Here is a 71,626-nt window from a genome sequence, read left to right on the forward strand (position 1 = left end):
GAGCGGCCCAAGGCCTCAGGCAGCGGCTCTCAATGCTGGCAGGCGGCCCAGAGGCCACAGGGAAACTTGAGAGTATTGCCTGAGCCAGCCCCATTGCTCCCACCTGCGCTCCCCAGGTCTCACTGGTGAGAGAGTGGCCTGGCGTGGGTATTTGTCAGACGCTTCTCATGGGCCCTCAGAGGTGAGAACCACTGGGATAGCTCTTCTCACGTTTTGTCCACATCAGAATCATCTGGGGCTGGGGGGGCTTGTCAGACCCCAGTTGTTTGGCTCCTCCTCTAGTTTCTGACTCTGTGCTCCGAGGTGGGAGCTTAGAATCTGCATTTCTTCTTTTCGGGGGGGAGATGTGCCGCGCGGCATGCAGGATCTTAGTTCCCCGACCAGGGATCGAACCCGTGCCCCCTGCACTGGAAGCTCGGAGTCCTAACCACCGGACCGCCAGGGAAGTCCCAGAATCTGCATTTCTAATGAGCTACCAGGAAGCGCTCCTGTTGTCCGGGCCACACTTTGAGAACTGCTGCCCCAGGGCTCTGTCACAGCCACCCTGATTCTCGCTGACCCAGGGCTTTCTGCTTCCTGCCCCTGCTGCCCCGCCTCCCCCGTTTCTCCAGCTGGGGGGCTCTTGCTTTGCCCTCTTGACTGGTCTGCCCTTTGCTGAGCTCTGGGTTCGCCCCGACAGGATGTAGAAAAAATTGTTTTTATCTACTTTTCTCAACCCAAAGGAGATGGGAATGCTTCTAAAGGCGTTCTAACTGGGGGGGAAATGGACCCCCCGAATGGGGAACTGTACGCATGGAAGTGGACACAGTTGAGGGCGGCTGGGGTGTGGGCTCCGGGCTGGTTGGTTTGTATTTGAGAGGCACACTTAGGGGTGAGTCGTTTGGTATCTCTAGGAACTGGCTAGTCCTTGGAGGGGTCAGCGAGGCCCCAGATGTCAAAGCTAGAACATAGACGTGCCTAATAAAAGACTTGGTTAATCCAGGGCGGTTTGCGGAGTAAAGGGGAGGTCTTGGCTCTGAACTTCAGATCCATCTTAAAGTGTCTTTCCTAAAAGCGCCGTCCAGTCCATAAACTATGCATTGGTGTGTCACTGCCCCTTGTCTTCCAGGTTCAGCCGGTCTCTCCCATGCCACCTTAGGGGTGACCGTCCCCTTCCTTTTCCTCTCGAGGGGGGGGGTCCCTTGCTCATGGTTCATGAACTGAGGCCAGCTACAGCCGTGTGAGGTCACTGATCCCACACAGGCCCCCTGGGGCAAGTGTAATAACTCCGGGAGTGCTGGGTGAGGTGGGCTGACCGGGAACCACACGGAATGGCATCTCCTGTGGAAGTTGGAGCGCCAGACCCTGAAGGGATATTGAGGAACCTGGATCTTCTTTGTGATTCACTTCACCGGAGGCCCTCAGCCCAGCTGCCAAATCCTGTGGAGCCCGCCCGTGACCGCCTGCCCTGGGGGCCTGGAGTGTTTTGAAGATGACAAATCAGAGGTGGCTCAGCCTGAAGTCTGCATGCCTGTCGGGAGAGCTGGCAGGTGCCCGTGCCCAGGTGGGGTTTTTTACATTACGTGACACACGGATGAGAAGGCCATGGGTGCATCTGGGGCCTGGCGGGGTGATTCAGGCACCATCACTGCTTCCCAGAAGCATGGCGCTTGGGGGTCAGCTGAGCAAATGTTCTGTGTGTCATTGAGATTATTAGAAAGCAGAGAACCATCCCGTGGCTCAGTGGAAGCTGGGGGCAGGGGCTCTATAGAAGCCGGAGGGGTATCAGGGCCGGAGGAGGTGGGAGGTGTGGGGAGGGCGGCCAGATCTGGAAACTTCTCTCTCCGTCTGGATAGATGGGAAGCCGCGGGGACTGTTGGCGGGCATGTCTTCCTGCCCACCCTCGGTGAGTGGACACACGGCTGGTTCTCAGCAGCAGAGTAATATCAGGGTGAATAATCCTTGCGTTGCTTCTTATAGAAATCAAATCTCTAGGACAAGGAAATGTTGCTCTTTCCGGTTCTAAAGGAATGGGATGTCTCTACACCCCTCCCACCCATGGAGAGCATGGCCCCACCTCCACGAGCGGCCTGGCAGTGCCCTGGGAGGTCGGCTTCTAGGTTTGTTCTTCTGGACGGGCCACGTCCCCAGCGCCGGCCCCATGTCCCCGGCCCAGAGGTGGAGGGTAAGGCAGAGGGAAGCAGGGGCACAGAGAGGGACAGTGGACCTCGAATCAGAGCAGCCTGCTGGAGTCTCCGGAGCCCACGGCAGAGGGAGGGCTTGGTTTGTGGATGCAGGATGCAACGGTGTGTGTGTGGGGGGGGGGAATAGGGAGCTCTGTGGCCTTCGGTGGGGAGGCAGTCGGGGCTGGGTGCCCTGGGGAGGGGCTGTAGGCATGACACGGGCCCAGCGTCCAGCTGGCCTCTGTCCACGCTCCGGGCCCTGTGGGCAGGATGGGGGGAGAGTGGGCAGTGGCTGTTGGAGTTCTCATCCCTTCGGGTGTCTCTCACTGGAACCAAGGTTAGGAGGAGGGAGCCAGGGAGGAGCTGGAAAGAACTGAATACAAAGCAAAATGTCTCCTGCACCCTCGAATGCTCTGTGCATGCTCTGTACGCCACGCCGTCTAGACAGCCTTGGCCTTTAGGTGTGATGGGCACTCCTCTCTTCCAGGCCACACTTATGCAGACCCATTCCCTACACTCTGTAGCATCGTCAGGCACAGACTCTGAGAAGGGGACAGGAATCTTCAAGCTTGTCCAGGCTGAATCATCGTCCCCTAAGCACACCAAACTCCTCCCTGGAACCTGTGGTTTTGGTACCTTATACGGCAAAAGGGATTTTACAGGCGTGATTAAGTTGTGGATTTTCAGGTGGGAAGATTATCCTGGATTATTTAGGTGGGCCCCACATAGAGTCACAAGAGTCCTCCTAGGAGGGAGGCAAGAAGGTCAAAGAAAAAAGGCCACGTGCTGATGGAAGCGGGTGGGAGGGGGGGAAAGGGCAGTGTGCTGGGGGCCGCAGTCAAGGAATTGAGGACATGGAAAAGGTAAGAGAAGGTAAGAGAAGTATTGTCCCCTGGGGCCTTCAGAAGGACCTCAGCACTGCCAGCACCTTGACTGTAGCCCCTTGAGACCATGTCAGACTTCTGACCTCCAGAGCTGTAAGAGGATCAAGTGGTATTGTTTTAAGCCGTTGTTGGTGGTAATTTGTTACAGCAGCAAAAGGAAACTAATACAGAACTCATTGACCTCAGCCCTCTCTTTTTACAGCTGAGGAGACTGAAGCCCATTTGCGGTAGATATTTTCCTTTTTAGTTTGCTAATTTGTAAGTTATTTATGAGAAGGGAATGATTTTTCTCGTGCCTCCGTGAATAAGACCAAGTTTTTTTCTGTAATTGTCCTGTTGATGAGAGCAGGCCTTAGAATTTTCAGTTTTATGGGGTCTGATTGCTAAATTGATCCTATAGGTTCGATGACCATATTTTCTTGAATCAAAATGAAAGAACTCTGATCTGATAAGTATGAGTGGGCTTATGGGGGTAATAAGACAGAGGCTATTCCATAAAACCAGGGACAAATAGCCCGCACTGTAATACATGGCGTAGTGGCCAACCCATGCCCTCCTGGCCGCCAACTCCCGTCTCACCTCCCACACCCTCTGCCTCCACAGCACAAGGAAGGAAAGGGGGTGGAAATCTTGCCACAGGGTTTTCAGAGGATACTGCTGATTTCTGAACCAGAACAGACTTTGAAAAGTCCTCCTGAGTCTAAAAAACGAAGACTCATTGCTTCAACCCTTGCAATAGACATCCTGAGTGACCTTCACCTCAAACCTCAGAGGATTTCGAGATACCACGGAACATTCTGTGCCTTGTTTATTTCCCATCAGTTGGTGGAGAAATTGAACCAATTGGTGGCACTGGTGACAGTGGGAACAGGTCAGTGTAGGCCCTGGAGGGGAAGGAGGATGCAGAAAATGTAGCCCTGGAGATATTGCAGGATCGGTTCCAGACCACCACAATAATGCGAATATCGCAATAAAGTGAGTCACGTGGATTTTTTGGTTTCCCCATGTATATAAAAGTTATGTTTGGGGCTTCCCTGGTGGCGCAGTGGTTGAGAATCTGCCTGCCAATGCAGGGGGCACAGGTTCGAGCCCTGGTCTGGGAAGATTCCACATGCCGCGGAGCAACTGGGCCCGTGAGCCACAACTACTGAGCCTGCGCGTCTGGAGCCTGTGCTCCGCAACAAGAAAGGCCGCGATAGTGAGAGGCCCGCGCACCGCGATGAAGAGTGGCCCCCGCTTGCCACAACTAGAGAAAGCCCTAGCACAGAAACGGAGACCCAACACAGCCATAAATTAATTAATTAATTAAAAAGAAAAGTCATGTGTACCCTCTACTGTAACCTATTAAGCGTGCAATAGCATTATGTGTAAAAAAGTACAGACCTTAATTAAAAAGTACTTTATTGCTAAAAAATGCTAACCATCATCTGAGCCTTCAGTGTGTCATAATCTTTGTGCAATCATGTCAAAGATCACAGATCATCATCACAAATATAGTAATAATGAAAATGTTTGAAGTATTTGGAGAATTACCAAAATGTGAAACAGACACGAAGTGAGCAAACGCTATTGGAAAAATGACGCCAATAGGCTTGCAAAGAGCAAGGTTGCCACAAACCTTCAATGTGTAATAAATGCAGTATCTGCGAAGCGCAATAAAGCAAAGCCCAGTAAACCGAGGTCAGCCTGCACTGCTGCAGGCCGGGGGACGTGTTCTTGGGTGGCTGTGAGTCTGAGGCATTAGTTTTTGAAAGGACGATTCAAACAATTCTTGTGGCTTGAGGATCAAAGTTTCCCACAGAAAAAGCTGAGGTTCTGTAAATTCCTCTTTATGGATCACAAGATCAGCAGTTACCCTTCAGCATGGCCAAAGGCACATTGCACGATTTCACTTCCTTTCTTTGGCTCTATTAACGTGGGCTGCCCTATGCTATTTAGCGACTAGGATCTCAACCAAGGCGGGTCAGCTGGATTAATGTGTTTGGCGGACTACAGAGACGGTGTGGAGAGGACTCAGTTATTGACATGCCCTTCATCCTGGGATGACGATGGTATCTGGTGAGATTTACCTGCTCAGGTGAATTCACACCCTTGAAACTTCCTTGGCTTGACCCCAAATGTATAGCTCACTCTTCAATTTTACCAGGTCAAAATTATGGAACAGAAACAAGTATTCCCCCTTAAACTGGTCCTTGGAAAAAGAATAAACACAGATACAAGGTAACATTTACTCTTTGCCCAATAAACTCCTTTTGGGGGTATTTCCAGCTTCCATAAGAACCCCATCATGAAGTTATACACACACTCAATTAATCCAGTGAACTCACCTGTGGTCCCCCTATGTGCCTGGACCTCAATTTTATCTCCTTTAAACTGGAGAATGGATTTGACCATCTCTAAGTTTCCATCTTGCTCCAACATTGTTTTTCTCAGATATTATTTATCCACCTGAGTTGTGACCCCTGAGAGTTACCTTCCTTGTTAGCAAAAGGATAAAACTAATGCCGGTGGGCCCTTTTGACTGTGAGCCATTTGCTCTGGGTAGGAAATTCCTAAGATTTCTCTAAAAGGGTTTCTGTATCTGCCTTTTCACCTGTAAGAGCCTCAGTATCTGAATAAATCAGACAGAAGATGTCATTAAGGTTGGTAACAGAGATTTTAAAGGACATTTGGAAAAGTCCTTCCTTTCCATCCAACAGCAGGGGTCCAGGCTCACCCCCGGGGCTCCGTCCTCTCTAGCTCCACGGGGAGCTCCCTGAGGGGAGAGGCACATTCAGTATCACCTTTGGGGCTGCTGGGCGGTTGGGAGACACTGGTTTTGTACAGACATGAATTTCCATCTCTAAACTATTCAGTTAGCCAAATCCCACACACTATAATAAATACTTAGAGAATCATCCCCTTCCTTTGCTAACAACTAAACATCATGTACGACTGGCAGTGGGGCTCTCCTAACCCTAGAAGGACTTCATGGGGGAAACAGCACATACCTCGCTGGTTAAAGCCCCAGAGTCCTCCTTTTCTCTTTAATGGGGCCGTGGTTGGGCAAAATACACATCACTTTAAAACCACCTCGCAGCTGGAAGTACGTAACTTTTAGCGAGTCACAAAAAATAGGGAAACTTACACAGAGTTTCCTTGGCCACTTCCGCATCTGAGTGATCATGCACCCAGCGCTACAGCCGGGACGGCGCTCCCAGTGAAGAGGGAAAAGGTGTGTTCACAGCCACCCAGTTGGAGGAGTGACACAAGCCCGATTGGGAAATCCCTGGACAATGAGAATATAAACTCCTGCCAGACTGCTGAGTTCCCACTGAAGGTGAAAAGCCTGGCAGCCATCCCAGGAGACAAGCACCAGGCAAAAGATGCAGAGCTGCAGGTAAGAGGGGAGAAGGGAAGGGAGGGCGACTGACCTGGGAGTCAGGACACCTGGGCTCCATCACTTCTGGAGGGCACCTCAGGAGGCTTTCCTGATGTCTCCAGACCCCAGGTGCCTCCTCCATGTGACTTTCCTCATCTCTGTGACCTTCTTCACCTGTGTGAAAGTGACCTTGACCTTTTGGGGCTTCAGTTTCTCTATCTGTCAAAAAAAGGGGCTGGATTGGAGGATTTCTAAGGACCTTCTATGATTGGAAGTGACCGGCAAAACTGCTGTGGAATCAGTAAGAGGAAAGGAATTGCTGAGAGGGTTTGTGTCCAGCTCAGGGGAGGCTGTGCCTCTGAGACTTACACTGAGTTTAGAGGCTTTCCTCTTTGGAAGGATCATGGGATGCTTTCTAAAGTATGAGTAACTTTTCTAATGCCTGAGCTCTCCGTGTCGGCCGATCACCAACCCTCACGGCCGTCTTGGAGGAGTAGCAGGCAGAGTGTTGCTAAGTGTGAGTCCCAGAGGCTAAAGCGTCCGGGTTCAAGTCCAGCTGTGCCTGTTACTGGCTGTGTGATGTCACGCACCTGTTTCTATAGTAACTGTCTTTTAAAAATCCTGTTCTCCAGTGAATAAGTATCACTGAATAGAGATGGTCCACCCAGTGGCCAGCAGCTCACCAGTAATCAATAGCCAGGAAGTGTTAAGCTTATCTTTATCCCTTGCTTCATTCCTGTGAAGTAATAATAAAACTGGGTGCGATTCTTTAAAAAACTCATTTTTACCCTCGATTGTAACTAACCCACGCAGTTTATTTTCACCCTCCCGGCGCCTCGGTCTCCCCATCTGTAAATCGTGATGCTGATGGTGAGGATCACAGGTGGAGGGAAGGGTATATGAATCTGAATCACGTGGAGCTTTAGCACAGTGCTGGGCACAAGGGGGGTGCTACCTAAACGGTCCAGTGGTTAAGACTCTGCGCTTCCATCGCAGAGGGTGTGGGTTCGATCCCTGGTCGGGGAACTAAGATCCCATATGCCGCATGGTACGACCGAAAAAAAGAAAGCTTGCTCTCTGTATTAGACGTCCTCCCTCTCGAATCCCACTCCCCTCTGGAGACCTTTCCTCTTCCTGGCGCCCAGCTCCCTTGGGAGCCCCTGGTCCCACTCTGCCTCTAATGCCATGTGATGCTAGTCGGGGCTTGTCATCCTTCTGAATTTCCTCCTGTAAACTGAGGCAGTTGAGTGACTTGACCTTCTGAGTCCCTCTGGCAGCTCGATGTCAGCGGTGGGATGCTGGGGCATCCCTCCCAGCAGCCCATCCCATACCCCCCAGCTCACCCTTCCCTGAGCTCCACCTCACCAAGAGAGCGGGGGTCCCTCTTCACCAGCTCGAAAAGGGGGGGCTCCTCCTGCGTGCACGGTAGAAGGGGCACTTCCCCTCAAACCTCATTACAGTCTTGCCCATATTTTAATTGTATGTTCCACTTTTTAGCCTGTCTGGTTATCCTAACAGGCAAGAAAGGGAGCTTGGTCGGGGTCGGGGGGCTGTGAGGATGGTCCCCGCACCATTTGTTCCCAGCCGGCCCGGAACGCACCCCCCCACCTTTCCACACCTGCCACAGCCCTTCCCCTCAATATCCCCACTCCTACCGCACCCTCAAAGCCCAATTGTTTGACAATCGACACCTGAGTGATGACGCACAGACCCTAGGATAGCAGAGTCTAGTGACAACACGGCTGAAGTAGCGCAAGTATATAGTGTAGTTTCAGGTGGTCTTTTTATGTCACTGTCACCTGCTCTCTATATGGGGACACTTGATCATGACAGTGTCTTCAACCAGTGGTTCTCAAACTTCAGCCTGCTTCAGCGTCACCTGAAGGATTTATTAAAACGGATTGCTGAGCCCACTCAGAATTTTGGATTCAGTAGATGTAGGGCAGGAAGGGGCTGAGGACTTGCACTTCGAATGAGTTCCCAGGTGATGCTGAGGCTACTGGTCTGGGAGAAACACTTCCTTCAGAGCTCGAGGAGGTTTCATGTCCAGAAGCAAATCAGGAACAAGTGAGTACCTCCGAGTCTGAAACTAGACCTCAGTTTCCTACCAATTTTGTTCTCCACCCACGAAGGACTGCTGCTTAAGGAAGGAAGGAAGAAGGCAGCAAAAAGATGAAAGGGACATGGAAGCTTCTGTGATCAGCTGATGAGCCAAACCCAATGGAGTCACAGGAAAAATAGTGATGGGGATGGTCTTGGTCTTCCAGCATCTTAGAGTCCCCGCTCCAGTGTTCTTAACCTGGTTGAGCATTAAAATCACCTGGAGAGCTTTAAAAAAAATCTCCGTACCTGGGACCAATTACGTCAGGAACTTGGGGAGTTGGGGCCCAGGCAGCAGTAGTTTTTAAAGCTTCCCAGGCAGTTCTGATGTGCAGCTAAGGCTGGGATCCACTGCTCTATTCTACCTCTTATGCGCCTCACTGTTCCACTTATATAAACTATTTAGGGACTTCTTATTTCTCCCTTCAGAGCCTGTGTTCTAAACCTGTCATGTATCTGATGATTCTCTTTAGATAAATGGGCATTTGACTTATCAGTAGCATGAGAATCTGTATGAAACTCCATCTAAACGTTTCTGGAGCATACATTAGTTAAGAACCTCTGTTTCATTTTAGGCATAAATAATTCCCTAAACACACGAGGTAAATTATTGTGGCACTTGATTGTGGGCCAAAAGAGGCCAGTTTAAAACCAGGATATTATCTTGCTATGTGACTTGGACATATAAGTTTGTTTCTGGACGTTAGTTTCATTCATCTGATGAAATGGATGGATTAGAGAGCAGGGGTTCTCTGCTATTTTAAAGAATTTCTGGGAAGTATTCATTCCACTCAAATTTTTCATGAAATGTCAAGAGGAAATTTACGAATGCTTGGGCTTAATTGGGGATTGCTAACCTGAGTGTATTCAGGGGCCAGGCAGTAAGTCAAATCCGTGAGGCTGTGAGTGACAGGGCCTATGACCCACTGGAATCAGTTTGTCCCTCAGAAAAGACAATCAATGAAAAATAACACCACCACTCAAGCTGAAAAAATGCATATCCACAAGTTGAACAGGCCTGTGACCCCCAGTTTGTGATTCCCAGATTAGCTTTGACTATTTGTGACAATCTGATCACATCACTGCTGGGTTAAAGGGATGAGGGCCAAGTCCTGGCCCCATCACTTCTATTTGTATTTCCTTGGAGGAGTTATTTAACTTCTATGAGCCTCAGTGTCTTTATCTCTAAAACAAAAATAATAATATCTAGTTTGTAAAGTATTGGGAAAATTGAAAGAAATCCTACATGTCAAGACTTTGCCCAGTGCCTGGCACATGGTGGATGTTCAATCAGTGTTAGTTATCACCACCATCCTCAATATCCTCACCATCATCACCAACCTCAGTATCATCACCATCCTCACCATCATCACCATCCTCAGTATCATCACCATCCTCACCATCATCACCAACCTCAGTATCATCACCTTCCTCACCATCATCATCATCATCATCATCAGATTATGAGGTTCTGACCTCAGAATTTCAGAAACCACTCTGAAAGGGCTGGGGTGACCCAGGTACAGGGATTTAATATTGTCTCTGCTCTTAATCCATGTGGGTGTCTGCCTACTTCATTTAAGGATGAGCCAGTCCTTAAGATCAATGCCTCTCAAATCACCTGGGAGTCTTGTTAAAAGGCAGATGATTCTGATTCCCTAGTTCTGGGGTGGGGCCTGAGATTTTGCATTTCTCACAAGTGATGTCCATGATGCTGGTCCAGGGACCACACTTTGAGTAGGAAGGCTTTAGAATATTCGAGACGAGGTTTTCTTATTTGGGAGCAAGGAAGTCAATGTATGGCTTTGGATGTGTCCTAAATTTTCTAGAGCTAGTATTCATCAGCATGTTTTCTTAACTGTCTGTGGTTGGCAGAATTCTAAGGTGCCCCCCACTGAGCATGCCTTGTGCAGCCCCCTCCCCTTGAATGAGGGTGGGTAATATAAACATGATGGGATGGCATTCCCATGATTAGGTTACCTTATACAGCAAAGGCGAGGGAATTTTGCAGATGTATTTTAGGTCCCCGGTCAGTTGATGTGAAGTTAATCAAAAGGAAGACCATCCTGGGTGTTCCTGGCACAACCAGCCGGGCTCTTTAAAAGAGGGTCCAGGGGTCACAGTCAAGAGGTCAGAGAGATGTGAAGTAGGTGGTCCATTGGCCCTGAGGAAACAAACTGTCCCGTTTTATGGAGGGGGCCCCGGGGCAGGAAATGGTGGTGGCCTCTAGTCGCTGAGAGTGGCCTTGGCTGACAGCCAGCAAGAAAGTGGGCACCTCAGTTGTATAATCCCGAAGAGCTGAATTCTACCGTAGCCCCAGGGACATGGGACAGGACCCCAAGCTTTGACGTCCACCCGTGGGACCCTGAGCAGAGTCCATCCAAGCAGAGGCCGACCTTGGACCCACAGTGATGTGAGCTAATAACGGGGCTTGGTTTCAAGTCACTGAGTTTGTGGTCCTTTGCTCCAGGGCAATAGAAAATGAACACAGTGTCCTTATTCTTCTCTTTGATTGCTGTGCATACCCTCCGGGTTACACTGCAACGATAACCTACAACATCTCAGTAGCTTAATCCATCACCTTGCTCATGTCACGTCACTGTCTCGGGGCAGCTGTGTCAGACCGTGACGGCCCCTCACAGCTACCTGAGGCCATTTTCAAAAGAGAATTTTGTAGACTACCTGTCTGCCTCAGATTGTTTTGACACAAGTGCTGGTGTGGAAAATCTGTGTTTCTCCTATTTAACAGAAGGAAAAACAGATGTTCAGGAACAAGGGAGTGGCTTCATGGATGGAAGTAAACCTCAGTCTCCTATCAGGGTGGCCACCATCCATCAACAGAGGCACCATCCTTGAACAAGGGTGGCAGAAGAGAGGGCTGGAGGATGGGGTACCGGAAATGAAACACCTGGAGGTGACCTATGTCCTTCCCGTGTTCTTCCCACGATAACCAGTCATGTGGCTGTGCCTAATTCAAGGGTGCAGAGAAGTGAAATCCTTTGTGCACCCCAAAGTATCACAGGTCCAGATGTTGGGAACCTGAGTCTATCATATCATGTTGCTGGGGAGGAAGCAGGATTTCAGGTCAGCCAGCTTCAGGATGCTCTCCTTGCACCAGGGATGAAGCTGGCTGCCCCGGCATCATCCTGGGAGAAGCCAGAGGGAACACGTGTGAGAGGGAAATGCTCCCCCCCAGCTCCAGAGAAGAGCAAAGCGTTTCTTAATGGGACTTTCTGGGTCTGTGGAAAACCCAGTCAGTTTGGGATGTCTTCAGGCTAATGACTGGGGTTGCTTGTGCCCAGGGATTTCCCCACACCCTATGGCTCAAAATCACTTGGGTTTCCTATCGTGGTTGGCTTTCTTGGCTTGTTTTTTATCTGCTCTTGTGGCCATGCTGGGCCCAGGGCTGGGGAAAATTGTGCCTTCTGTGACCCTCAGAGGACAAGCCATTCTAGGTGGACATATTTTCCAGGGAGTGAAAGGTGATCTTTCAAAGCATAAAAAGAAAATCTCACCTGTTCTGACAACTTAATTTTGGGAGGAAATATTTCTAAAATATATGTATTGTGGTGCACATTTGTAGTCACTGCAAGTCGATGTCACAAAAATGTGCCTTTAATAACTTTTCTAATAAGAATCTCTTTTGGCTCCTGAGGCCTCTTTCTCGGAGGAAAGGGGAATTTAAGCTGCCAGCCTAGGCTGGTCCAACTCTGCCTCTCTTGGATTTATTTGGTCTCTTTTGGGTAGATGCTCAGTCGCTTAGAGTTTCTGACTTTGCCACCTACTTCTAGCCAGGAGTCTGAGAACTGGGGAAGCCATGTCCCCAGGGCATGGTGGGGAGGGCGGCTGGTCCACACTTGCTGGCCTGGGGGGGTCTTCACTGGTTTCCATGGAGATGTTCCTGGACCGGGCTGGTCACGCAGTGTCCTGCTACATCTGCTGCTGAGGTTCATGGCTGGGAAAGCCGGGGTCTGGTCTTTCAGGGGAGGCAGAGCCAGTGCAATGGCTGATGTGGCCCCACTGTGCCCCTTGCTGGCTCCATGGTCCTCTACGTCCCTTGGCCATGGCCTCACTTCTCCCCTGGCTTAGACTGGCCACCTGCGCAGGTGGTAGCCCAAATATTTACCAACCCGCAGGGCAGGAGTACCAACCAGTCAGAACAGGTGCTGCCCTATGTTGTGTTACCATGAGGCTCTCAGGGGAGCCCCTGGAAAGGTAGAGGGTGGAGAGTTCAGGGCTTAAGTGGGTGGTTATTTACCAACTGGTAAAGACATGTTTCCACAGTTGGCCACACTGCTCCTTAGGGACTGAATGTCCTGCAGCCTTTAGGTCACCTGTCCATCACGGCAGCCCCATATCAGCTCAGATCTCAGTTTAGCCCCCCATTCTCCACTGGAAGCACAGGGGAGATCTGAATCTCCTCCCCATCAGCAAAGAACTGAGGCCAGCAGGGAGCTAACCCTAGCATCCCTCTACCTAAGTAGGCCATGCCATTATCTCCATCCTTCCCTGGAGCCCCCATCTTGGTAATGGCTCCTTACTTTACCCCGGTGGGATTCCTCTAGGGACCCAATTTGAAAGCAGAGGAAAAGCCCCTCAGCTTTCAGCTTCCCCCTCTCTTCTGCCCTCTGTCTCTTTGCACTCAGGTTTTGAGCCCGGAAGTGGGGGCAGAACCCGCTTTCCCTACTTAGACATCCCCTATATCCACTTCCTTCTCTCCTTTCCAAGGAGGCCTTTGCTCTTCCCCTTTCTTGGGGCCATAGTGGCTGAAGACTCAGAGGTAACGAGCAGGGAAATACACTGGAAGGTAATTAGCATGTTATCCTCATCACATATGTTATGCACTGTCACATCCTCGAGAAAGAAGGTCCTGTGCAAAATTTAAACTGTTCTTCATGATTCAGGGAAATCATTACGGACATCAACTGTTTTGTGCTGGAACACCTGGATACCCTCAGTAGGACACAGAGAGGTGGAGGGGACCGTTTGTGTCTGCTCGTAAAGGCCTCTGATTGCTGTGCTCTTTGGTTCTTGCATCTGTCTCAGTAGTTTTTCTTCTCTCCTCTGCTATTGGGTAACTGGCTGCCATGTCTTTGTGGGTGCGTTTTCCCACATCAGCTCTCTCCCTCTTTCTGATTTGCTACCTCTTCTCTGCTTCTGGTAGAACATTCTGGTCACCTATCACTACATAACAAACTGCCCCGGAATTGAGTGGCTTACGACAAACATTTTATTGTAACTCACATACTCCATAGGTCATGAATTTGAGAGGGGCTTAGCTAGGCGGTTCTTTCGCTCCATGTGTTTCACTTGAGATCAATCAGTGGTACTCAGCTGGTGAGTGGACTCGTCTGGGGAGCCTAAGATGCTTCACTCACATGGCTGGGGCTGGGCTGGGACGGTCGGCCTGACCCCCTACATGTAGCCTCCCTCCAAGCAGGTCTCAGGGCAGTTGGACAATTTACACGGTGACTGGCGTCCCCCAGAGCCAGCATCCCAAGGAAGCCAGGTGGAAGCTGCATGGCCTTTTCTGACTTAGCTTCAGTGTTCACTCAGCACCATTCTGTTGGTTAAGAATTCTATTGGCTTAAGTCACGGTTGGCCCACATTCAAGGGACCCCTTGACAAGTTGGACCCCACCTTTTTAAAAAATACTTATTTATTTATTTTGGCTGCATCAGGTCTTAGTTGTGGCACGTGGGATCTTTCATTGCGGTGCACAGGCTCTTCCTTGCAGCGCACGGGCTTCTCTCTAGTTGTGGCACGCAGGCTCAGTAGTTGCAGTGTGTGGGCTCTCTAGCTGTGGCACGTGGGCGCCAGAGCGCGCGGGCTTAGTTGCCCCACGGTATGTGGGATCCAGTTCCCCGACCAGGGATTGAACCCATGTCCCCTGCATTGGTAGGCGGATTCTTAACTACTGCACCACCAGGGAAGTCCCTGGACTCCACTTTTGATGGCAGAGTAGCCTGGTCACATAACAGAAGACAATAGGGAGATATTGTTGTGGCCATCTTTACAAAATACGATCTGCCCCTCTGAGAAGCAATAGCCACATTAATACGAATAAAGAGACAGGTTCTGAAAGAGAGCTTCACATTTCTTCTGTGAGTCAAATAGACATGACTTGGCGCCAGGATCCTATTGACTGTCTTTCAGCCGTTCAAGTTTTTTTGTCCTGGTTTCTTTTATCTGTGTTATATTTTAGATGGTCATGTTTTCTGGATAACTGATAATTCAAATATCTGCGACATTTATTACTCTCAGATTACAAGGGTTGAAAGCAACATTCATTTCAAAGGGTGTGCGTCTGCTCATAACCAGTCTCCTGTCCCATGCCAGCACAGGGCGTCCAGATACTTGTTCACGTTACCCAGTGAGTAGCCCCACAGAGCTGAAACTCCAGTACCCAGGACAACTCAGGAGTCTTGAGTCCTGGTTTTGCCAGTTGCTAGCTATGGGACCTTAAGCTAGTGAGTTGATCCAATTCAGTGGTTATCTGACTGAGCCCCTGACTTGGTGCCGGGGGCTCTGAATGACTTGGGCTCACTGGGAATGCAAGGTGTGAATGGAGGCTCTGATGGAGAGGGAGGATGAGCTGGGCTGATTTGCTGAATCTCTTGGTTAATGGTTCCTGGGGCAGAAGTTGGTCAAGTTCAAAAGGTTTGACAGCGAAAGGGTGATTTTATTTATTTTTTATTTTTATTTTAAAAAATTTAAAAAAATATTATTGACGTATAGTTGATTTACAGTGTTGTGTTAGTTTCAGGTGTACAGCAAAGTGAATCAGTTATACGTATACATATATCCACTCTTTTTTAGATTTTGTTCCCTGAGAGGTCATTACAGAGTATTGAGCAGAGCTCCCTGTGCTCTACAGTAGGTCCTTATTAGTTATCTATTTATAGATAGTAGTGTGTATGTGTCAATCCCAATCTCCCCAATTTATCCCTCTCGTCTCCTTACCCCCTGGTAACCATAAATTTGTTTTCTAGATCTGTGACTCTATTTCTGTTTTGTAGATAAGTTCATTGGGAAAGGGTGATTTTTTTTTTAACATCTTTATTGGAGTATAATTGCTTTACAGTGGTGTGTTAGTTTCTGCTTTATAACAAAGTGAGTCAGCTATACATATGCATATATCCCCATATCTCCTCCCTCTTGCATCTCCCTCTCCTCCTGCCTATCCCACCCCTCTAGGTGGTCACAAAGCATGGAGCTGACCTCCCTGTGCGATGCAGCTGCTTCCCACTAGCTATCTATTTTACATTTGGTAGTGTATATATGTTCATGCCGCTTTCTCACCTCGTCCCAGCTTACCCTTCCCCCTCCCCGTGTCCTCAAGTCCATTCTCTACATCTGCGTCTTTATTCCTGTCCTGCCCCTAGGTTTTTCAGAACCTTTTTTTTTAGATTCCATATATATGTGTTAGCATACGGTATTTGTTTTTCTCTTTCTGACTTACTTCACTCTGTATGACAGTCTCTAGGTCCATCCACCTCACTACAAATAACTCAGTTTTGTTTCTTTTTATGGCTGAGTAATATTCCATTGTATATATGTGCCACATCTTCTTTATCCATTCATCTGTTGATGGACACTTAGGTTGCTTCCATGTCCTGCTATTGTAAACAGAGCTACAATGAACATTGTGGTACATGACTCTTTGTGAATTATGGTTTTCTCAGGGTGTATGCCCAGTAGTGGGATTGCTGGGTCGTATGGTAGTTCTATTTTTAGTTTTTTAAGGAACCTCCATACTGTTCTCCATAGTGGCTGTATCAATTTACATTCCCACCAGCAGTGCAAGAGGGTTCCCTTTTCTCCACACTCTCTCCAGCATTTATTGTTTGTAGATTTGGAAAGGGTGATTTTAAAGAGAAAGATACTGGTTGGCAGAAAGTAAAATAGAAAGAGAGTGCGTAGCCCTTGGTGGAGCCAAGTCTGAACCTTACCAGGTTCTCCCTGGTAAGACATTCAGCCCAAGTGGCCCAGTGCCTGGTTCTGCTAAAGATGGGTCTTCCTGTGCCATGGGTTCCAGTAAGCGACTCTGTCCCCACACCCCCAACCCCCCGGCCCCATCAGGGTCAAGGACATGCAGGTGCTGTCGTTATGACACAGCCGTGCAGACCAGAAACAGTCCCACCGTGCCGCTCCTAATTCCCTTAATTCTGGGGGGAAAGTGCTAGCTTCTCTATTTTCTATAGAACAAAACTAGTTTGTGGACTTCTCTCAAGGGTTCTGCTTTTGCTTTGAGCCAGTACATTTTTCAACAAAATCTGCCTCAAACCTGGTCATGTATTTCCCTGTATCTGAAGCTAGAGGATCTTCCCTACCCCTCAAATGCCTAACATCCTGTGCTTCCCAGAGACTTAGTTCCAAATACTTTTTATTTTGCTTCAGCTTTGAATTAAAAAAAATATCCAAGCTTAATTTTGATGTAAATATTTATTTCCCCATAGGTTTCAGAACGTTTTATACCACATGCCTGAAACAACATGTTCAGTTTTTTAGGAATCTATTTTGAAAACTGAATGTGACTCAGCAGTAGGTATAAGCCTGGAGAGTTATTTGTCTTCCTTAAGAGTCAAGATCTGTCACCTTGTTTTTGTGTTTTGGATGACTGTACTGCCTGACTCAGAGATGGACAGTTGCCTGGAACCTTCTGGGAACAAGGTGAAGATAGAAATAAAGAAAAGTTTCATCTTCTGGGTGAATGAAGAGAGAGACTCAAATATACTAGAGAATCAAATTTTTACTCCTTTTAAATGCCTGAAGATTTATCTCTGGAGCTATCGTTTACTTACTTATTTACTCTCAATAAACTTTCAGGTGTTCAGGGGAAAATGTGTGTGTGTGTGTGTGTGTGTGTGTGTGTGTGTGTTTGGGGCCCAGGTGGGGCTAGGGGGCCCAGGTGGGGCTGGGATCCAGGCAGGGCGTTGGGAGGCCCAAGCCCCACTTCTTGAACCTATGGGGAAATTAATATTTACATCAAACTTAAGCTTGGAAATTTTTTAAAATTCAAAGCTGAAGCAAAATAAAAAGCATTTGGAACTAAGTTTCTGGGAAGCACAGGGATGGGGGATAACGAGGGGGTCGGGGGCCCAGAGAGAGAGAGAGAAACAGACAGACAGAAAGAAAGAAACAGAGAGAAAATGAGAATAAAGCAAAATGTTAAAAATTGGTGAACCGAGGTAAGACACATACTCGTGTTATTATACTATTCCTGCAACCTTTTAGTCTGTTGGAATTGTTCAGAATGAAACTAAAAGGTGAAGTAAACACCTACACACCCTTAGGCTCCATGTGCCACCCTTGAGCAGGAGACAGACCCAGGGCCACAGGCAGGTACTGTCACCTGGGCCTTAGCGAGGGCCGAGGGGGATGCTGCTCAGGCGCCCTCCCCCTCCCCCTCCCCCCTCCCCCTCCCCCCTCCCCCCTGCCACTGGCAACCCTGGCTCAGGCTGGGCCATCAGCATTTTCCACCTTACTGCATTATTTTTCTTTTCTTCAACTCTTCAACCATTTTTTTGGTCATTTTCTTATGCCTGGCCCTGCTTTGCCTCCTATTCTTCTGTGCCCTTACACTGAGTACTGGGAAACGGGGTTATTTGACAAAGGAACAAATAAAGCCAGAATTGTAACTCAAATACTTGGAACGAGCTGCCTTTAAAACTTCTTTCTTCCAGTAAGAAGGTCACCTCAGATTCAAGCAGAAATGTCAAATTGCCTGTCATTTAAAGACACATTTAAAGAAAATAGGGCAGGAAAATAGCATTTTGCTTGCAGACTTCTGCAAAACAAACTTTTCCCTCTGGGCCTGCAAAGACCGACCGTCTCCCTCACTACGGCAGTTCTGGGTCCAGCCCGCTGCTGAGGTTTCAGTTATTGAAAACGATCACTGCCATGTGCTTGTGGTTTAATCCTCTGAAGCCACTTCCTGGAGAGATCGCAGTAAAGCAGCTATTGTGCCAAAGTCCACAGAGAAGAACGGAGAAAACTGCCTTGGCCGGGAGTCCGGCGGGGGGGTTGGGAAGCCCAGGTGGGACTTGGGGGTCCAGGCGGGGGGGTTGGGAAGCCCAGGCGGGGCTGGGGGTCCAGGCGGGGGGCTTGGGAAACCCAGGTGGGACTTGGGGGTCCAGGTGGGGGGTTGGGAAGCCCAGGTGGGACTTGGGGGTCCAGGAGGGGGGATTGGGACGCCCAGGCGGGGCTGGGGCCCAGGTGGGGCTCGGGGGTGGATGGGGAGGGGCTGGTCCTGGAGCAGAACAACAGTGTAGGATTTTGTTCCACTGGAACAGGGTCCTTGTTGAATCATCAGGGTCCTTACCCCAACCAGATGTGTGATTTTGAGGAGAGGATTAATTAAAGTCCATCTCCCGTTCATCACCTGAAAGGAAAGGGATGGGATGAGATTCCTCGGAGCCCCTCCCAGCTCCTGGCTTTGTGACAGTTCAGCGAGCAGCCGCCCCAGAGTGGACACAGCCTGACTCGCTGGTGTCAGAGTGATTTTAAACGTGGTTTCAAACCTTCACACAATCAGAGGCTAAGCCTGAGCCTTGGGGGCTGCTTTCACCGGAGGAGAGTTGAGATGACTTCTCAGGGTCAATGGGCAGAAACGGTTTATTTGAAAGAGTTGAGTGTCAGAAAGAGGAGCAGTGGGAAGACCACACGTGACAGAACCCGGCCGGGCTCCTTCCCTGGGGTCCTTAAGATTAGGGATTCGGGGTGAGGATGACAGGAAGCCTGAACATATAAAAGGAGGCAGTCGGGGTGGGGGAGGGTAGCTCCACAAAGCCGCTGAGGACCAGGCTCCTGTGGTCACCCCACCACTTAAGCACGTGGTCTGCACGTGGCTCAATCCACCCACCATATCCACACTGAGCCGGCAGCAAGGCCGACTTTGAAGTGGAGACTTTTAAGTTTTTTGAGGAGACTTTTAAGTTGACACCTTGGGAGGGTCATACATTTCCACTGACATTTCATTGGCCCAAATCTTGTCACGTGGCCACTCCTAGTTGCAAGGGAGGATGGGAAATGTAGTCTTTGTGTGGATGGGGCGGTGCCCAGGTAAGAGTCGGGGGTTCTGTTACTGGGGAAGCCGACTTTGGAGGAGGAAATTAGCACCATCTGTCACAGAAACTACATTTTTGAAGAGTAAGGGCTTTGCAATCACCAATCCTGGGTTTAAACGTCAACCCCCGCGTACTAGCTGTGAGATATTGGCCAAGCTACTTCACCTCTTTATTCTATTGCATCATCCGTAGATTTGGAGAGATATTCACATCATGGGGGCAAAATGAAGGAACAAACGCTCAGTATTTAGCACAACAGCGGTAACCGTTCCACTGGTCCCTGGGTCAACGTCTTTGACTTCATTCATTTACTTGGATACGTGGTATTGATTGCACGTGGTGTGTTTAACTCCTGTTTCTTTCATGTCCTTACTAGAGAACTCGTGAGTCTGGCTGGGACCAGTATGGTTGGGACGTGATAAGCTAGTCCCTGCCCAAAGAGGACAAAGCAACGTGATCAATGTTGGTGTGACCTTTAGGCTAAGCAAGTGGCCTGGTGAACCTTGGGTGGGGTTAAAGTTACAGGAAATGTCTGGGTTTCAGGAACACGTGAAGGATAGGACCCTGTAGAAGCAGGAAGAACTTAGGGGAGACAGCCCGGGGCAGACACCCAACTAAGGGGAAAGTCTCAGGTCCTCCACATCACCCCCTGTGCCTCATCACCAGTGGGGGAGCTCAGGATGCAGCTCTGAGCCCCTGCCTTCTGATGGTTCCCCATTGACGGGGAGGGGGGTTTCTAGAGTGCAAGGGTTACTTCCTCTGTCTGCCAACCCTGCCCTGGCCAGTTAAGAGCCATCTGGTTTTACTGGAGACATTCAGAACTGTATCTGTGCCAGGAACAGGGAAAAAGTCAGACTCCTTCAAGGATATGGGGAGGAGGTACCGGTAAGGATGTTTTTCTGGATTCACTCATCACTCCCAACTCCCTGGTAGACTTTCAATCGTACACATTCCCTGGTAACTTCTGGAACTGGGCACCGTGTAGTCCATGAAGGCTGTGAATAAGACCCAGCCTCTGTCCTCAAGGCCGTCCCCACCCGTGGGAGCCAGACAAGTCACAGGTGTGGTGGATGGCCTGATTGCTCCCACTTCATTCCCCTCCTGGTGTAACTTTGCAGCTCCTCCCACTACAGGTGGGGGTATTTCCTGGTCCCACAGATGGCAGTTTGGCCACATGTCTTGCTTTGGCCAACGGAATGTGGGCCAAAAAGAGTGAGCTAGTTCTGAGCAAGCAAGGCCTTGAGTGCTTTTGCCCACATTGTTTGAGTTTTGCCATCACATGAGAAGATCACCTCCCAGGAAGTCACTGGTCCAAGGAGGGTGAGACACCCATGGAGCTGACTTGGGTCCCACCTGAAGCTTGGAGCCGAGACTAACCCAGCCTAATCTAGGTCAGCCAAGCTCCATCTGACACACAGACCTGTGAGCAAGAACAAATGACTGGTGTCGTATGGCATTCAATTTGGGGCTGGCTTGTTAGCAGTATTGTTGTGGCAGCAGCTAGCGATACAACAGGCAACTGCGATAAAGCGTGGGAGGGACCACAGGGAGATGCAGAGGGACCACGGGGAGATGCAGAGGCATCTGATACTCCAGCCTTGGGGAGGTTGGTAGGGAGGAATGCTTCGTGAGCTTGTATAAATTATTCACTTTTTGGCCCTCATTTTGCTTTTTCCTCGGGGATGCTCTAGATCAGAGGGTATGCTGAATCCCTCAGCGTATGTCAGAGTTGTATGTAAAATAAGAGTTAATCCATAAAGACTATAGGAAGAGTTCTCTGACCAGTAAAATATAAGGAACTTTTGACTCCTGGTGATTCATTCACTCATCCCTTCATTCAACAAATAGGAGTTAGGGAAACAGCTGTGAATAAAATAAAGTCGGGTCCTGAGCACATGCAGCTTACATGCTGGAGAGAAGAGACATGGTCAATGATAAACGCCATAGAGAGCAACAGAGCAGGAAAGGAAATATGGAGCACTGGGGCAGAAGGTGGTGCAACTTTACGGGAAGGTCAGGGAAGACCTCACCAAGAGTGATGCCTGAGCCCAGACCCTAGCAGTGGCCTTAGGTGAGGAAAGAGCCTATCAGGCCGAGGGGTAGGGAGTGCTAAGGCACGCTTCAGGAGAGAGAAACACTTAAGAGACAGAACTCCTATTCCAGTGAAAATTGCTGTAGAGGAATAAATTCAAAAATTTGAGTTTTCTTGTTAAAAAATCCAGGCAAAAGGGTTTTGGTCATCAGGGGAAACCTCCAGAACCCGCCCCTGGGACCATCCTCAAGGGGTTCTCTCTTTGGGCGTCGGTGGTTCTTGGTGACCCCTCCTCCGTGTCCTCCCCTAGGCTGTGGGGTGCTGGACCTGCGGTCTCCACTTCCTGTGTCCTCCAGAAGTTGCCGGGAGTGATGTTCATCTGGTCCACGTTGATGTGTGTCTCTGTCTTCACCATCCAGCCTGAGGAACACATGGGTAAGAAGTGACTCTTTCAGCTGGAGGGAACGTGCCTGCAGCTTATCTGGGGAAAGGAGTTGCTTCTCTAGGGAGGTTCTGTTGTCCTCAAAAAGCAAGGTGTTGGTAGGTGACGGAGTCTTCCTCTTGCCCGTCTCCTCTGGTGCACGAGCTTGCTCTGGGCATCGGTCATTCCTGCCAAAGGAGCAAACCAAAGAGACCCTGCTTTTGCCCTTGACGAAAGGTGCTTTTGGATTGTAACCGTACGACCTGCTGCAACTAAGCTGAACTCAATCAAGATCGACTCTGAATGATAAGGCATCAACAAGTCAAAAATGAGGCCAAACTTTTTTTGTCATCATGTGAACCTGACTTAACTTTTCCCACAAAATGTTGATGGGACTTGATAGTAGCCCTAACCTTGTTATTTGGGAGTTTTGAGATCTTTGTGAGAGGAGGGGTTCATGGGGCCCCCACGTTGTCAGGGGCATGTGGCTTCCTTGGATGGACCCAAAGCCTGACTGTGGGTTCTTTCTCCTTCAGTGGCTGCAGGAAGCTGCCAATTTCATGGCAGGCATCCCAAAACCAGGTTCAAGGTAGAAGGGGAGCCTGTGGCCATGAGGTGCCCCCAGGTGCCATACTGGGACTCTGCTAGCACCCACGTCAATGTGACATGGCGTAGAAACGACTCCACCACGATGGTCCCAGGGGAGGAAGAGATGCGAGTGTGGGTCCAGGACGGTGGCCTCTGGATTGTGCCAGCCTCGCGGGGGGACTCTGGCACCTACATCTGCACTGTCAGGTCAGCCCCTCTGGGATGAGGGTGGGAAGGGGGGCCCTTGCGGAATGGATGCTTGCATGGCGTTTCCATGACAAGCTGGATTTCAAAACCCAGCACACAGGTGGGAACCCACCTTACATCCACTTCACTGTCACTGAAATACCTCCTACCTGAGAGCCTGTCCACAGATGTCCTCATGGCGCCCTCTCTCCCTTCACTGAAGTCTCTGCTCAAGTGTCACCTCTATGGAGAGGATGTCCCTGGCCACTTTATCTAAAGCAGGACTCCTGTCACTCTCCCCTTACCCTGTGCTTATTTTTCCTCATCTGTCACATATATATGTGTTTTATGTATTTAAAGTTTGTCTACCCTGTTAGAACATAAACTCCAGAGGACAGGGACTTGGCTTGTTTTGTTCACTGCTGAATCCACAAGGACCCGAGAAATAGATGTAGAACACTGAGTAGAACTGGAGACCCAGGTGAGACTTTAGGAAGAGGTTAATCCCACTGCTTATTGCACACCTGGGGGAACCAACCTCACTTAGAAAGTTCTCCCAGGTGGTGGGTATGGAGGTGAGGCTGGAACCCACAGCTACTGACATGGGGTGTAGTCTCCTTCCTCTTTGTCCTGTTGCTTTTTTTCCCTTTAATTGTGGTAACATAAGCATAACATAAAATTTACCATTTTAACCCTTTTTAAGTGTACCATTCAGTTGGGTTAAGTACATTCACATGGTTTGTGTGACCATCACCACCATCCAGCTCCAGAACTCTTTTCATCTTCCCAAGCTGAAACTCTGTCCCCACTGAACAACAACTCTTCAACTTCCCCTCCCCACCAGCTCCTGGCAACCCCCATTCTACCTTTATTCTGTCTCGATGAATTTGACTATTCCAAGTACCTCATATTCCAAGTACCACAGTATTTGTCCTTCCGTGACTGGCTTATTTCACTCAGCACAATGTCTTCAAGGTTCATCCATGTTGTAGCAGGTGTCAAGATTTCCTTCCTTTTTAAGGCTGAATAATATTCCATTATATGTACAGTTGACCCTTGAACAACACGGGGGTGAGGGGCACCAACCCCTAAAGTCAACAATCTGTGTATAACTTATAGTCAGCCTTCAGTATCCACGGTTCCTCAGTATCCTCAGTTTTGCCTCCGTGGATCCAATCAACATGGATTGTGTAATACTATAGTATTTACTATTGAAAAAAATTTGTGTACAAGTGGACCCACACAATTCAAACCTGTGTTGTTCAAGGGTCAACTGTACATACCATATTTTGTTTATCCATTTATCCATCAAGGGACACTTACGCTGCTTCTGCCTTTTGGTTGTCGTGAATAATGCTGTTTGTACATGGCTGTACAAAAATTTGAGTCCCCGATTTCAATTCTTTTGAGTATATAGCCAGAAATGGAATTGGTGCATCGTATGGTAATTCTGTATTTAATTTTGAGGAACTTATATTGTTTTCCACAGTGGCCAGACCATTTTACATTCCCTCCAGCAATGTACAAGGGTTCCAATTTCTCAACATCCTTACCAACACTTATTATTTTCTGTTTTTTAATAGCCATTCTAATGGGGGTGAAGTGGTATATCACTGTGATTTTTTTTTAACATCTTTATTGGAGTATAATTGCTTTACAATGTTGTGTTAGCTTCTGCTGTCTAACAAAGTGAATCAGCTATATGTATACATATATCCCCATATCCCCTTCCTCTAGGTGGTCACAAAGCACCGAGCTGATCTCCCTGTGCTATGCAGCTGTTTCCCACTAGCTATCTATTTTACATTTGGTAGTATCACTGTGATTTTGATTTGCATTTCCCTAATGATTAGTGATCTTGAGCATCTTTCCATGTGCTCTACTGGCCATCTGTGTATCTTCTTTGGAGAAATGTCTATTCAAGTCATTTGCCCACTTTAAAATCAAGTTGCTTGTTTATTTGTTTTTGAGTTGTAGGAATTCCTTATGTATTCTGGATATCAATGCCTTACCAGATATATGACGTGCAAATATTTTCTTCCATTGCATGGGTTGCCTTTTCACTCTGCTGATAATGTCCTTTGATGGACAAAAGTTTTAAATTTTGATGAAGTTCAATTTATCTAATTTTTCTTTGGTTGCCTGTGCTTTTCATGTCATAGCCAAGAAATCATGTCTAATGCCATGAAGCTTTCCCTCTGTGTTTTCTTCTAAACATTTTTATAGTTTTGGCTCTTATGTTTTGGTCTTTGATCCATTTTGAGTTAAATTTTGTATATGGGTAAGTTCATGGGCCAACTTCATTCTTTTGCATGTGGCTGACCAGATTTCCTAAGATCTTTTATTGAAAAGACTGTCCTTTCCCCATTGAATGGTCTAGGCATACCTTGCTGCTTCTTGAAGGAGAAAGTTGTAGGCCTAGTGTTGGCAACCTTAAACATTTCCTGAGTTAGTTCTTCTGAAAGGATTAGGACAGACCATTGGCATGACTGGGAAATACTCTTCTTGGCCTTGTTTCTTCAGCTGCTGCCTCTCTTCCACTACAAGGCTCTAATCATCCTCACCAGCCAGCTTCAGAGTCTCCCCAGATTTCATAAACTCATTTGACTTAAGGAGAAACTCTGCCCACGAGTATTTATATTTAGAAAGACAACCAAAGAAAGTGACATTCTCAGCACAAAGAAATTACTGGTGAATGGGAGAATTTCAGACAATATCAAACCCAGTCCTAGACGGGGTGTGTGTGTGTGGGGGGGGGGGATTTCAGTCCTGTCAATGGAAGCAGGCAGACAATCTCATATTTTCATATCAGAGAAATGTGGATATCTGATTTTTTAAAAAATATATTTTATTAAATTTGATTTCATCTGTATTTTTCACTTTTTATTTTTTATTATTAAAAAAATTAATCAATATATTTATTTTTAGTTTTGGCTCTGTTGGGTCTTCGTTGCTGCGCACGGGCTTTCCCTAGTTGCGGTGAGCAGGGGCTACTCTTCGTTGTGGTGCACGGGCTTCTCATTGTGGTGGCTTCTCTTGTTGCAGAGCACGAGCTCTAGGCGCACGGGCTTCAGTAGTTGTGGCACATGGGCTCAGTAGTTGCGGCTCGTGGGCTCTAGAGTGCAGGCTCAGTAGTTGTGGTGCATGGGCTTAGTTGCTCCGCGGCATGTGGGATCTTCCCGGACCAGGGCTTGAACCTGTGTCCCCCGCATTGGCAGGCGGACTTTTAACCACTGCACCACCAGGGAAGTCCCTGGATATCTGATTTTACAATAGCTATAAATGCATAGTTTTTCTTTCCTTTTTAGTGTCAAAAATTCTAACGTGTTTCTAAGGAACACTACGAGGAAAACTTAATAGTGTGGTAGAAATAGAACGGAATTTGGAGTCAAAATGATATGGATGTGAATCTTAGTCCTCATTTGCTACCTGGTAGGACCTTGGTCTTATTATTTGATATTTATGGGCCTCAGTTTTCTCCTTTGTAAAGAGGTTTGTTGGGAGGGTTCTGTGAAATCACAGCATATGAAGCATAGAGTATGGGGAGCACCGTTGTAGGTGTCAATATGCACATGGAAATGGCCTTTCTTTCCCCAATAGCAAGACTTATTTACTACTGAAGTGATAATATGCAAAAATTAGGGAGATATGAGCTGAGTCATATTTGCCTTAAAGTTTGTTTTTATACTTGATTAAAAAATTTGTGCTTAATACCTTATTTTGTTTTCTATTCTTGTAGAAAAAAGAGATCTGAGATTGAGAGGCCGGGGAAACCTGATGTGGGTTAATCTTTCTTAGCTCATGGGAGAGTTCCCCTGGCTGACCTCTAAAACTCTCTTCCATCTTCAGGATTGGGGTCTAACAGAGAGAGAATCACCAGCAGCTGCCATAATGCCCTTTGGCATTTACAGTCACAGGGCATAAAACGGCCCTGCTCCTGTGCTGTTTATAATTTTGTGACCTAGAACCCACATAGCTGTTCTGTCCATCAGGATGGGCAAAGTGATGCTGCTGGGCCACGCGGCCCCCAGGTCTCAGTGCCAGGACGTGTAACCCCACCGTCTGCTCTGGATGGGGGACAGGACATATCTGGTGGATGGCACAAATGACAACCACCTCTTTGCTGTGGGGCTGCCACACTACATGGGGAATATGAGCGGTGATCAAATGATTTCCCCACCCATCTTTCTTTTGAGTTATTTTCACGGGGGGGGCTGTTGCCCAAGGGGGATGTGGGATCAGTAATGTGAACAGGTTTGTAACTCTCAATATGTCTCGTAAGCTTGGTGTCTGGATGTAATGCCCTGATTTACAGGTTTTCCCACAGCCCTACTGGCTTCTAACCTTGGTTTGACCTCTTAGAGGCTCTATAGCCTTAGGAATTTACTTACTTTCTGCATACCTAATTTTCCTCATCTAAAAGTGATACAGTAGTATCACAGGGTTGGAGAATAAATGAAATGATGTATTGCAGAGCACAGAGCCTGGCATGCTCTCCTCCCCAGGAGCTGCTGGGAGGGCTATTTTCAGGTGTGCTCTGTTTTTCAGACTTGCCCTCATTTGCCTTTCTTTGATTTGCAGTGAGATTATGCATTCTTCCAGGTGATAGCTGTCTGCATTTCTTCGTGCATAAAATGTTTTTCATCTTTTTCCTTTCTTCAGCCAGATATGAAGTAGAATATAGATATTGGCGTTATATATTTGAATTAATTTCTTTTTGCTTTCGGGTAGTAAGCATTTATCACTTTTTACTCTCATATATAATTTTCAGATTTTGTTCCTTCTTTGGGTATAGATTTTTTTACATTTTGCTGTACCCCTACCTCCCAACCCCATAAAACACACATGCTCATTTTCTGTGTTGATGTCCAGTGTTTCTTAGGTAGGTCGCCAGCCGCTTAGCTGAGCTAATTATATCTTTATGTTTTTCTACTTAAAAAAATAGTTTGAACTAATATCCTCTGTCCTTCCCTCCACATCGTCTGTGTTTCTGTCAGTGTTTTGCCTCTGCCCCTTCCCCAGTTCTAGGGTCTTGATAGAATGATGATATTGAGATTATAGTTAGACCCACCAAAAAAATAAATAAAAACCAAACAAACAAATTTACCAAGTTAATCTCCCCTGTGCAGTATTGCAAAAATCATTTCTAGATCTTATACAAAGTGCTCCGCAGTTTTCTGAAATTTGACTTCAGTTGATAAATGATTTCCAAGAGAAGTAAAGAGGATTTTCTTTATAAGGAAACAGCGGCTCTTAGGAAACAATCTCTCCATCTAGATAAGGTTGCCTGGACCAGGAATTTGGAGCATACTGGGGCTGTGATCAAGAACCTCCCCTGGAACCTGGAAGGGTTTAGGCCCCTTTGAAGAGGACTTGAGGGTTTTTTACTGGCCCTCAATGGTCTTGAAATCAGGCTTGTGGAGGGTCCTTTTTGGAAACATGCAGATTATATCAGCATTTCTATATGACAATTATGATGTGGTTTTTTTTTTTTTTTTTTTTTTTTTGTGCTCCGAAGATTCAAAAGGACCAGGGACAAAAGTATTGCAATACAAATGAGGAAAATAAAGAATGCAGAATTTAATGAGATTGGGGAATTATTCTTAATTTCATTTAGTTTTATTTTCATTTTGCCTTGCCATTTATTATTCCTTTTTTTCCCTTTTAAATCAGAAATGCCTCTTACTGTGACGAAATGTCCGTTGAGCTCAGGGTTTTTGAGAAGACAGAAGCTTCCCTGCCTCTCATCTCCTACCCGCAAATTATAACCTTGTCAGCCTCTGGGTTATTAGTTTGTCCTGATCTGAGTGAATTCATCGGGAACAAAACTGACGTGAAGATTCGATGGTACAAGGTACGTCTTTAAGAATTGCCATTTAATGAAAAGGTGTTTCATGAGCCATAGGAAAGATATAAAATACTCATTTGAAGACAATATGTTCACTTTTATATTTCTATTTTTTTAAACCAGTGATTTTAAAAAGGGCCATGATTAATATACTCTATTAGTCTTTATAGGGCTTGGGTAAGGGTCCTCAGATGGTGATTTGAAAAGACAGAGTGTGAAATGAATGCAGAATAAATAACAGCTGAAGGAAATAGCTTTTTACTCTGTTGTTTGTCTATAGAAATTTTTAGAAAGAACTATTTAACAACTTGATACACATGTTAATAGAGTTTTTTGAAAGCACATAAAAATCAACCTTTGAGTTAAAGGAGTAAATATAAACACAAGTTTGTGTCTTGACTGGCTGAATAAATATCTACTATCATTGGCTCCCTTGTTTAGACCAGGTGTGGGCAAATGACAGCCAGGGCCAAAAATTGAGCTGCCACCCGTTTTTGTATGTTCACCAGCTAAGGATAGTTTTCACTTGTTTAAATGGTTAAAAAAAAAGACTAATATTTCATGACCCATGAAAATAATATAAAACTCAAATCTCAGTGTCTATAAGTAATGTTTTACTGGGACACGCTCATTTATTTCTGTGTTTTCGTGGGGCAGTGGCAGAGTTGAGTAGTTGAACAGAGGCCACGTGGACCGTAGGCCTAAAATATTTACTCTCTGGCCCTTTACAGAAAAAGTTGCTGACTCCTGATATACACCATAGATTGATACTGAAAAGTACAGTTATTTGTTTAAAAATGGATAGAAACTAACCCTTTAATCAAAAAATAGGTTGACCAGTTGACTAGTATTCTAACTACAAGATATCTATAGGATGTCAATTTAATATTGGAAACTTTTAAATGATTTTCGGAGAAAGTAAGCAGCCAGCTCCTATGAGTTAGCCTGCCCAATTATGGAGCTCTTGGTTTTGTAAGAGCATGAAAAGGTCAAGTGAGGGATTTTACCGTAGAGGAAAGAGCACAGGTTCTGGGGTTGACCAGTCTGGATTGGAAACCCTGCTTCTTCACTGACGTTTTGTATAGCCTTGGTCAGTTATTTTACCTCTTAAACCTGTTCCCTCTGCAAGATGGCAGTTCGTCACTCCCACTGCCTGAGATTGTCTTGAGATTAAATGGAGCACAGTGTGTGAAGCACCTCGTGCAGTGCTTGACTTGTAAATCGTCCTCAATAAATTTGGGTGGACAAGGGTATCATGGTGGTGCTTAATAATAATATTTGTTCCCGTCCTAAGAATGCTAATCATTACTGAGCACGTTCTGTGTACAAGTCTGTTCTAAACTCCCTGACATGAACCCAGGGCAGTAGGGGTTGTTAATATCTCCATTTTACAGATTAGGAAACAGAGACCGGAAATGTAAGGAATGTGCTGAAGGTCATGCAGCTGGTAGAGGGTGAAACCAAACCTCTGACCCCGGAGGCCAGAACCCACACATCCCTGCCACACGGGGGAGACCTGGGGGCTCATAGGCCCAGGAATAATGGTGCTGCTGGGCCCTGTTTGGCTTTTTTTATATTTGATCACTCATGCTGGGAACAATGAAATATCTTTCTTTAATTAAATACATTGTACAATTAGACATCATGAGCTATGTGGTTGACGAACTATTCCAGTTATGCCTGTGTTCTCATTCAGAAAGTCTCTGAAATGACTCAAGGTTATATATGACTATTGCAATCATCATTTTTTTTAAAGGCATTTCTTTTTTTAAAAATTAATTTATTTATTCATTTTTGGCTGTGTTGGGTCCTCATTGCTGCACACGGGCTTTCTCTAGTTGTGGCGAGCAGGGGCTACTCTTCATTGCAGTGCGTGGGCTTCTCACTGCGGTGGCTTCTCTTGTTGTGGAGCATGGGCTCTAGGCGTGTGGGCTTCAGTAGTTGTGGCACATGGGCTCAGTAGTTGTGGCTCGTGGTCTCTAGAGCGCAGGCTCAGTAGTTGTGGCACACGGGCTCAGTAGTTGTGGCACACAGGCCCAGCTGCTCCGTGGCATGTGGGATCTTCCCGGACCAGGGATCGAACCTGTGTCCCCTGCATTGGCAGGTGGACTCTCAATCACTGCACCATTAGGGAAGCCCCACAATCATCATGGTTTTGAAAGAGATGTTCCTGAGAACATTTTGTGCTCATGAGGGTGTGTTCTCTGTTATTGGAGACCTCCCTCTTGAGGGTCTGCTCTGTAGAATGCACAGTAACTTTTCTCTATACGGGAAGTGTGGTCTCATGTCTCACATTTATTTTTTTTTATTATTATTTTTAAAAATAAATTTATTTATGTGTTTTTGGCTATGTTGGTTCTTTGTTGCTGTGCTCAGGCTTTCTCTAGTTGCGGCGAGCAGGGGCTACTCTTCGTTGTGGTGCGCGGGCTTCTTATTGTGGTGGCTTCTCTTGTTGTGGAGCATGGGCTCTAGGCGCGTGGGCTTCAGTAGTTGTGGCACATGGGCTCAGTAGTTGTGGCTCGTGGTCTCTAGAGCGCAGGCTCAGTAGTTGTGGCGCACGGGCCCAGCTGCTCCGCGGCATGTGGGATCTTCCCGGACCAGGGCTCGAACCCGTGTCCCATGCATTGGCAGGCGTATTCCTAACCACTGTGCCACCAGGGAAGCCCCAAATTTATTTTTGTCTTACAAATTTTTCTGTCTCTACTGACTCCTAAAATTGAGATGATTTTTAAAGTGATTACTGCAACATCAACTCTTCTGAGCATTGTTCTGCAAGTTGCCATGACTACGTCATAGCACTCCTTTCTGGATGTTTCCCAAGATCTATAGGCAGCTGTTAGGCCATAAATATATTTATAGTTTAATCACCTACTTTGTCAAAGAAGATAGTTTTCTTTTTCCCCATTGTGCCAAAGCAAATGTGCTTTAAACATTCTGCTTAAACAAACCCAGCCATTCTGTGTTATATGCTAACAAACTCCCCCTCCTAAAAATACAGTTAAAAGCATGCCCTATGGGCCCCCCTGGTGGCGCAGTGGTTGAGAATCTGCCTGCCAATGCAGGGGACACGGGTTCGAGCCCTGGTCTGGGAAGATCCCACATGCCGCGGAGCAACTCGGCCCGTGAGCCACAATTACTGAGCCTGCGCGTCTGGAGCCCGTGCTCCGCAGCGGGAGAGGCCACGATAGTGAGAGGCCCACGCACCGCGATGAAGAGTGGCCCCCGCTTGCCGCAAGTGGAGAAAGCCCTAGCACAGAAATGAAGACCCAACACAGCCATAGATAAATAAATAAATAAATAAAAATTTAAAAAAAGCATGTCCCAAAGGACAATATTTGCAAAGTAAATATCAGAGCGATTCTTGGATTGCAAATTCAACAGTGATGGATAATACCAATGCTGTTCATAGTTTTTGAGATGTCAATTAAGATATAGCGTAACTTTGAAAAACATTTTCTCCTAAGGATTCTCTCCCTTTGGATCAAGACAATGAGAAATTTCTAAGTGTGAGGGGAACTCGCTTAGTGGTAAACAACGTGTCTCTGGAGGATGCGGGCTATTATCGGTGTGCCATGACGTTTGCCCACAGAGGCAGGCAATACAACATCACCAGGAATATCAAACTCCGTGTCAAGAGTGAGTACTTGCCATCAAGGTACCTCTGCACCCTGGTTCAGCAACAAGCATGCAAGGAAAAAGTTAGGGTTCCCGTAGAATTCTTCGAATGTCTTTGGTATGAAAGGAAAACAGATATGGCAACTCTCTAAGCATCAGGCTCCTAAGATGTGTAGGACACTTGGAAAGATAGGAAGCAGGGTGTTTTTATGAGGAATGGTGAATCCCTGGGTAGTTGACAGGGTTCCAAGTCTGAGGCTAAAACATGTACCACTAGAGGAGGCCAAACAGTGGTTCTCTTGGAAGGTCTCTTTGGAAGGTCTCTTTGGAAGGCTTGCACCTCCAGGGCCAGCTATCAGGACACGGTTGCCATAACTTTGTGTATAATTCTAGGATACTAGGATTTTATTGGATTTTTCAGTGAGAAGGCTATGCATTGGCATATGTGGTGAAAATTGCCCTTTTCTGGTCTTTCCCAAGCAGGTCTAGTTACCCTTGAAACCAGGATTTTAAATAGTGAGGGATCTCATTGGTTTCAATGAGTTCTACCTGAAAATAATGTTGTGAACAGTACTGATTAGCATGTCAAGTTTATCCACTGTTTCCTCCATGCCTCCTACGTGTGGGACATCAAGCTTGGTGCAAAGGGCACACAAGTGATGCAGTTCTGGCCCCTGCCCTAGGAAGTATGGCGCTTTTCTTTGTTTTACACACTGAGTAACTACACAGCTGGAGTCTTTTAAGGGCATTTCAAAGAGCTTTGGAACTATATTAAGGTTATGTACGTAATTGGTCTGTGAGGGGAAAGATTTTTTTCTCCCAGAGAATCCAGAGATTCAGTTTTACTATAGGGAAAATCGTGTCTCCCATGAATGGAAATCTCTAGATTATTTTCTTTTAACGTCTTGTGAAGATTCATTCACATCAACCCCTTGCTCCCGCACAGCGGGGATCCGTGAGAATCCCGTGACTTTGAAGGGGCCCCGAATTATCCTGTTCATGTGATACTGAACAGGAACACTAGGGGGCGCTAACCTACATATAATCCTGTGTCCGGACCACACTGTGTCTCAGCCGTTCTCAAAGGGTGGTCCTCGGCCAGCGGCAGTGGTGGCATCACCCGGGTACTCATCAGACCTGCAAAATCTCAGGCCCCATCCCAGCCCTACAGAATTAGAAACGATTAGCAGTCTGTGTTTAACACTCCCACCACCCCCGTGCCGGTGATGCTGATGCACCCTGGAATTCGGACCCATGGATGTGTTAATGTCTCGTCCTTGGGGCGTTCTTCTCCCCTCTCTGCTCCCCAGCCTCTGTGCAGCAGCCCTGTGACCGTGAGGGGAGGGAAAAGCTCCTGGTCCTGGTGGAGAAGCCGGCTGCTCCCCAGGCTCTCCTGGGATGCTGAGTAATGCTTCCTCCTGGTAGGGTTTCAGATGCTCTTTAGCGGAAGACGTGAGGATGGAGCAGCGGTGGCCGCGGGCAGCTCTTCATCCACCCCCATAAACTGTCCTTTCTGCTTCAGTTCAGATGCCCAGTTTCTTCCAGCTGCTGGGAGACCTGCCTCTCAGGGAGCTGGGTTCCAATTCCTCCCCAAAGAGTCAATCACCTCAACTAAAAAGCCCTGGTGGCCAAGCTGGGTTACTCTGTTTATCACTCAGTATGGGGTTAGCATCACGAACAGGTGGTTCTGGAGCCCCTGTGCCTTTTTTATTTTTTATTTCTTTGGAAGCGACTCCAGGATTCTGTGGCAGGCGCATGGGGTGGTAGGGAGGGAGTGGGGAGAGCTACTTTAGCGTGAGGAGCCTTTGGGGTAAGACCTATCCTGTGGACATCGTGAACGTTCCTGTTAAGGGTTCATTCAGGAAGCCGGGGAGCGTAATGGTTAATTGTTACCACAGAGCAGAGAACATCTGTTAGTGGAATGTGTTTAACTGTGGCTTCTTCCAGTAATCTCTCTTCTGGGAAAGGCATTGGCCAAAGAGGCTCAATTTCATGGAGAGCCGGTTTCCTTTGCCAGACAAAAGCCAAGTCTCACAATGAATGGCTGGCCCTACTGTAAAGGATAATTTAGTTAATTAGCTAAACAATAGACCCTGACCCTCAGCTTGCAATGAAGGCTTTCCTAACCAAATCTCTTTTCCTCATATCTTTCTCAGAAAGAGAAGAGGAGACGATTCCGGTGATCATCTCCCCCCACCAGACCATCTCAGCTTCACTGGGTAAGGACCGTGTAACCCACCTGGATGCCTGCAGTCCCAAAGCTGGGGCCCCAGGACCCCTGTGTCACCGACTGCGCCTGCCGTGGGGTTTGCAGGTCCCCCTACCCCAGCGGGAAATAGCAAACGAGAGGGAACATTTCCCTTTACCAAATACTGTCAGTAATGGCATTATCTGAAAACATGTACACTTTGCTTCTTGAAAACCCTGCCTACAAAAATCTCAGTGAAAAAATCAGAACATTCTAGTAGCTGTTGTTAACTGCATGAAAGGATTAAGGCATGATGCCCCAGAAAGTCAGCACCTGTAGTGTATTTAAAATAATTCACTTTACCAGTACTTGGCTGACGCTCAGCATTTCCCCAAGACTCCGACTCTGCCCCCGCTGGTCCCCACAGAGACAGTTTCTTATCGCCAAAATAGCTGGTCAACGGGTCAAGGGAGTTAATGAAAATGCATGACAGAGGTTTTCACCATTTTCCACCATCCTGGGCAGCACACACTTTCTTATTGAGCATTGCTAAGTCTGATAAGATGCCATTCAATGCCAACATCAACCCCGTGGGGCGGTCTTATTTCTCCCAATTTCCAGAAGGAAAAGCTGCCCAGGGGGTCGCTGGCTCAGTATCTGTCAAAAAGCCATAGTCGGGTCTGGCTGGGGTTCAGACTCAGGCCTGTGTGTCTGTGAGGCCTGTACCTTTTCTGTGTGTCTGTTTTTATATAGTGGTTTTGTAGGTCTTATGCTCATTTATTAAACCCTGGCTGCAGAGTCCTGTCTATCTACATATCATCTATCTATCTATCTATCTATCTATCTATCTATTATCTATTTATCTATCTGTCATCTATTATCTATCTAACCATCCATCTATCCATCTATCATCTATTATCTATCTATCTGTCATCTATCTATCTATTATCTATCTGTTATCTATCTACCTACCTACCTCCCTCCCTCCCTCCCTCCCTCTTTTGTCTGGTGTTTGGGCTTACATTTTAAACTTTAATTGGTGGTCATGGAGAAGGAGGGCTCTTGCACAGACGCCGGGATTGCTGCCTGACACCTGAGTTGCAGCTCCCGACAGCTGCCTTGGCTCTCAGAAGAGCCTCCTGGAAGCTTGGGGAAGTGGGGACCCGGGTTAGTGCTGACTAGAGCCCCAGCACCCCTGCTCCTCTGTGTTCCCCAGCCCAGTGGAGCTGAGTCTCCCGCCCTGTTGCTTTGCATGCACTGATGTGCCTGGCAGAGTCATATGAGGCCAGAACGAATGGGCTGCTTTTGGCTGAGAAATCTTTAAGGTCATAAGGGATGTGAAGGAGGAAGAAAAGTGGGCTTTCTGAGCCTGAAGTGGCCAGGTGCATTAAAGCACACACCCCAGGGAGGCACATTACCCACGAGGAAGAAACACATGGGAAGGATTTTTTCATTTATTCCCCCTCCCCTTTGGTGACTAAAAAAAAAAACAACATAGTGATTGAGGCAGGGGACCTAGGACCATCATATTGCACAACTGTAGAAGGCACCATTCATGTAAAACACAGTGGCTTTTGAAAGGATTAATCCTAAATGAACATGACCAGGGATGGAGAGCTCCTAGGAGAAACAGGAGAGCAGAGACCAGCAATGGGCAAAGAGACAGAATCCTCTGGATTCTGGATCTGGATTTCTGGAGGCAAGAAGAATAAACTGTGGAAGAAGGCGGCTCTGGAATTCAGAATGCTCTGTAGGAGCCGAGGGGCCTTGGGGAAGCCATTTGCCTCTGGGTTTCCATCTGCCCTGAGGACCAGTGGAAGGGGCTGGAGACCCTTGGTAAGTACTGATGCTCTAGGTGAATGGAATCGCTTGAGGGAACTAAGTTTCCTTCTAAGAAAAGAATTGGTGAGGGTGTGTGAAAAGAGGGGGAAAGATCCACCCCTCAGATCTGCTGATGTGACCCCGTCCCCTGGCTGGGTTCTGACGTTTGATGTGCTGCGTCTTGCTGTCACAGGGTCGAGACTGACAATCCCGTGTAAGGTGTTTCTGGGAGCTGGCATACACGCGACCACCTTGCTGTGGTGGACTGCCAACAACACACACGTAGAGGATGCCTACCAGGGGGGCCGCGTGACCGAGGGGCAGCGCCAGTAAGTGGGAGAAGATCTTCCTCATCCCCTGGGCAGAGCTGTTGTGAACCCCCTGTAGACTCCACTTCCTTGTAGAGACAATGTCCTAGCCAACCCATCAATATGACACACACACCACATTACAAATATATATATATATATTTTTTATTCTACTCCGTTGGATTTTTAGAATCTTAAACATTGGGTTTTGCTAAGAATCACCAACTGTTCTTGAGAATCAAGCCTTCTCTCTAAATCTATGAGCTGCAGCCTACTACTTGACATTGGTGTTGCCTCTTCTAGCTGTTTAATTAGATATTTCTTCCTTGAGCATTGCAAAGTCAAACATTCACAGCCCTTAAAACGACTCTGAAACTTAGCCACGGGATCCGAGAGCCGCCTCTGCTTCTTTCCAGTCTCTAAGGAAGGTTACTCTGAAAGAAAGCGAGGATTCTGTCCTCATAAGCCTTCATCTCCGGGAAATATCTTCTCACTCTGAAAGTAGAACAATCAGGCCTTGTAAATGGAAAGCATTTGCGTGTGAGGAAGGCAGACCCTTCAATGTTCCAAATTATAAAGTGTTTTTAAAATTATAGTCTCAATACTCTGAATTTGCCTGAACTTTTGCTGGCCCAATTTTTGTCTTTTTGGAAAGGCCTATCAAAAAGGGTCTTTCTGGATGCAATTTAGTGGATAGAAATTATGTGTGGTTAGTGCAACTGTTTGCTTGCAAATCCTCGTTGTGAAAAGCTTGGGCAGAACTCACATGCCGCATGCCAGCTTACTCATACTATCTGTTTGCTTAAAGGAGCCTATTTTCCCTCCATAGATTAAAAAAAAATAGTCCTAGTGGATCCACATCCATGATATTTTTATTCATACTAACAGATCGTAGTGAAGCATCTTCGGATTCCTGCAACATTGCAAATGGCAGTGCTGTTGATTAGAGACCCCTCCACTGCGGCCCATCTGCAGCCCTCAGCTCTGAACTTGAGTTTCCAGAGTGAGGGTTGGCAGTGAGTGGATATGAGAGTAGACACCGTGGAGGACGGGATTCCTGGAAACTCCCTGCCCTCCCATATGCAAATGATTTCTTGGTGATACAGTCCAATTTCCCAAAACTAGACATTTCTATTCCTACTACTGGTTCTTTGTTCATCAAGGGCCTTAAGTGATTTCTCCCCCATTATCCAAACTAAACTGGCCCCTGCAAGTGTTCCTTGTCACAAGTATCCTATCATAGTGACCAGCATCTTCAGGGTCACTGTTACCTTCAGGAACAGGCTTAGAAATTCTCCCAAATAAGTTACAAATACAATGGCAAGTGCCTCTAACCTGGTAATTCGTGACATCAATTTAAGCACAGTGGGGCCTTGAGAATGTGTAGGTGTCTATGTTGAAAAGACAGTTTATGTTTAACTAAGTGTTTTCTCACTTAGGGAATACTCAGAAAATAATGAGAATTACATTGAAGTGCCACTGATTTTTGATCCAGTCGTAAGAGAAGATTTGCACACGGATTTTAAATGTGTTGTCCGTAATACAATGAGTTTCCAGATGCTTCGTACCACAGTCAAAGAAGGTATGGATTTTGGGGACATTAAAGGGAAAAACTATGTGTTGGATGCTCTGCAGATGCTAAATAAAGCTGCTGATACGCCGGGTGATTACCTAGGAGGGCCCGTGAGTTTCCTGTTAGTGGAGCACAGAAAGCAAATCTCTCATTTTTTATGACTTTTTTGGTAGGGTGGAGGCTGGCTTTCGGAGATTATACTCAAAGAGAAATTTAAAGAGGAAGCTGATTTTTTTGGAAAAAAGATAAAATGGTTCTGCGATAGATTTAAAAAAAACCCGTGTCCTCTAGTGGTTCTGCCTGGGTCAGCAGGACTGGCTCTGCTTTCACGACCCCTCAAGGAGGGTGGAATGCTTTTTATCCCGAGGTTGAGAGATTTCATCCTCCAAGAGCTGGGAACCGGAAGGTACGCAGGGCTCAGGCAGCTTTAGGGTTACAGCCATCAGTCACCAGGACATAAAGTATAAGGCTGTAGCCAAACCAGCCCAGTGCTCATGGAAGGACATTTACAAAAGAAAAGAAAAACCTGACTTACCATTTTGACAAATCGATTTCTTCTCGGTGTTCGAGCGCTGAGCAGGAAAGGGAGACGTGGGTGATGTAGTCTGTCGACGGCCCGAAGGATAAGAAGGGAAGAGACAAAGCGATCCCTACCGGGAACCTTACCCTGCCTACTGGGCAGTCTGCACAAGCAGTAAACACAAACTGCCCCACATTTTCCGTATTTGCAGGGGAGGCAGCTGCAGACAAGCTTTTAATTGGAAAGCTGAGAATTTGTGTAAGCCTCAGGGCAGGAATGACAGCACAATATAACTTCTCTCCAACTGTGGTCCGTGCATACCAGCATCCCCGGCTTGAGCCACTAGTTGAAAATGCAGATTCCTAGGCTCACCCCCCAGATCTACCCGGTCAGATTCTCTGGGGTGAGGCCAAAGACTGCAATTTAGCAAGCTCCTTTCATGTTAAAGTTTGAGAACCGTTGCCCTAGGACACACGCAAAGGCTGACGTCCCAGATCATTTGCATGAGCAGGTTGGTGGTGGTACAAACTTGGAAACGGAGGATTCCACAGAAAGTGGGATCCACCGCTGGGCTTCAGAATAGTGATCCAAAGGAAGCCGTGGTTTGTCTTGTCCTGATGCTGGGAACCTGCAAACATTTCTAAGACGTGAGCCCTGACCCTGCATGTCCTTCGCTGGGTTGGCCGTGACTGATCACAGAGGGCACAGCTGAAAGCCTTTCACCAGGGCTGAGAGGTGCCTCTAAATGGCTGCTCTGAAAATGAAAGCTTCACTCGTTTCTAAGCCTTGAGGGATTTTAAAGTGTAAGAATCATCTGGAGAAATTGTCTGAGATTGTGTCGATTCCTGAACGCCTGCACAGACTAAGATAAATAGTAGCTTAAAAATGTAGAATTCTAGCTTCATCATCCATGTGCTTGTTAACTTTTTTTAAATTTAATTTTTATTATATATTAGAGTGTAGTTGATTTACAATGTTCTGTTAGTTTCAGGTGTACAGCAAAATGAATCAGTTATACATATATCCACTCTTTTTCAGATTCTTTTCCCATATAGGTCATTACAGAGTACTGGGTAGAGTTCCCTGTGCCGTACACTAGGTCCTTGTTGGTTACCTGTTTTATATATAGTAGTGTGTATATGTCAATCCCAAACTCCTAATTTATCCCTCCTCCTCACCACTTGTTAACTTTTTATCCATACTTCCTATATTTTCTAAAATAAATTAAGTTTTTAATTTATCTTATTTTTGGCTGGGTTAGGCCTCTGTTGCTGCACGTGGGCTTTCTCTAGTTGCGGCGAGCAGGGGCTACTCTTTGTTGCGGTGTGCGGGCTTCTCATTGCGGTGGCTTCTCGTGTTGCAGAGCACGGGCTCTAGGTACGTGGGCTTCAGTCGTTGTGGCATGCGGGCTCAGTAGTTGTGGCTCGCGGGCTCTAGAGCGCAGGCTCAGTAGTTGTGGCGCACGGGCTTAGTTGCTCCGTGGCATGTGGGATCTTCCCGGACCAGGGATCGAGCCCGTGTCCCCTGCATTGGCAGGCGGATTCTTAACCACTGCGCCACCAGGGATTGCTTCCTATATTTTCATAACACAGAGATGCCGAGGAGTAGAATATAAAATAGCTGGATCCAAGCGATAATCTTGACACCTAAAGCTCCTTTATTCAAAGTTTTTCTTTCCCTTTGTTACTTTACTGACTCCTCATGACACCCATGCTCACGGAAAAGGGCAAATTATGTGCTGGCCATGTCACAGTCAGCTAGCAGAGACCTAGACAGGCATCTTATTGCACGCAGCCCAACGGGTAGAACAAAATTAGACCATCGACACCTGCCCACCTCCCCAACTCTGCATTGCTTCTCTCCAATGGATATTTGTTCTACCTTGCTTGTTTGCCTAATGCCACAGATATCATTCTCAAGTATCCTTGATCTTGGTGTAAGACTTAGTTTCTGAAAATCAGTGCATATTTATTAGAAGGGACAAACACCACTTCCTTCTCTGTAAAGTGCATGGCAATGTCCTATCTGGTGGTAGGAGCGTGTTCACCCCTCACATGTCTGTTCTTCCTACAGCTGCCACGTTCTCCTGGAAGATTACACTGGCCCCCCTTTCCCTCATCTTCTTGGTTTTAGGGGGAATATGGATGCACAGACGGTGTAAACGCAGATCTGGAAAAGCCTATGGTTTGATGGAGTTAAGACCAGCCATCAGATTCTCAATCCTATCCGAGTAAAATAAAGGAAATAAAAGTTCAAATCAAACGATGTCCTTTCTTCTGGAAGTGGCCCTGGGTTTTGAGGGACGCTGTTCTTTTCCTCAGTTGTTTAACAGAGCTGCTGTGTTTATAGTGGGTTTATAGTAAAAGACTGAAGTGGACATGTAAAGTTTATTCTGAAACTGAATCACGGGAGCCAATGTGCACATGGGTGGGCGTGAGGTGCTCTTTGAATAAGAGGTGAAAACACCTAAATGAGTTTTTGAATTCATTCATTCATTTCACAAAAATGTGTTAAAAGTCTACTTTAGCTATGCTCTATGGCAGGTGTTATAGATACAAAGATAAAGACATGGTTTTCCTTTTGGGAAGGTGGAATTTCATTTTGAAACTGGAAAGGATGGTTTAAGAATACTAAAGAAGAGTCAGCAAGAATTGGTAAATGCTTTTTAAAAGGACGATCCAAAAAATAGTAATTCAAATAGGTGGTCAGAAAAATACATTAGAACATACTAGCGGACTGAGAAATGCATTCGCCTTCATAATGAAACTTCTGAAAATAAAGAGAATGGAAGAGTATTGAGATAATTGCATACACATTGAGAAAAAAGTAATCAGAGCCCCTTTTATGTTATATGCCCAAACTAAATTCCAGCTAAATTGATGAGTTAAATTTAAAAAATCAAATTGCAGGAAAATTGGCATGACTCACTCCTTCACCTATTCAAGTCTTTGTCCAAATGTGACCTTGCCAGAGGCCCTTATAAGAGTTCCTTTCCAACCCTCTCTGTTCCCCCCAACTCTGCTTTGTGTCATTATAGCTCTTATCACCACCAGAACTTCCACTATATATTTGCTTGTTTATTTTCTGTTTTCCCCACCAGAATGGGAGCTCCTTCAGGGCAGAGATATTATTTTGGTCACGGCCATATCCCCAGTACCTCAAATCAAGCCTGTCATCCACTGGGCATTTAATAATTATTTGTAGAATAGACGAAAACAGGATGAATTCTCTTGTGTTCACTAGCAATAAAAGAATCACCAGAGTAAACATGGACAGCGTTCATTATGTTACAATTTCTGCATAAAAAAATAAAATAATAGGGCTTCCCTCGTGGCACAGTGGTTGAGAATCTGCCTGCCAATGCAGGGGACACGGGTTCGATCCCTGGTCTGGGAAGATCCCACATGCCGCGGAGCGACTGGGCCCGTGAGCCACGATTACTGAGCCTGTGCGTCTGGAGCCTGTGCTCCGCAACAAGAGAGGCCGCGATAGTGAGAGGCCCGCGCACCGCGATGAAGAGTGGCCCCCACTTGCCACAACTAGAGAGAAAGCCCTCGCACAGAAACGAAGACCCAACACAGCCATAAATAAATAAATAAATAAATAAATAAATAAATAAATAAAATTTAAAAAATAAATAAATAAAATAATAAAAGCAAAACATCAAAGAAATTGTGTCAAGCAAGGTCAAGGCATTAATAACTATAACATAGTTATTCAAGGTTTTAAGAAAGGCATCAGAACCAAACAGATGAAAGAACATGGGTAGGGAATTGGGAGAAGAAACACCAAGGAACCGTGGTTTCAGTAATAAGCAGAGATATCAATTAAACAACATTGAGATACCTAAGCACTCACACACTATCCAGTGTTAAAAGGTGATACCAAGGTCATTACAAAACAGTCACCCTCACTCCCTATGATCCCATGTATACACTGGCACTGGGAGGTGACAGGCACATGTGTGAAGCCAGTGGGGTGCTGGGACCGGCTGACACCTTCTTAAAGAGCCGAGTGTGGCATCTCTTCCCAACTCTGTTGAGTGATGTCATGCTGTAGCTTCAAATCAGCTGTTGTGGGAGTATTTACACCACAGAAATCGGCAAATGCCACAAGTCTCCCCTTTGCGGTACCCCACTACAAGGGTCATAGCGATGCCCAGCACTGCTACTCCTGGGGATTTAGGACCTGATTCAATAAAAGATGATGATTAGACATGTGAAAGAGTTCAGTGAAACTTATCCCCCTGGTGATGAAAAATTATGATCAGCTGTACATGATAATTATCAACATTGTGAGACCAGAATATTTGTAATGTTAAAGGAAGTTTTTTATATACAAAACAACACTTGTTTTATACAATTGTTGGGCTGCACCGCACAGGCCTACAAGCCCTGTAATTGCCCAGCCTCGAGACCCAAGAAAGCCCGGAGACAGCGACAGAGACATCAGTGGTTTGTTGAACGGGGGATCTTACACATCAGAAGCAAAGGGTCCTGGAGTGACATCCACCATGGATGGCAGATGGCACACAGGACACGGCAACTATCTTCCTTGCTCCGGGGAGAAAGAAGGAGGCTACAAGTTATAGAGAGAATTGATGTTAGGTGGGCTCGTCAGTTACCAGGGAAACCAGCGTCCGGGGCATGGCCCTCCCAGCCCCTCAGGTTAAAGTTGTTTCCCTTTAATAAACTAGCAGGTGGAGCCATTCTGGCCTAAGGATTAGAATCATGGCCAGCTGGAGCAGAGAGCAAGCGTGTTGATGTGAGTCGGGTGTCGGTGAGGCAGCGGCTAGATGAGCGGGGGTGGAGGCACTGCCGGGTGGTGCCTCCGTGATCCTGGACATGTCCTTTCATCCTGTCGTAGGTCAGTCTTCTCATCTGAAAAATGGGGATAATAACAGGACTGATCCTGGAGTGCCAGCTCTTTAATAATCAAAAACCATAGGAGCGGGAATTCCCTGGTGGTCCAGTGGTTAGGACTCCGTGCTCTCACTGCCGTGGGCCCGTGTTCGATCCCTGGTCGGGGAACTAAGATCTTACAAACCGCACGGCACCCCACCCGAGAAAAAAATAGGAGGAATAGACAGAAATAAATAGAGTTGTATTGTTTAGACCAAAGGTCAACAAACTAGATTTCTGGCAAAATCCAGCCTGGCCTCTGTTTCTATAAATTAAGTTTTATCAGGACACAGCCAGGCCTGTCTGTTTACACACCGTCCATGGCTGCTCTGGCTCTTGGAAGGCAGAGCTGAGTAGTGGAGCTATGGCTGGAGTATTAACCTTCTGGCCCTTTACAGAAAAGGTTTGCGGACAGCTGGTCTAGACAAGGAAATTATGGGCAGTTTTGACCCTTAATGTTTGTATTCCCTACTATTATCTTCTCTCCTCTTTTTGCCTGTTTTCCAAGCAGATGAGGAGAGAGAGGGAAGTAAGAAGGGGCAGGCAGAGGCCTTTTAGCATCAATCAGGAACTTTAATGGGAAGGAATGGAAAGCAACGTTGGAGATGGAGGACAGCTGGGGGATTTGTGAATAGCCGCTTCAGGTGCTTCTCCCTTGCTGGGTCTTCAGGCTCAGGTGTCACGTGGCGTTCATCGTGCTTCTTTCCCGGGACCCCTCCTCCAGGGCTCTTCGCCCCTCCTTCAGATTTGGGCGGCTTCATCCATGACCCAGAAAAGAAGCTGACTGCGGCCAGAAGAGCCGCCCCTGCCTCCAGACCCCACCTGGCTGCTGGCTTATGCATTTCCTCCCCGAGATTTGGAGCGTGGATCACACCGTCAGAAAAGGTAGGAGACAGTCGGGGATTCTGGGGCACTGATTTGTGATACTATCACAGAATAAGTGTGATACTGGGATGGTTACATTTTGAAAGAAGAGTCTTTATCTTTCTAGGAGACATATAGAGATACTGATGGATAGAGTTGAGATTTGCTTCACAATAATCCAGTGCTGGGGGGAATGTGGGTGAAATAAGATCGGCCGTGTACTCATCATGGTTGCTAACACCGGTCATGGCGCGTGGGGCGTTCCTTACACCAATCTCTCCATTTTTGAGTACGTTTTAAAATTTCCATTATATAAGGTGAAAACCAACACACAGAAACAACCCAAATACCCACTAGACAAGACAATGGGTACATAAATGTCATAGCACAGTGGAAGCTTCTACAACAGTGAAGATGAATAAACTACAGCTACATGAAGTAATGTGGATGAATCTTAGAAATATATTATTGAGTAAATAGCAAGTCCCAGAAACATTGATTTATAGCATGATGCTCTTTTATATTAAGTGAAAAACAACTAAAACTAAACTCTCTAAACACACACATGTACATACATTAACATATACATATTTAAGAACACATACGTGATAAAACCATATTTTAACTGTATGTGGATGTATGTATCTATAATTAAAGAGCACATATGTGATTTTAAGGGTTTAAAAGCACCTATATTTTAAGAAAGCAGAATGAAAAACCGAAGTTTCAGTACAATGAATTCATCAGGTGACAGGTGGGACCAGGGTTGAGAAGATTGAGGAAGATGTAAGTTTCCTCAGGTTCTGGATCTCATGTTGGGTGGTGGATTATTATCATTTTTATCAAACATTAAGAAACAGGGCCACTTAACAGTATGTGTATTGAACCAAGGATTCTGATACATCTAATTCCGTGCGCCCAAGTCCAAATTAAACAACAAAAAGAAACAAGATGGTTCCTTTCCTTAATGTGGCTGATCTCATCCATTTTATGTTGATTCTATTGGTTTAACTTTCTGAAGGTGAATTTTTTCACCTCCTCCTACAAAATTGAGGGGTTGGTATGGGCAGTAAATAGCATCTTTGTTGCCCATAGGAAAAACAATCCCGATGTCATCATATACCACCTGCCCAAGAACTGACTGAGGATGACAGTGGACACCAAGAACAGGTACCAACAATAATTTATGCATGAAAAACTAAATTTGATGTCTCAAGTATTTCATACGTGATAGGAACAGATAGGTGCTTCTCGGAGAAGGTGGGCTTGTCTATCTACTGTGAGACCTTTCAGGGCAGGAGCATTCCTGCTCATTGACGCGTCCCCAGCACCTAGAGGTACCTAGGAAGTGCCTGCTGAGGTGATGGATAAATTGTGTGTTACCTGGGTTTTGGGGGACTCGCCAGCCTGTGTGAACAAACGGGACACCATTCGTGGGACCTTTCAAGTTTCCCTTTCCTGCCCCTCCTCCCAGACTCTCACTGGTCATTTCCATGACTCCAGCCAGGAGCTCACTCAGACACGACACGGGCCTCGTGCTTTTGTGGTTGCTTTCCTGATCTTGTCATCCCACCATCCCCACTGGCATCTGCCACCCATGCCATCTCTTCAGGGCTCCTCATTACAACTGCTGTCACCCTACCCCGTGTCCCAGGGTGTCTGGGGGACAAGCAGCCCAGCTGCCACCCTGGGCAGGAACCGCCTTGTACACTCACAGGAACGCCCCTTCTGTGGCCCACGTGGTCAGCCAGGCATCACGGTGGTGATGGTGGTGGACCACCAGCCTCTCTCCCTCGGGCCAGCCCCGGAGCTGCCCTCCTCCTCCCTGGCATGCCTGTGGAAACCACTTCCTCCTTCCTCTGCAAACCGAGCAAAGCAAAGCAAACCCTCCTGCAGAGAAACTCCCAGAGGTGCTGCCCGCTGGTTCTTTAGAAATGGCGCAGCCTACAGCTTCCAGGTCCCGAGGGAGGCCCAGGAGTTGGGCTGTGCAGGGCCGGGAGCTGCTCAGACAGCAGCAGGGACTCCGGGAGAGAAAGGGACAGTGTCAGGGCCTGATGTAGGTGCAGTGTCAGTGCCTTAGTTAGGGACAGTGTCAGGGCCTTAGTTACGCCTAGCGCCAGAGCCTTTGTTAGGTGTCGTGTCAGGGCCTGAGTGTGGGCCTTTAGATGTGGGAGAGAGAGAAAAAAAGCAAGAATGGAGAAGAAGAAACCGACTTTTAAACATCTACAATGTGCAAGATTTTCTATGTTTTACCCAATTTAATCCTCAAAAAGAAATCTACAAGGTGAATATCGTAACCCACGTTCGAGAGATGAGGAAACCGAGGCTCACTGAGGTTAAATATTACTTCACAGAGAAGGTGGCTTCAATGTGCAGCCACAGAGGGTTTTATAACACCGAATCCCAGAACTAAGAGCGGCTGGAGAACAGCTGACTCAAGCTGGGAGCGAGTCCTTTGCAAGAACACAGGAAGAAGGAGAAGAACAAATATTTGCTTTCCGGGGGGCAGCCTGGCTACCAAGCTACATGTGTCCAGTTCCCCTCCAAACTCGTCAGAGAAACACCTGGAATCCGTGAGGGGACAAGAGTGACTAATGGGGGTCCCTCCACACGGAAGGAAGCACCAGAAATGGTACCCAAGTGATCCTGTCACCTACGGTATTTCCTAGGGTTTGTTCTCTTGGCCTGTGAGACTCCAGCCAGGACACTGCTTGTCCCACTAGGATGGGGGTGAGCAGCCCACCAATACAGTCCCACTCAACCTTTCTGGGGCTGCTCACCCAGGAAATACAGGTGCACTTTCTGGATCTTTCTGAGCCTGCTGTTGGGCAATGTAGATTTAGCCTCCAGGAGGCTCAGAAATGATTAAGAACAGTATGTGAATTAAATTAGCTGCAAAACTATGCTCTACTCAAGGCTGGAAGTTCACCTGGTTTATGTCCTGTCCCAAAGCACCATTTTTTTAAAAAATTTATTTATTTATTTTTGGCTGCATTGGTCTTCATTGCTGTGCACTGGCTTTTCTCTAGTTGCGGTGAGCCGGGGCTACTCTTTGTTGCAGAGCACAGGCTCTAGGCGCGCGGGCTTCAGTAGTAGCAGCACACAGGCTCAGTAATTGTGGCACACGGGCTTAGTTGCTCCGCGGCATGTGGGATCTTCCTGGACCAGGGCTCGAACCCGTGTCCCCTGCATTGGCAGGTGGATTCTTAACCACTGCACCACCAGGGAAGTCCCCAAAGCACCATTTTAAAATGTAGGTTTTATTATTATTTGGGTATGGTGAGGCCAACAGATAAGGAGACGACTGTTTCTGGAAAGATGGTGTGTTACAGATCCCAAGAGAAGGGGTGTGCCGTGCCATGTAGGGCCACACAGGGAAGCACCAGGGTGGGTCAGGAGTGAGGGGAAAGCATAGCCTTTATTGTGGTTTCTGTGGAAGGAATGGGAGAGGCAGGGGAAGTGGGCTTAGCATTGGCTCGTTTGAATCATTTCAGTGGGCTCTGGGGCATGGGACCTGTCCCTGGTTGTCTGGTGACGGGCTTAGGGCAGGTGGAGAGTGGCCCAGAGTGTGGGAGCTGATAAAGGAGGTGGTTGGGGTGTGGACAGATTTGTTTGCATTTGAAAAGCATGTTCTGGGAACTGGCTAGCCTGGGGAGGGAAATTTCCTGCAGGGCCAGCAAGGCCTGACTGTCAAAGCCTCAGAAACAAGTGGTTCATACAATTATGCCCAGCTTATCTGACATAGCTCATCATACAATTGGCAAGGAAAGGAAGTGGCCAAAAGTAAAGAGCCAACAAAATAGGCTCCCAATTTTATTTTTTTTTCAAGGAGATTATCAAATATCCTTTATTTATTTTTTCAGTTTTAATTTTTTTTTTATTTATGTAGAGTTGATTTACAATGTTGTGTTAATTTCTGCCATACAGCAAAGTGATTCTCTTATACATATATATACATTCTCTTTTTAAAATATTCTTTTCCATTATGGTTTATCATAGGATATTGAATATAGTCTGTGCCATACAGTAGGACCTTGCTGCTTATCCATCCCATGTATAAAATCCTACATTTGCTAACCCCAAACTCCCACTCCATTCCTTCCCCACACCCCTCCCCCTTGGCAACTGCAAGTCTGTTCTCTATGTCTGTGAACCTGTGTCTGTTTTGTAGATAAGTTCATTTGTGTCATATTGGAGATTCTACAAATAAGTGATATCATATGGTATTTGTCTTTCTCACATCACTTAATATGATCATCTCTAGTTGCATCCAGTGTTGCTGCACATGGCATTATTTCGTGTTTTTTTTTGTGTCTGAGTAGTATTCCATTTGGTATATACACAACATCTTCTTTATCCAGTCCTCTGTTGATGGACATTTAGGTTGTTTCCATGCTGTGGCTATTGTGAATAGTGCTGCTATGAACATAGGGGTGCATGTATCTTTTTGAATTATAGTTTTGTCTGGATATATGCCCAGGAATGGGATTGCTGGATCATATGGTTCAAATATCCTTTATTAAGAACAGTCAAGGCAGTAAAGCAGTCACCATCAACCTGGCAAACATTAGTGGGAAAGTTAGTGCTGCAGAGAAATGGAGCCTTGTGTTTGTGGTCTTGGCAGTATCCAAAAATAAAATAAATAAAATAAAATAAAATATTATTCCATAGCCCAAATTTGATTTTCAGCCCTTTCCCGTTGTCAAGCTCCTAAGGACACATTAAAGTTCAAAGATTAAATTATTTTGCCCTTGTAAGTTCAAGTACCAGGAAACCAAACTTCAAAAATGTTGAAATTAAGGTCTGAGTTTCCTCCTCATCAGTTCCTTCCTGCTCAGTCCCAGCAAGGAGACTGCTCTGTCCAGGGCAGGGGACTGCAGTCAAGGCCGTCTTGTCTTCTGCAGGGAAGCGTGTGGCTCCTTGGGCCTTGAACATCGAATTGGCTTCTCACACGCCGCTTAAATATTGTTAGTACAAGATTATCACAGCCCTGACCCCACCTGCATGGAATTTTAAAATAAGCCGTTCCCTGGCCTCTGGGGGCAGATTTCCCAGGCAAGTTCTGCTCCCAGAACCAGGTACTGAGTGTCAGCAGAGCCTCAGGGTTGCCTGGGGGAGAAAGGGAAGAGGGGTGCCGGCACAGAGCTTGGACCCCAGCATCAGCACCCCTGGGAACTCACCAGAAATGACAGGGCTGCTGATGGGAGACAGGCTGGGCCCAGGGCCCCTGGTTCACAAGCCCTCCAGGTGGTTCTGGTACTTGCTCAAGATCTGAGCCGCACTGTGGTTTGTGTAGATTCCACAGCCCGGGAATGTAAATCCTGTTGGGCCAATTATTCCAACAGGCGTGAGTGACAGCACCACTGCGACCATACCTGGGAAATCCCACCTGGGCATCTTAGCTCAGCATCTGGGTCCTGATGCTTTCCTGAGTAACACAGGCATCTCCAGGGGTAGCTCCCAGACTCCCAGGCTCCGGGCCGTTTTTGGTGACTTTCTTTCCCAGCCAGCGTGTTTGTAACTTCTTACCAGGTCTTTTCCCGAGTCGTGTGTTTTGGGCCCTGTCTGGTGACAGACTGTCCCTGGTGTGTTGTCAGCAGGCACAGACAGTCCTGGGCCAGAGCGCCGAGGACCATGGCCTCCTGTGCGGAACGTTCTAGGCCTCTGTACCTTGCCCAAGGGAAGGGCCCTCTCCCAGCCCCACTTCAGCTGCAGGATCACCCTCAGCAGACCGTGGACCTTGCTGGGCCCCTGGGCCCCGTGAGGATGGCCCTCTGACCACGTGCTGGGTGTGTCCTCGGTGTTTGAATGGTCAGGACCCCGTGCAGCATTTCTCCCTCGTACATGTGGTTCTGACGTGGAGGGATCTGCTTCAAGCGTGTGGACCCGGCTTGGTGGCTCACAGGGACCATCTGGAGAGATGGAGGCCATGCTGCTGCCCTTTGACCTCACCGCGCAGGTCCCACTGCCAGCGGTCAGGGCTTCCGGGGCCTCCGAGGCTCTGCCGGTGATTCTAACGGGGGCCCAGCTGGAGCCCTGGTTTAAGCTCTTTTGTTTTCTAGTGACTTTTTTTTTTTCTAGACCAAGTGCTTTTTTTTGACCAACCAAACATAGAAAACGGAAAGGCACTGAAAGCCTTCCTTCATTTAACTTTCTTTTGCTTTCCAGGCCTAGCATTCATTCATTTATTCACTCACTCACTCATTCATTCATCATCCTAGCAAACTCCTCTAGATCCTGGTCTCATTTGGGTCTTCCGCAGAGAGAGCTATAACCTCGGTCGGTTTGGGCTTGTAGGAAGCCCCCTGCCCACCTTCTCTCTCTGACTGGACCATCCCACTGCATGCTTTCCGTCTGACACCTACCAAAGGCCGGACTCAGTACACTGTCCTCATGGCCCCCTTTTCTGTGCCACGTCTATGCGGTTCCTTCCTTTATTACTGTCACATGTGCCACAGTCTCACTGCTTCCTTAGGCCTCAGTTACCTCCCAAGTTTATGCCCACCTTGACAGTCTCCTAGCCCAGGATGTGGTCCTTCACGGCTTCCCTGCCTCCAGGCTGGCCCCCTTCCAGCCCATCCCTAACAGAACCACGGCACTCCCCTGCTTTACACTTTCGAATGGCAGCTATTGCCCGCTGGCTAGAGTCCAAACTAAGAGGCCTTTCCCAGCCTGCTTCTTGATCTCATTTATTTTGTCTACTTCTGTCTTTCACTGTAAGGTAGGCTCTGTAAGGGCAGGGCTTTGCATCTGTTTTGTGTGCTGCTATGTTTGCAGCTTCTAGAAGAGAGCTGGGCACACAGCAGGTGCCCGGCAAGTATCTCTGGAGTGGACGGATGGATGCTGAGCCCCTCTGCTTCATCTCCTGCCATCCTCTCCACCCACCCCCGCCGGCCTGGCCCCATGCTGGCCAAGCTAAAATGCCCACATTTCCGTTCAGGCCACTGTTCTTTCTTGGGTCAGGGCCTTGGCATGAGCTGCTTCCTGGGTCTGGAAAACCCTTTCCCATCCTGTTCAGTTGGCTGACTCCTCCTGACCCCCCCGAACCTGGCAAGGACGCCTCCCCCATGTGCCATGATGGGCACCAGCAGCCATCATGGTTGTCATTTATCGATGACAGGCCAGGCTCTTCCTAAGTAATTTTTCAGAGGCGATCTCATTCCTTCTCCTGAACCTACGCACCAGGTATTACGGATGCCCCTCATTTACACGTGGGGACACTGACGCTTGATCAGCTTGGGTCCCTTGCCGGGTCACTTGGGTTACAGAGGCAGCAGGGGGCAGAGGCGGGATTCCAGCCCTGTTGTCTAGCTCAGATGCCACGTCCCGAGCCCCGGGACTCGCTCTTCTCAGGGCACTGAAGTTGTCCGTGTCCTTGTCTGTGTTTTCTAATGGATCCTAAGCTCCTTGAGGGTGGGGTACTTTTTTAATCTTTTTTAAAGATTTTTTTTTTTTGGATGTGGACCATTTTTAAAGTTTTTGTTGAATTTGTTACAGTATTGCTTCTGTTTTATGTTTTGGTTCTTTTGGCCATGAGGCATGTGGGATCTTAGCTCCCCATCAAGGGATTGAACCTGCACCCCCTGCATTGGAAGGCAAAGTCCTAACCTCTGGACCACTAGGGAAGTCCCCGAAGTTGGGGTCTTTATCTTGTACACCTTGGCTTTGTCCCGACGACTTATGCTTAGCACACATTACGCATCCACTGGATACTCGGTGAATGAATGAATGTATGAATGAGCAAAGGACAGTGTGAGGGGTCTGGGCACATGAAGACGAGGAAAGCAAAGCCCCCATTCCCACCCCCCCTCACGTCCATCCTGGAAGCTCACCACCGATTCCTGGAGTGTCCAGAAATCAGCTCTTCCCCAAGGGCCCATTTATCTAGCTGTCCCTGAGTGTACCTGGATGCTTCAAATGAATCCATCGTCATAAATGTTACTTAGAAAGCAGAGGTCTGCAGATTTCCTAATGTCAAAGACATCAAATGAATGAATGAACGGACTATGCTGGCTGCTTGCTATTCATGGGAGATGGTTTATTCTGAGTGCTAACAAGGAGGTTTTTCTCTGTGATCGAAAGAGAAGATTGGAATCTGATTCCAGGAATCACTCCCTCCTGAACTCAGAGGTCAGAGATGCTCTTTCTGGAAGAGCTAACACTGCCAGGCTCTGTCCCTTCAGCCCGAGCTCACTGTGGAAAGAACCCTCAAATCCCCCCTTTTGTTTTAGGTTTAACAGATCTTCTGTGTGAGTGGGGAGGGTGACTTTCTGAGTCCCTGGCAGGGTTCTGAATGTTTTCTGTTCTGTGGACTTAGAGCTTCCTCTTTTAAAGTTCCAGAGAATATCGTTGTCGGACACAGGGTACTTGCTGGACTCTAATAGAAGCCTATGATTAAATTATTTCAGACTCTAATAAAAATATTTTTTAGAATAAAGTCCTTTCGGAATTATGTCGAGTGCTGAGCACACAGTTCTTGGTAAACACTTGAAACTGCCAGGTCTTTCTGAGTAGCTTTTGCTCAGCAGGGCACATCCTGAGGAAATTCAGGAGACTTATCTTCAGAGTCAAAAGTTGGGGTTGATTTCAGAAACCTCCTGGAGAGAAGGGATCCTGATGAGATATCTCAGGGGCAGTGCTTTTGGTTTTTGTACATTCTTTCTCCTCTCTTTAAATACAAATTTCCTGTAACACACTTGAAATGACAATCTTTCAGGGGAGAACACTCATCAAGATGTTGCCCTCAACGTCCTTTTCTTTTTCCCACCATGCCCTGCACACACAGCATCGGGTGGCAGAGTAGACCATGAGCCCCTTGACCTCCCCATGCTCGCTGTCAACACTGACTCCAATGTTCCTTAAATTACAATTTTTCTCCAATAGCCCAAAGCAGATTCTCTATTTCTTCCTGCTTAGAAGGAATTTATTTTAAAAAAGTCTATTAAACACCCATCATGAGTGAGATGCTGTCCCAGGCGAGGGTTTGGGGGGAGGCACATCAGTGGTGAAATAGCATGTCCTTGCCCACTTGGAGCTTGTGGAACAAGAGTGGGCCTGATGCTTTCATAGTTTATACCTGCTCCTGCAGGCCACACAAGCCCCAGTGCCACTGGCACACGGGGACAGATGAATGGCCACTAAAAGTCTTCTGTAGCTCTAGATCTGTATCAGTTAGGGATGCCTTTGCTTTGCAAGTAACAGAAAACCTAATAGAGAGTGGTTTAAACAAAAACTGGTGTTTATTTTTCCCCCACGTTGCTAGAAGTATAGAGGTTTGGCAGCTCAATGATGTCAGGGTCAGTGACTCTTCAATTTTTGAACTTTCCCCATGGTCACAAAATGACTGCTGGAGTGCCAGACATAGTGCCAACACTGATAACAGCCCAGTTTCCTAAGAAGCTGGTACAATGTTTCTGTGGGCTGGAAGCAGAATGCTGGCGTGGCAAAACCAAAGAGGGGGTGGTATCCCTCTACTCTCAGCCCTCCGCAGGTATCCCCAGACCTGGATCCTGTGTCCAACCTTCCTTCCTTCAGGGAAACTCCTTTCCCCAATGGGAACATTATTTTGGAGGGGCAGCTAGTCGTCCCTGACTTGGGAAGGTGTAGATCTGGGGTGGATGTTAGCCTCTCCTTGCAGTGTGGTAATCCAGGGAGCTCACGCAGGCAGTTCCTGGGCTGGACTAATGTAGACATGCCTGACGTTCTGGTGAGCAGTGAGTGCACAGTTTAGGCCTTGATGCTGGGACTCTCAGGAAGGAAGGAAGGGAGGGAGGGAGGGAGGGAGAAGAAAGGAAGGAAGGCTGGAAGGATGGAAGGAAGGAAAGAAAGAGGAAGGAAGGAAGGAAGGAAAGAAGGAAGAAAGAAAGAAAAAGAAAGAAAGAAAGAAAGAAAAAGAAAAGAGAAAAGAGAAAAGAGAGAAAGGGAGGGAATCAAAGAAGCAAAAACAACTAAACTGTACTACAGAGGAGAGCGTAGTAGCCACACAATAAGACAGCAGGCTTTGGGAACACAGAGGAGAGAAATGACTTCCAGGGTGGTTGTGTGTGTTGCTTGGTGCGAGGCTAGTAAGATGAGGACAGGGCGTGCGTCACAGAAGAAAGAATATTTAGTTCATTCGTTTATTCATTCATTCATTCAACAGATATTAGCTTTTCCTTCCTTAGCCAGACATGTCCCCTGCCCTGCAGGCACTTAAGCCTCATGAAGAAGACAGACATAGATCACATGGTGAGTCGGCTAAGACGTAACATTGTGGGAAGTGTAAGGAAGGAGAGAGATGAGGGGCTATACTCGAGGGTGTCACCCAGTCAGGGAGGTCAGAGAAGGCTGTTCAGGGGTGAGTGAGGTTTCGGCAAGCAGGGGAGGGAGAGGCATCCCATCAGAGGAACAGACTTGCCGGTGAGTGGGGCTGGAGGGCCTCGCTGGGTTGGGGAAGGTGAGTGGCCTGGACCCCGAAGAAGGCGGAGAGTGAGCAGGGATTGGGGCAGCGTCCACCAGGCTCTTTGCCAGACATCCTGAACTTGAGTTTATGCTTAGAACAATCCTATAAGGTGAGAATTCCCTTAGTTTTGGTTCCCCTGAAATTAAATTCTGAGACAAAGTGTTGGTTGCTGGTAGTTTACAGAGGAGGAGATTCCAGGGAGCAGGAGTGAGGAGCCCAGAGAGCGAGAGAGGAATTAAGAAAAAGCCATGCGAAGGGTGAGTTATGCGGGTCACCTGCTGCGGACATGTGGCTCTTGTCCACCAGGGCCTCCTGAGAGGTGTACAGAAGGCCTCCCACAACTCTTTTCTTGAAAGAATGACACAGATCAGGAGTGAGGGCCCCTGAGACACCTGCTCCAGGTGTTATATGCATTTTAAAGATGAAGATCAGAAAATATTAGCCTCTAGCCCAAATTTTCACTGCAAATAAACGACAGAGCAGGGGTTTGAACAAGGTGGGCTGTGACTGCAAAACTTATGTTTTACCACTGTCCTCTTCACTGTATATTAAAACACATAATTATCAAGGATGCGATGAATTATAATGGATGTTAAGGTCAGTGCTGGTGTGATATTTTTCTTTTTAATTTATTTTTTAAATTGAGGTATAGTTGATTTACAATGTTGTGTTAATTTCTGTTGTACAGCAAAGTGATTCAATTATACATACATACAAGTATATATATGTATACGTTCTTTTTTAAAATATTCTTTTCCGTTATGGTTTGTCATAGGATAGTGAGTATAGTTCTCTGTGGCTATGATATTTTTCTGTCATTAATCTCTCCAGGCCTAGCAGTGATGCTGAATCTCTGGTGCTGCTACAGTACCTACAGAAGAGGTATCACCACCCTGGGTGGTAGTGAGGGGTGAAGTCCCATAATCTATAGAGCAAACTAACTGGCCCGTGAGGATTTAACCCAAGCATAAAATAGTGAAAGGGGTGTCAATAGGGTCTCTGGTAGGTTAAAGATGGTCGCAAATTCTTTGCTACTTCTCCCAACAAGAGGAGGCATTGAAATCTCCTTCCCTACACCTGATCTGGTCTTAGTGACTGGCTTGACCAGTAGAATGAGGCAGAAGTGACTTTCTGGGAGCCCCAAGGCTTGCTCAGGGGGATCCCTGCCACTAGCAGGTGGGCTGCTTGGATGGGACACTTGCTCTTGGAGCCCTGAGCTGCCATGTGAGCTGTCTAGTTACTCTGAGGCCGCCTTGCTGGAGAGGCCCCAGGTGAGCGGTCCTGGTGAGATGGACAGGCTCCAGGTGAGAGTTTCAGCCGAGTCCAGTTGTCCAATGTCTCTGCCAAGGTGCCAGATGTGGTAGAGACCCAGCAGACCAGGCAACCTTCAGCTGGTACCACCAAGTAGGCTCTGTTGATGCCACATGGGAAGAATGAATCACCCAGCTTCTCATACTCCTGACCTATAAAACTGAGCTAAAATAACATACTTGGTATTTTAAGTTTTTGTTGCTCAGCCAGAGATAACTGGAACATGACTTCTACTTTCTATTTCCTGTAGTCACTGCAATCTTACTCTTCTTAGAAGGATATGTACCATCTTCAAATGGCAGGTTGAAATTCAGCTATTTGGACTAAGTTCTAATCTATACACCTGTAGAAGTCAATGGGGAATTTGGGTATCTCTCTCTCTCTCTTTCTCTCTCTCTGTGATTCATGTGTGGAATTTTGGATCAAGCATCTGTGAACATGCCCCAAGGGGGTGAAAGCACTTTCCATTCTCAGCTCTGAATTGTAAGTGGTGGACATGAGTCTTGGGAGCCAATATGTAAACACAAGCATGCAAAGCAGTAGAAACTCCAGTGTGAGGAGGCTTCCCTGAACACATGTAAGTAAAGCAATGATTACGGATGTGCTTTCTGAGAGAAAGTATAGAGAGAGAAAGTCCCCTACACACGCATGAGTTCCATTCCAAGAGCGCATTCGTAAGTCTAATTTGTTCGTAAGTCCAGCAAAGTTGGCCTCGGTACCCAACCAACACAATCGGCTATATAGTACTGTATTGTAATAGGTTTCTGATACTTTTCCACAAATAATACATAGAAAACAAACAAAAAATAAAACATTTTTAATCTCACAGTACAATATCTTGAAAAGTACAGTAGAACAGTACAGCAGCTGGCATCCAGGGGCTGGCATCGAGGGAACAGGCAGGAAGAGTTACTGACTGGAGGAGGGAGAGGAGGTGGGAGATGGTAGAGCTGAAGGATTGTCAGCAACAGGAGATGGAGGGAAAGCTGCAACTTCACTCACGCCTGACATGGATGGCACAGGTTCTGGTTCCTTGCTGGATTCAAGTCTATCTATCCTCTTGCTTCCGGACACCCTGGGCTTGAAATAAAGATACTGTATTCTATACAGTAGCGTACAGGAAAGTACACAAAAGCACAACCACTTGTAGAGGATGGACGCACGTGACAATGTACACCAGACACGTGAACTAACTTACGTGATTGGACATGTGAACGCATGTTTGCATCTTTGAAAGTTTGCAACTTGAAGGTTCGTATGTAGGGGACTTACTGTAATGCAGAAAGTAGAAAAAAAAACTTGGGGAGATGCCCACAGTTAAAGAGGCCAGGAGTCAGAGGAGACCTAGCTGAGAGTTGGTTTGCAGAGTTCATGTCACAGCCAGAGGAGGATGCCAGCAGAAAGCACTGGTGTCCTGTGCCACAGGGGAATCTGGGAGACTGGGGTTCAGATACCCTCCTCACAGCTCCTTGTGACCTCAGCTACGTATCTATTTTTGGAAAAAAGAGATCTTCTTTCACTAACTGTGTGAGTAATTTAGTGAGGTTTCCCACCTCTTTGGGGGCCAAGGCATGACATGGTCTTATTTATTTTTTCAGAGACCACAGCCAGCTATGTCCTGAGCAGCTCCTTTCCTACTGGGTGGGGATCTCCCTAAAGACTCTGCAGCCATTCCATAACTTTCCAATAACGCTGGGTTATTGGGAGAGTCAGGTTCTGATTTCTAAGACTTTGTCTTGTTCATGTAAATATTTTAATCTCATGATATATTTCTACCTTTTCCCCACTCTTGTGAGTCTGTGTGTGTAAGTATTGGTATGTATGTGTATGAGTGTGTGTTGTGAAGAGTTTGTGTTGTGTATGTGTGTATTTGTATGTGTATGAGTGTGTGTTGTGTGTATGTGTTGTGTGCTTGTGTGTCGTGTGCTTATGTATATGGCTGAGTCTGTCATCTCACACCGGGCTGGTTTGTTTCCCTTGAACTCCCCCCTCTGGGCTGGTTGGGGCTGATAGGAGGGACGGCAGAGCCCTCGAGGGGTCCAAGGGTGGCTGCCTCTGGCCAGGCTGCTGTCCTCTTTCTACTGGCTGTCACCGCTTTCCCATCTTGCCCTGAACTGGCCTAGGGTCCTTTTGGTGCTTTCCACCAAGTGCTAGCCATCTGGAAGTGGGAGACAGAGGGCACTGGTTGGTTTCTCAAGGGTCCTGGGGAGGGTGGTCTCATTCTACATCCCCCCCCACCCCTGGTTTTTCTGATCGTGTTAATATCCCCAACACCTTGATCTTTTCTGGTGGAAGACGCTCAACACTCTGGACCACCTTCCCGTAGCCTGCCTCCCACGAAAAGGAGAATAAGGCTTTTCCTGAGCGCTTAGTAAGTTCCAGCCATCCTGACTGTTGAATGCTTGCAGTTCCAGCCCTTTCCTGAACGTTACCTAATCAAATCCCCTCGACCGTGGAGGGAACAGAGGCTGAGAAGGGGAAAGACTGCCCAGGCCACACCCCCAGTCAGCATCCTCGCTGGGGCTTCCCCCGAGTCCTCTGCCTTCTGGTCTAGTGTTTATTTGCCATACCACATACACATGTCCACACTCAATCATCTGTGCTTCTGAGAACTTCCTTGAGTCTCATCCCGTCTTTTTAAAGATGTGGTAACCCAAAGTTCACACAATTCGCAAATACGGCTGAAATTCGGTTTTGTGTTGACACAGGACGACAGCTCCTTTTGACACAGTGGCTTCGTTGTCCTCTGCCTCGGTGGGACAATGGGTGGATGTCACCAAGAAGTGGTCACAGTCACATCTCTTCTTGTGGTTATAATGAATCAGTTGGGCATGTCTATCTTATAAAAATAGTATAGGTGACTTTTCTGGAAGTCATTTTAGGGAAAAGTGTAATCATAAAATACTCCCAGAGAACTACAGCTGTAATTTCTTGCCCTATGACTCATGACTTTGGTGGATCTTCTTGGAGTTTATCGGCTTGCCATTTGATGACCCGGAAGAGTTCAGAGTCATCTGCAAAGCTGGAGATTTCTCCGTGAACTCCCTCATTTTAGATCACGTAGAAGTATTCATTTATCTTGAAAGTTGGTTTTGGCCCCCAGGTTTCCTGTCTAGACTCGCTAAATGTTGGCTCTTCTACTGACTGTATTTTGAAATCATCAGGTTAGATCTGGGGCAGGTCTGAAGTAGGACCAGAATCCAGGGAGAAGGATGACTCCCAGACCAAGTAGTTTATCAAAAGCTGGGATTTCCACTCAGGCAAGTTAAGACTGGGCACAATAAGCATATAGAAGGTAATTTAAATCAGATTTACTCAACATACGAGAACATATTGGGGGTGTCACCTGATGTTTGACAGGGACAAAGACAATGAAATGGATATTTAAATATCATTAAGGGAATGTCTGGGAGTCATTCAGGAAGAGGTGGCACCTACTAAAATACCAAAGTTTCAAGTAGGGTCTGAGTTAATCTTTCTACATCAGTAAGTACTTATCTACAAGGTAATATTTTTTGGTGGGGTAAATTAATTTTTAATAGTTTGAAATTTATGTATGCTGTAAAATTGTGGCATACTACGGTCTTAAATAAACCAAACTTTCCTGTGGGGATAAAAAATTTCAGAGTAAGCCCAAGTCCTGGGATCCCATAGTCTGTCAAGATAATTTGTAATGGTATGAATGATACTGCTTTGTGTCACTATACTGAAAACTACTTAACCGATCCCTATCGTAGGGTGTTAAGTTGTCTCTCGTTTTTAATTATTATGAACAACGCCACAGTAAACATTCTTGCCTCTTCCGACACCTATCTAATTGTTTCCTTATGGAAAATTCCCAGAAATGAAGCTGCTGAGCCCCCAGGATGTGCATTTCAAGGGCTTTAAATAAAATACCTTCAGACAGGTCCTACGTATTTACATTTCCACCAGCAGAGATGCAGGTGCCCAGTTCTCCATATTCTTGACGTTGCTAAGAAGACACTTCTCTTCTAGGGAAATTCAAGGTCAATGAGCCACAAAGCCCAGGAAGTGGAATTCACTCAGTAAGTGCTTTTCAGCATGCACATCCTGGGCAGAGAAGTGGATAACATCCTTATTTCCTCCCGATTTCTGGTGTTTGCTTTCTCACATCAAACATAGACGGGCATAGATGGAATGTGTCCAGCGTTTGAAACCAGCTATCGAGCGGCTGTGGCTATGATGCCGTTTGGTGTTGCCAAGCCTCAGGGAACCCTCAGCCTCTGGGTTTAGAACTGGGATCCACTCGACCGACGGGGGCCTTGGGACAGGCTCCGAGGGAACGCTGCTCCAGGGGCCTGTGAACCTTACCTGCCCAGGGCAGTCAGGGTTTGGGAAGACAGATCATTTCCTGAGTCAACTTTGTAGGTTCTCAGCAGCAAAGAGGCAGCAAAGCAATGCATTTGTACCTGCCCAGGGATCTCCTTCAAATTCTGGAAGAACTTGAGTGCGGATTATTGATTTTAATTAAAATATTAATTAATTAAAATAGTAATGTAAAATAGTAATTTAATATTTATATTAATTTAATATATTTAAAATATTCATATTAATAAAATGTCAATTTCTTCTTGGTAGCAATTTCTATACCAAACATTTACCAAGAGTGATTGACCAGAGCATGTCTGAGAAGGAGTGTTAGGGAAACTAAGGGTGAGATTTTATTTACTTTCCACAACACCTTTTGCTCTGAGATCTGTTTTCTCTGCTCTTCCTGCTGCCTTAATTCATTTTATATTAAAAAAAAATCTGGCAACAATTTTAGCCTCACAAGTGTCCTTCACCTCCAGCCATCCCACTTCCTTCCTGGCTTTCTCCCAAATGCACCAGACCAGGGAGATGATGGAGTACTGTGGTGGCTATTTAAGTACCAGGCTAGCCTGGGTTCAAATCCCAGCTCAACCGTGACCTCCCTTTGCGACCATGGTTCTTTAAAATTTCTGTAAACTGGCAGAATAATGCCTATTTCATAAGGTTGCTTTGGAGATTAAATTAAATGAGGTACTATATGGCGAGTATCTCCAGAATAATGCTCCTTAGATGACGATTTCCAATTGTGTGTCTCTATGAGCCTAGGTTGTGGGAATTTTCAGATTACAATGATCTCTTGGTTTGCTGGTTGATTTCCCAGACTTCTGGGGAGTTATCATTTCTCTTGTCTCCCCCAGTATCCTGCCTAGCCTGAAGCCCCCCTTCCAGGCATGGTACCTCTCACAGCAGATGTTGATGTGTGCTACCCAGACCCAAGCCCCGCTTGCAATAACCTCAGTTACTCATTGCAAACCAGTGGTGGTTTTTATGTGATGCGCAGATCAGAGAGGGTGTAATGAGAGCAGGTCAGTGGTTAGAACTCTATGGCCTGGAGAATACAAATCTGTAAAACCACTATAAAAGATATTTTAAAAGTGCAAATGGACTTTGCCCACCTGCTTCTGGAGCAGGGGAAGCAGCACACCACCTTGTGGCACATGAAAGATTTTGCAAGGATGTATGTCCCCGCAGAGAGCAAGCTCATGGAATAGCTTGTCTCCACAGGTGGTACAAATGGAAGAGGGGCATTTGCTAAGGATCTAGAAGTCAGGGAGAGAGCATCGCAGCAGCTTGTGCTTAGCAATTATTGGGAACATCTTGAACCTTCGGGTTGCCCTCTGGGCGAACAGTCAGCGTGGTGTCTCACAGCTGTGTCCTGAAGCCACCGCAGGTGAGTCCATTCCTGGTTATCTCACCTTGTCTCTGAGCATCTCCTTCCTTTTGGAACCTCGGTCCAGCTGGTAAGCCCCCCCGCAGTTCTTGGTCTTCCCTTCTCTTCTTTCCTATAGTCTGGCTGTAGGCAAGAAAATAGTGAGCTCATACTTTTGTATAGTTTGTACTGAACTCAGTTCATCCTCGCCACAACCTGTGAGAATGGCAGGTGACCCTTACTGCTCCCGTTTAACTGAGGTTTAAGTAGCTCAGGGGACTAAGGTCCTCAACTCTCGCCATTTCTTCTCATTTTACTGTAAGTTCCATCTTGAGGTGTGCTGACGTTTTACTAGCTGATAAAGCTATGGATTGCCATTGGAGAGAGCATTTACCTTTAACCAGGTGTCTTTGGTGATGGTGCTGATAGAGTTTTAGACAACATGGCATGGGCATGAGAGAGAGATTTGGGAGAATTTCCCTGGGTCCTCAGATCACAAGACCGCTTACTCACCTCTGTAGGTGATTTAGGTGATGAATTACAAGGGCAGATCAAGGGTCTGTATCACTTCCAGGAGCTCCAATAAATGCTACAGAGCCTCCTGTGTGGGGGGATGGGTGGGACTATTTAAATCCTTTTAAGTCAAGCCAAAAATTGGGCTTCAGGCCAACAGCTGAAGGAAGCCAGTAGCTTCTTTGATCAAGATGCATGAAGTCTTCTGGGATCTCCCATCAAATGGCATTGTTTTCAGAAGCTCTCCTCTTGCTGGCCATTGATACCAAACAGTGCTTTTGAAGGCTACTGTTGAGCCGTGGCTGGCTTTCATTCTTCAAAACAGACTTGTGAAATGAAAATAATCATGCTCTACCAAAGCCAAGAAGCTTAAATAGTCATTTCTTCCCTCAGTGGAAGTTAACAGGAGGTTATCTTTAACACTCATTTGAGGCAAACTGAAACAACAGGGTCGATTATGGGAAGGGCTGCGGGCGTGTTCGTGAAGGCAAAGCTTGGTTTTCCCAAGACTGGGGTTTCAAGAGCCCCAGCCTGACCGATCAGTGCAGGCTAGAGGGCCTGGCTGGAGGCTCAGGAAAGACTTAGGGCCGTTGCCCTTGTGTGGTTGAGGCCACGGGAGTCTTCAGGGAGGCTCACACTGAGGCTAGAAACTCCCTTTTGCTGGTGTCCAGAGATGTTCAGGCTCCCAGGGGTAGGCTCCTTCTAACCAAATTCAAGAGGCTGATGAATTCCAGAACATCAATTTGTTAATTACAGTAGGCGTGTCCCTTCCCAGTGACTTATGGAGGTGACTGGGGGGTTGAATTTGGGATCTGAAGGCAGCTTGGGGAGCATGAAACCAATTCCCATAGGAATTGGAGGCCTGATGGAATGTTGAGGCAGTGAAGTAGCCAATGAAGAGCATGGTCCCTGCCCCAGACTTCCTGGGACTGGGTCGCAGCCAATGTTACACTGGTGACATTGACATATAGTTGCTTGTAATAGTCTCTTATGGTCCTTTTCATTTCTCTGGTGTCAGTTGTAACTTCTTGTTCATTTCTAATTTTATTGATTTGGGGCCTCTCCCTTTTTTTTTCTTGATGAGTCTGGCCAAAGGTTTATCAATTTTGTTTATCTTTTCCAAGAACAAGCTTTTAGTTTCATTGATCGTTTCTATTGTTTTCCTCGTCTCTATTTTATTTATTTCTGCTCTTATGATTCCTTTTCTTCTGCTAACTTTGGGTTCTGTTTGTTCTTCTTTCTCTAGTTGCTTTAGGTGTAAGGTTGGGGTGTTTATTTGAGATTTTTCTTGTTTCCTGAGGTAAGCTTGTATCACTAAAAATTTCCTTCTTAGAACTGCTTTTGCTGCATCCCATAGCGTTTGGGACACAGCAAAAGCTGTTCTACGAGGGAACCTTAGAACTCTCTTTCTCTGTCTCTCTTCATTTTCTATGGAATTGTTATAATTTCATCAGGTTTGGTGTGCGGATTAAATGAGAGACTCCATGTTAAGCATGAAGAACAATGTCAGGTGCATGTTACCCACTAGGAACGTTATTTGCCATCATCGCCTTCCAGAGCAGAGGGCGGCAAGCTTTTTCTGTAAAGAGTCAGATAGTGAATATTTCAGCCTTTGCTGGCTACACCGTCTGTATCACAACTACTCGATTCTGCTGTTATAGCACAAAAGCAACCGTAGATAATATTTAAACAAGTGGACAGGGTTGTGTTCCGGCAAAAATTTATTTGTAAAAAACAGGTGGTGGGCGGGACTCTATCCTTGAACTGTGGTTTATTGACCCTTCATCTACAGAATCGCTGTGATAGTAGAACGCCAGGTGGAATTACTGAATAGGACCGAGGGGCTAAGAAGAGGAAGGTTTAATCTTTCTCCTTAATACAAGGGCCACCCTACCCTTTGGGAGGAGGATGTGGGCAGATAGGGAGGCTGAAGCACTCATTCCCATATCGTGAAGGTGACAAAATTTGATTCCCTTGGTCCTTATTTTGGTGCATTTTCCCCAACCCTGGGCAGCCCAGTGTTCACATGTGTGGAAGGAATCCACTCTGCTCATTTGCCAAGGAGTGAGGGACAGAATTCCTAACCAAGGCCTAGCTGCCAGGGAGGGATATTAAAGGATCATGGAGGGTGGAATCTCCATTAGAAGGGATATTAGTGGTCAACTGTCAGATACTTCTCTTCCCTCAACTGCATCATATCCAAGAAAGGTGGTGAATCCATAGCCAACCTTGACCAAGAGCATCTTCCAGGGATGGCTGGAATCAGAACTGTCCTTAGACCAGAGGAATAAGCAAAAACCCAAAGACTTCTTTCTAAATGTATTTTCAGTCTCAATGTTTTTTGAAAGTTTGGCCAAAAATTGAGCCAAAAGAAATCATGGAAGAAAGTTGCTTGAGCCAAACTGGACCCCTCCGAGCCAGAGGATGCTGGGCGGAGAGCACTGAGTTCGTGTGGGGAGAGGAGACATCACAGCCCTGCTCTCAGCATTCAGAGAAAGTTGCTGCTTTTGTTCAGAGTTGACCGCTCCATGTGACCCAAAGCGGGGGTCTGGGCAGAGCCAGGCTCCCTGAATAATTATACTTCCTCCCGCCCCTTTTCTGGGAAGCTGTGGTTTGGGAACTGTCTAGAAATCTGAGTCAGAAAAGTGAGGTGTGGGGATGCGGGGGAATCTTTAGTTTTAGGGTCAGGGAATCCCCTGGTTGCTGGCTGCAGGCCCCGGAAACAAATAAGTGGAAATTCGGGCCTAGCATTCCTAGGTGTATATTAAATAACTCAGAAATATCTGGGCACATGGTATGAGGGCCCGTTTGCAGCCTCATTTTCAGCCTCAGAAACGCCAGGAGTGAGGCTGGCTGAGCTCGTGGTTGACTTGTGTTCCTGGACCACTTGACTTTCCTGGTTCATCTTCTGAGCACGTCCCTTCTAGATGTGTAATTAACATCCATTTGGCTTTAGTCAAAGCTGTCTTGGCCAGGGTACAGTCCTTTCCCTTAAAAGTGACCTTTCATGCATCAAATTTTACCCATTTTCCATAGGTCCAAGTGGATCCAAAATTCCCAAAGTTCATTAATGTTATAATGTCTGGGTGTGTGCATATATACACATAAATGTATAATATATGTGTGTGTATATGTGTGTTATGTATATGTATATATGTGCATGTATGTACCCACACATGTGTATTGTTTAGGTGTTTGGTTTTGTTTGCCAAAATTGTCTCCTGTATTTTCTAAATAGGAGGAGAGTTAGGGTGGTAAGCGCATGGCCCTTCATTTGCTTTTCTCAACTATTCAGTGGGCCAAAGGTCTTGGTGATCCCAAAGGCCATGGTGCAAGTTGCAATGCCTTTTCTGACCTGGTCTTAGGAGTCACCTACCATCATTCCTGCAGGCCAGTCCTGATTTAATAGTTGAGATAAAAGGGCATGAATCTCTGGCAAAGGAGGGTCATTTTGGAAGCTGCCTGTTCTGGCTGTTATCACATCCTGTATGAGATGCAGGACCGGCACAGTGGAATTGGCTCTATTCAGGTCCCATCTCTGAGGATGCTGCTTTCTTGCACTGCCCTTTGTGTGCCCTGGGCTGACAGATGTTGCTGCCATCTGGTTCAGCCCCATCTCCTCATGAATACCTCAGGAAGGCCTTGGACTCGGGACTTTACAATCCTAAAAACCAAATCCAGAAGGTCAAAAGCCTGTGAAATGTGCACATCCAATTAGGAATAAGGCACATGTGTATACACCTGTGTATGGATACTGCCTGGAGAACTGGTGACATCTGCTGCCCTTGGGAGTGTGGCCGTGTGTCTGTCCTGCCCTGATCCTCTTCTGTGGTTGCCCTGTGTCGCTCTGCATCCACACAATCCAGTACATCTCCAGCCGACACAGTAGTCAAAAGATTCTGCCTTTCTCTGTGTTGCTCAAAGGACATCTTTAAAGGGCTGGTCTCATCTGCAGAATCACATCTGCTCCATTACCTGTATTTCTAGTACTCTAGATACTGTGTTCTCACTTGTTCCCTCCCTTCCCCCTCCCCCGTCCCCTCCCCCTTCTCCTCTTCCCTCCCTCCCTCCTTCATTCATTCAGCTGTGACCATGTATGACTGTGTCCGGGGCTGTGGGTGGAGCCCTTTGCTCTCCATTGGCTGTTGGACGGTGTGTCAAATGCTGCAGGGCTCAGGCTGGGATTTCCTTCATTAGATGTGGCTCTTTCCCTTTTTTTTTTTTTTAATTGAGATATAACATTGTGTAAGTTTAAGATGTACAATGTGTTGGTTTGATAATTTAGAGACTGCAGTATGATTTCTGCAGTAGCGTTAGCTCACACCTTTATCATGTGACATATTTATCATTTCTTTTTTTGTGGTGAGAACAATAGCGATCTAGTCTCTTAGCAGCTTTGGAGTTTATCTGCAGTATTGCTGACTATAATCACCATGCTGTGCATTAGACCTCCTGGGCCTATTCGTCTACTAGTTGTAAGTTTGTACCCTTAAACAGCATCTCCCCAATTCCCCACACCCCCAGCCCTTGGTAACCACCATTTTGTTGTACTCTGTATTTCTACGAGTTCAGTTTTTTTTTAAGATTCCACATATAAGTGAGATCCTACACTTATCTGTCTGACTTATCTCAGCATAATGCCTTCAAGGTCCATCATGTGTGGCACATGCAGGATTTCCTTCTTTTTCATGGCTGAATAATATTCCATTATATATATTTTTATAATACATCTTCTTTATCCATTCATCTGTTGATGGCCTCTTAGGTTGTCTCCGTATCTTGGCTGTTGAGAATAATGCTGCAATGAACGTGCGTCCAGATCTCCCTTCCAGATTATGATTTCAATTCCTTCAGATATACGCCCAGAAGTAGGACTGCTGGATCACGTGTTAGTTCAATTTTAAAATTTCTGAGAAACCGCCATACTGATTTCCATAATGGCCGCACCAATTTACATTCCCACCAACAGTGCACAAGGGCTCCCTTTTCTCCACACCCGCACCAACATTTGTTGCCTCTTGTCTTTTTGGTAAAAGCCATTCTAATAGGTGTGAGGTGGTTTCTCATTTAGAGCAGGCACTTCTCATGGCTTCTGCAAAATATCCTGTACAAAGTGCCAGCGGAAGCTGCCTGCAGCACAGCGGATGAGATTTGAGAGGTGGCTCTTGCAGGGGACAATGCTGTCTGGGCTGACCTTCCTGAGTGGCCCCTGGAAAGGCCCTTCTTATGGTCGGGAGGTTCTCTCCTCTCTTGTTTCCTATGATCTAACATCCCGTCAGTTACAGGTGCTCCACAGTCTTGTGGTCTTTGTGGGACTTTGCTCCTTTCCTGATGTTTTCTCTCTTCCCCAAAGGAGAGCCTGTTGGTCCCTCCAAGAACCTATGTATCCTCTGGCACTTGTGTGTCTGGCCTCCCAGTACACAGAGAATTCAAATCAGCTCTTTTAAAAGGCGGAGTGGCCGCTGAAGTGGGGAGCGTGATAGTAATGTGCTGAGTCCATTGAAAGAGATTGAGGACACAGCACAACTGCACAAGGCAGAAGTACGTACTCAGAAAGAGTGCTCCCCTTGGGGCATTCAGAAGCAGGTCAGGCTGCTCCACGTGGTTCGGCCGCGGGGAACAACACAGCACACGCAATCCCTGGAAGGTTCACACCCTGCATTTGAGGTTTGGCACAGAATGTCTGGTCTCTAGACAGGGGTCTGCACTCATAAAGCCCTACATGGGGCCTGGGGACGGGGACCGTGTCCCGGTGGGACATGGATGATCCCTGTTCCAGGGAGTGACCTGGATGGAGCGGGGAGGCCTCCAGATGGGCGGCATCAGCTCTCAGCTAAGCTACTGGAGGGGAAGAAAATGAGCCTCCAGGACTGTGGTGTCCAGGGTTATTGTTCATCAATGCTGTCATCTCTTGGGTGGTTTTTAGGGTCTTTTTTTTTTTTTTCTTCGGGGAGAAAAGGCTTTATTGCAGGGCGGCCCAGCAAGGAGACAGGAAACAAGTCTCAGATCTGTCTCCCAATTGGCTTTTTTTAAAAAAAATATTTTTATACAATTTTTAAAGGTGACGCTCCATTTAGAGTTATTACAAAATATTGGCTCTATTCCCCGTGTTGTACAATAAAAATGAATCCTTGGAGCCTGTCTTACTCCCAATAGTTTGTACCCCCCAATCCCCCAGCCCTCTATTGCCCCTCCCCTCCCACTGGTAACTGGTTACACATTTTCTTTTTTTCAACAATTTTTACATGTTTATAAATTTCTTATGTTTGGAAATATTCTTTTATTTTTTCCTCAAATCTGATTAGTATATGTTTTCTTTTAATATTTTTTTTCCTTTTTTTCTCCTTTTTAAAAATTGAAGTATAGTTGATTTGCAATGTCGTGTTAGTTTCAGGTGTTGAGCAAAGTGATTCAGTTATACATATATCTATCCTTTTTCAGATTCTTTTCCATTATAGGTTATTGCGAGATATTGAATATAGTTCCCTGTGCTCTACAGTAGGGTCTGCTTTGATGTGGGTTCTAGGAAGTCACCAAGGAACTGACAGGTCACTTGAGTAATCTTCCCCTGGGAGGGGATGCTTTGGTGAGTGTGGTTGTGTGTGTCAGGGTGGCAGTGACCTGGATGCCCAGAATAATTAGCTTTCTACCCAGTTTGTACCTTACGAAGATACAAGAACCTCTAAGCAGAACTCTCCTTCCCTGCCAAGGGAGGGAGAGTTATCTAGGCTTTCCCCACCCAGAGCACAATGCCACTTTTACATCAAGCACCAGAACAATTTTTTAGAAGTTCTAATTACCCGAAGAGAGCTCTTTTAGGGGGAAAACAAATACACTATTTAATTAACATATTTAATTCCATGTTTGCAATGGGCCCGAAGGGAAGTAATAGCATTATGAATACAAACCATGAGGTTTCACGGACAGCTGCAGGCTCCCATGTGCTAGTTTAATTTTTTTTTAAAGCTTTTATTTTATATTGGAGTATAGTTGATTAACAATGTTGTGTTAGTTTCAGGTGTACAGCAAAGTGATTCAGTTATACACATACATGTCTCTATTCTTTTTCAAATTCTTTTCCCATTGAGGTTGTTACAGAATATTGAGAGAGTTCCCTGTGCTACACAGTAGGTCCTTGCTGCTTATCCACGTTAAATACAGCAGTGTATACTTTTTAAAAATTTTATTTATTTATTTGTTTATTTTTTGCTGTGTTGGGTCTTCGTTTCTGTGCGAGGGCTTTCTCTAGTTGCGGCAAGCGGGGGCCACTCTTCATCGCGGTGCGCGGGCCTCTCACTATCGCGGCCTCTCCTGTTGCGGAGCACAGGCTCCAGACGCGCAGGCTCAGTAGTTGTGGCTCACGGGCCTAGTCGCTCCGCGGCATGTGGGATCCTCCCAGACCAGGGCTCGAACCCGTGTCCCCTGCATTGGCAGGCAAATTCTCAACCACTGCGCCACCAGGGAAGCCCAGCAGTGTATACTTTTTGACAGCACACTACCTGGCTTTCAGATCAGAGACCCTTGTGTGAACCTAAAAGGCACTTGGTTACCAGGCACTCGTGTGGACTTGGAGATGCGGACAAGGAAACTTTGCATTTTTGTCTGGATTCCTCGATCCGGGCACCATGCAAACCCCCTTCACTGGGACGAGTCCTCTGAGCTGCCATCACAGTCGTGTCAATACTCCTGTTTTTACGGACAAGCAGCCAGCTTGACTTAGAGGCTCATGAGCATCTCTGCTGCGCCTTGGAGAGAGTCCTGTACCGTGAGCACGTGAAACTCATACACGGCCCTACACCCCTTCAGGGTCCTTCCTTCCCCCTCATCCTACTTCACTGTATAGAAACAAGTCCCCTGACCCTCCAGAAAGCGAAGATCTTTGTTCTTTCTGAGCCATTTTACAGGGCACCTTCCCCCTATTCTTATGGCAATGAATTCCTTCCCTTTTGCCAGTTGGCTCCTGCAATCCCAACCTCTCTAATTTTGCACCTAAACTGAGGCCTGCTTTCCCTTCTTATTTGCCCTCTCAATTGTTCTAAGCTTGTAATCATTTGAAAGAGTTCAGCTAATGGGCAGAAAACCTGAAAGGAATTCTATCTGCTTGGCTGGCTTGGGGTTACCAGCTGGGAGCGACCCTGCTCCCTGCTCTGGAGGTGATTTTAGGGCGGCCATATGGAGCAAAGGGCACGACTTCTTCATTGTGAGTCTCAGAGGGGGATGTGAGCAAAGCTTAAGAGGCTGCCAGAGCTGGGGAGGGGAGAGGACCAGAGATTAACTACTGTTTTATGGACGTGATCTGCTGTGACTTTTCCTTTCCTTTCTCTCTATGTGTATTTACGTGTATGTATATGTATATACATGTATGTATGTATGTGCCTGTCTATCTATTATCTATCTATCTATCATCTATCTAGCTAGCTAGCTATTATCTATCTATCTATGTATTTATACACACATACACAAATGAATCAAAACCAAGTAATTCAAGCCCTGTTTTCAAAGTGATGTTTTTAGACTTATCAAAACATTAAAACCAACTTTTAAAACAAAAGGAAAATGAAAGAAATCCTATTTTACAAGAGCAAGGAGGGAATTCCCTGGCGGTCCAGTGGTTAGGACTCTGCACTTTCACTGCCGAGGGCCGGGGTTCAATCCCTGGTTGGGGAACTAAGATCCCACAAGCTGCAAGGTGTGGCCAAAAACCCCCCAGAAAACAAAAAACAAGTGCAAGGAATGTCTCCAGAGTTTCAGGGAGTCAGGATCAGGCAAAGCCCCAGCCTGTAGGCTCACATCCCGTCTGCCCACCTGTTGCCCTGTAGGGTAAGCGTGTGCAGCTGGTCCAGGTCCAAGCTGAAGGCAAGCTTATGGGTGGATAGAGATGCTTATGAGGCAAACTGCTCCCTCAGGTGAACACGATCTGGGCTCTGTCACCAGGCAGCACCTGGGTAACCCTGGACACATCACTTCCCCCTGCTGGGCCTCAGTTTTCCCTTCTGGAAAATAAGTGTCTCTGAGTGACCCTCGAGTTCCTCGCAGAGACAATATTCCATGACTTATAATCATGGGGCAATAGGATCTGAGAACTGTGGTTACAGGACAAGTGTCATCCTGATGGCCCAAATCTCACATCACCATAGAGGATGATCCTGTGGTCTTGACTCTATTCTGATGTGCAGAGGTGAGAATGGCAGGGATTTGGGGCTACTATACTTGCCTCAT

The 71,626-nt window shown here is 46.7% G+C and overlaps 1 protein-coding gene across 1 annotated transcript; it reads left to right on the forward strand.

Annotated features, from left to right (window-relative positions):
• Positions 1–6,321: 6,321 nt before the first annotated feature.
• Positions 6,322–40,912, forward strand: IL1R2 (interleukin 1 receptor type 2). The gene is made up of 9 exons (XM_061211218.1): positions 6,322–6,425; positions 21,919–22,043; positions 22,566–22,824; positions 28,477–28,657; positions 32,116–32,287; positions 34,423–34,485; positions 36,469–36,604; positions 38,023–38,165; positions 40,750–40,912. Exons 1-9 carry the CDS (start codon positions 6,412–6,414, stop codon positions 40,908–40,910), a joined length of 1,254 nt encoding a protein of 417 aa, XP_061067201.1. The 5' UTR covers positions 6,322–6,411; the 3' UTR covers positions 40,911–40,912.
• Positions 40,913–71,626: the final 30,714 nt, after the last annotated feature.

This window comes from Eubalaena glacialis, chromosome 14, assembly GCF_028564815.1.
Source record: "Eubalaena glacialis isolate mEubGla1 chromosome 14, mEubGla1.1.hap2.+ XY, whole genome shotgun sequence".
Taxonomy (NCBI): domain Eukaryota; kingdom Metazoa; phylum Chordata; class Mammalia; order Artiodactyla; family Balaenidae; genus Eubalaena; species Eubalaena glacialis.

Excerpts from the sequence above, each read along its gene's own strand:
- IL1R2 (XM_061211218.1), top strand. Across the intron at positions 22,825-28,476 it reads ACCTACATCTGCACTGTCAG|AAATGCCTCTTACTGTGACG; the intron begins GTCAGCCCCTCT and ends CTTTTAAATCAG. Across the intron at positions 32,288-34,422 it reads TATCAAACTCCGTGTCAAGA|AAAGAGAAGAGGAGACGATT; the intron begins GTGAGTACTTGC and ends TATCTTTCTCAG.